This window comes from Rhamphochromis longiceps, linkage group LG14 (assembly GCF_057381845.1).
Source record: "Rhamphochromis longiceps isolate RC_006_pf linkage group LG14, R_longiceps_female_GT1.1, whole genome shotgun sequence".
Classification (NCBI taxonomy): Eukaryota; Metazoa; Chordata; class Actinopteri; order Cichliformes; family Cichlidae; genus Rhamphochromis; species Rhamphochromis longiceps.
Genome location: NC_140570.1, coordinates 9009779 through 9076434, shown reverse-complemented (window position 1 = coordinate 9076434; position 66656 = coordinate 9009779). Strand labels below are relative to the sequence as shown.

Here is a 66656-nt window from a genome sequence, read left to right as displayed (position 1 = left end):
CAGGTTTAAAAATGTGTTTCATAGACAGACATATACAGATAGTATAAATATTGGTTAATTCTGAAATGCGAGCACTGGTATCTGTGCAGACACGTTGTCAGCAATCCTCTGCTGTTGACATTGCAGTTAGCTAACTGGAAATGCTTCTGTGCCCCTTATTTTTCCAACTTGGGATTGCAACTCGGAAGTTGATATCAATGGTTTTCCCCCTAAAACTCATAATTATGGCCTGAAGTACATGACCAGAATGCAGCCTAAGAACAACCTTACAGCACAGACCCACAAGCATGGCTGGAGATTCTCAGGCCACAGACAGTCGCGCCTAAGATGCAAAAAGCTACACTTAGTGTTAGTTTTGGGTGGCTTTTAAGATCCAGGAACAATATAAGATTTAAGTGCTCGGGGAAGAATAAGAGCTAGAGACAGAGAGCAAATGCATTTCCTTTTTAATCCATGCACGCAATGTGGTGTGCATAATGCCTTGTGCATGTCAGCCATATGCCGGAGTTGTGGTTTTTTTCACTGACAGTATGAGCCGTGGAAGACATCTAAAGCAAGATGAGAGGGGATTGCTTGTCTGAATCTGGAGCCTAGTGCTTCACCCTCATATAAACCTGCAACAGGCAGACAGCTTCCAATTACCAGATTGTAGCATTTCAGGGTTAGAATGAAACAATTAACCAAACTTGCTACTGCTAGCTGCTAACCAAGTTTGCTAGTATTAGCTGCTAACCAAGCTTGCTAGTGTTAGCACAAATCCTTCTTGTCCAAACATGCCCACTTTTACCTTCAAAAAAGAAAAGAAAGAAAAGAAAAAACAGAGACCAAAGCACCTTTGTTGAGGTTGTGGAGTCTAAAACCAGTAGGTAATATCGCAGTGCTTATATCTATGTTTAATGTACAGTCTAAGCTTTGGAAACTCAGTTCTTTAATGATCTGATCGGGTGAGTACAAAAAGTTAAAAAGGTCCTTGTGAGAAGTAAAAATTGGTGAGCAGAGAACTTGGATCTGGCTGAGCTAGCTGCCAGTTCTATATGAAATACGTGCATAAGCTGGTGATAGTGGGGTAAGGGGAGAGCTGCAAAAGGAGATGTGTTTGGTATTTACAAGTTCTCTTCTTGAATATCGCTTGACAAGTCAAATTTATAACAAGAAGCCTGTTTCAGGACAACTTTGTCAATTATTAGCATTTATTTTACTGGAGACACAGGTTCTAAGTTGCTCCTAGAATACACTATGGGAATGTGTTTTTGTAACCCACACGAAGGGTCAGCAGTCTAGATATCTTATCCTCTGCTCCATCCATTGTGTAATCTGCCTGAAGCTCCCATCACAGCATCTTACTGCCTCTTTCTAATCTCCTTTCCTTTCCACTCTAGAGGTAAACAAGGTACCAGTTATAACGCCCTACTGGCTCCATCACCTTCTGTCGTAGCTGTTGCTTTTCAGTGTGTCCCCAGTGCTCAATTTACAAGTGAGCCACAACCAACACCCTGAAGCCCTTTGTACTATTCCAAGAACACTGGCAGATTGTGGAACGTGTTTTAGGAACACACTCGTCCCTTTCAGTCTGACACTAACTAAATACATGTGGTGTGTGAGTCAGGCTGGTCCTGCTAGAGCTAATATGATGATGCGATGCCCGTTGTTTAGCAAAGGGAATTAACTGTGAATTAGGGAAGAATGTTTGTCAGCTGAAAGCTACACCATTGTTCATCCGTTGTTGTGTCTTTTACAGTTCATTTATATTCTGATTTAGTTGGCAAAAAAGTCAATGCAAATTTCACGTGTCAATTAGAATTAAAATTTGGGGTTTTCTTCCCCAGTCTCCAAGCATTTGGACTGAGCAATGGGATGGAAGCAGGCTGTCATCTGCTCCACTGGCTTGACTTTGAGAGTCTTTGAGTGAGAGTTAAATGGGGCAGAGAAGCAGGCGACACTGCCACCTGCTGGAAGGTAATGTGCTTTCAACAATCTGTTGAGACCAAATAAAATGAAATTCAATTAAATTTGACTGATATCAAACAAACAGAACAGAACATGCAGTAAAAGCAAATCAACCACTCACTAAATCACAGATAACAGACCACTGAAACACAGAAATGGCATAAATCTTTCTAGTAGAACATTTTTGCAGGGCCTTTTCTCCCCAGCCATAGTTTCCATATGGACACATTTTAACAGCACAAATACCCATTTTAGTTGTAATCACCTTTTTAGCTTTAACAACACATAAAGAAGATCGCTGTCTTGATTCATGCTCAAAAGGAAATCTCAAAAAGTTGATTCTGCTCATCTGGATGTAGTGTTTTTAGTGGGAAAAATGTTCCGTCACAAATCCAGGTGACTTCTTCTCAGCTGACTGCAGGTGTTCCCAAACAGTACATCTGCATAATGACTGAAACTACCATCACTGACAAACAATGGGCTGTGAGGTCAGTTTCTTGATCATTAATCAGCATGGAGGAGAGGAAGGCGCTCATATCGCTAATGACACAACATTATCATCCTTCCAGCAGAAAAGGTTAGGTGCATGGTTTTGCTAAGTTTTGTCACTGCTCAGTGACAAAAATACTTATGAGCCCCTGAAATGAGACTCACTGTGTATGGTTTACCAAAGATACACAAACAGGGTGTACCTCTAACACCAATTGTCTGTATGATCAGCTTGGTCACCTATAACATCTCAAATTTTCTGGCTTTGACCCTCAACCTGTTGGTAGGCAGCTCTAAACACCACATCAAGAACAGCTTGGATTTTGTTGAGAAGGTGAGAGATGGCATTATGGAGGGAGATGAAACAATGATCTCGTACTATGTTACACCCCAACCTCAGCAACAGGACCACTCTCAGCTCCGACCAAGTGTGTTGGCTCTTGGAACTGTGTCAGAAACGTGGGTGTGCCATGGGTTCCCCAGTTTCACCCATGGTGGCCAACTTGAACAAGGAAGAAGTGGAAAAGAGGGCTCTGTTAAGTCGTTGGTTCAGGTATGACACCTCGGTGAAAATCAAATCTCAGAACTGCTACTACTACAATTCACTGATCACATTAACTCGGTGGACCAACACAAGTTCAGCAGGGAGGATATAAAAAGTGACAGATTAGCCTTCTTAGACTGTGAGATTTCCATCAGTAATGGGTGACATTTAAATGTTGATGTGTACCATAAACCAACGTATACAGATCAGTATGTAAGGTTTGACTCTCATCATCCACTGGAGCATAAACTCGGTGTCATCAGGACGCTACAACACAGAGTGAACACCAGTATGGCTCTCTGTGTATGGTTCTTCCACATGATACTGAAGCCCTTGTTTGTTAAATGGATAAATGATTAAATTCCTAATGTCTTGTTTCATCAAACTCCAATCATCCAATCCAATAACTGACACCAAATAAGGGCCAATAGCAGAATAAGCTGTTTGGTATTGGCAGAGGAGATCCGGCAAGTTTTTCATGTGTAAACTCAACTCTACTGAGTTTGTGTCTTTAGCCTGTTTTCCTTCTCTCACCCCAACCTGTCGCAGCGGATGGCCCCGCCCCTCCCTGAGCCTGGTTCTGCCGGAGGTTTCTTCCTGTTAAAAGGGAGTTTTTCTTCCCACTGTCGCCAAAGTGCTTGATCATAGGGGGTCATGGGATTGTTGGGTTTTTCTCTGTATCTATTATTGTAGGATCTACTGTGCAATATAAAGCGCCTTGAGGCAACTGTTGTTGTGATTTGGCGCTATATAAATAAAATTGAATTGAATTGAATTGAATTACTACTGCTCAACCCACAAATGCATTTTCCTTACAAAGCATCAAGCATCATTTAATCTGCCTTTTCCTCGTTCTCCCATCACACCCAGGGACCACCTTCATTTTCCTTGCTCTCTTCACTTCTTTCTTCCTCGGTCATGTCTTCATGTCTTCAAACAGCGACATGCTGTTTTCAGCCTGTTTGGTGCCAAATCACATAAGAGGTCAAACAGATCATCAGGCTACACCAATAATTGTAACAGAATAAAAGTCATTATTTTGATAATTGTGTCCAAACTTATGTTTATGAAAAAAGAAAACAGTATAATATCAGTACACTGGTGCTGTGAGTCTAATAGCAGTATGTTAAATTAGATTTATATGTTATGTAATGACTTGACATTTTGCCCTGCTATTTAATCAGCACAAACTCGTTTCTTTCTCTCTCTCTCACTCACTCACTCACTCACTCACACACACACACACACACACACACACACACAGGAGCTCAGAGCGGGCCTGGAAGTATGCTGGCTTGTGGTGTGAGAATCATCATTTCATACCTCTTAGCCTTAATTACAGAATGAAATCGTGCAGCCTTTTGAAGCATGCAAGTTACAGTCAGCGTTTTTCTGAGTCTGGTTGGCTACAGAAACATCCACTCAGGACGTGTTTTGCCTGTAATGACATTAACAAGGAGGCAGGCTAAGGTTAGTGAGCTAGCTGTAACTTACCACATTCAGGGGTTTGAATGAATTAACGAACCTTATTACATTTTCTCACAATAATATCATTGAATTTAACAAAAGTCCTTTGCAAAAATAATGATAACACACATTGAAAAAACACAAGTACAAATACAAGTTTCACAATAATGAAAACCACAGTTTATAAACACAGTGGACATATTTGTTTAAAATCAGGGATGTCAAACTCATTTTACACCGTGGGCCACTTTAACCTTAATTCTGGTTGTGCAGGAAGCAGCACAGCGGGCTGGACAGGAGACTTTGGCAAGCTGATTCTGGCCCCTGGGCCATTCATTTTTTAACCTTAAATGCTCTTCTGTGCAGTGTTAGGTCTCTTTCTGCCTTATTCTGTTTATGCTCACGAGCCACATTGTTAGGCCTGTTTAGTTGCTTGTTAATGCAAATATTAAATTAGCCAATCACATGGCAGCAAGTCAATATATTTAGGCATGTAGACAAAGTTGAGATACCCTGCTTAAGTTCAAACTAAGCACTAGAATGGGAAAGAAGACAAATTATTTGTCTTCTTAGTAACCATGGTACTTAGCACCATGGCTGCTGGTGCCAAACAAGATGGTCTGAGTGGCTCAGAAACCACTAACTCTAGGGTTTACAAAGAATGGAAAAAGAGAAAATATCCAGCAAGTGGCAGTTCTCTGGGTGATTACAGAGGTCAAAGGTGAATGACCAGACTGGTTAAAGCTGATAGGAAGGAAACAGCAACTCAAAGAAGCACTTGTTACAACTAAAGTCATCAATAGGAAACTGAGGCTACAAATCACATAGAGCCTGGTGTGATGAGTCTTGATTTTTGTTGCAGCACTTGGTTGTAGGGTCAGAGTTTGCCTCCCTTGTGTCAGTGATTCAGGCTGCTGGTGGATAGTTTCTTGCTGACCATGTCACCCTATTATTACCACAGTGTACACATCTTCTGACGACTGCTTCCAGCCCTGTGATCCACCGTCCACCACAAGTCCAGATCATCTCAAACTGGTTTCTTGACAGTTTCCTTACAGTCACCACATCTCAAACCCAAAAAGCACCTTTGGGCCAATCAACATTGACTGTGTGACGTTGTTTCATTACCTCAATACAAACCAACATCTCTGAGGAATGTTTCCAGCACCTTATTTCATCTCTGCCAAGAATTCGTACACTTCTGAAGGCAATAGGGAGGCCAACCCAACAGTAATATGGTGTACCTAATAAAGTGACCAGTGACTGTACATCATTTTATCTAACCCTGTTGTTGACAGTGTTGTTTACCCGTTAAGTTTTAGGTATTCACTCATCTTTCCATTTATATACATTTTGCAGTATAATATCTTATGTAGCCACCTACAGAAGATAGTGCCTCTTTATTACACCTAAATATTGCCAATATAGTTTCATGTTTTTGCTAATCCTAGGAAGAATACTAATTTGACAGATCCTGACAACACACTATGTTATTGTGATGCATTTTAGAGGCGTGAGCAGGCGAAAGATTTCAATATTTGCTTTAAGGGGAGGAAATAAGATTTTTTAACAAAAATTGTATTTCAGAGTAGTTAAGAAAGATGCTCTGACAGCAGAATACATTTGCACTCCTTCCGGTTTATTGACACTTTGTTTTACAAAAACAGTTATGAGAGAATGCATAGTGAGTCGCACTCACAGCCGACTCATCAAGGACAACATGGAGCAACACAACAAAGAGCGTCAGGAAAAGGCAAAAAATTTCAAGTGATTAACTTAAAAAACAAACAAAAAAAACCAAAACTCAACAACAACACTGTTTGCAGGTCTCCCGCCCACACAATACAACTGAATGACACACATGGGAGTCTGATCTGGGCAAGCGCACGCAAAAGAAACAAAACAAAAACAAAAACCCACACACACACTCACTGGTACATAATGCAAATGTGTGGGGGTTGAGGAATAACAAGGGAAGATTGGTTCATCTGACAAATAACAAGAAGAGATGCTTAGAAATGCACATGTACAGGGTCACATCACCCAAAGTTTAAAAAATAAAATAAAATGTACTCATTGTTAGCACTTTTACGCTCCAGATTTTTAGGAGTCAGGGGGAAAGATGAGGAAAGATTTTCTCTTATTTGAGTGAAATGACCCTTTAATCGGGTTAGGTACAATCAGCTCACACTATCTGTCCAGCCTTCAAAATCCACGTGAGTGAAGCCAGCACCATGATACGCAACTGTCCGATCGCTACTAGCAGCAACAGATCACTCGTGGATTTGCACGACATCAAGAGTGTGTGCTGATGGTACTGTATGCCACACGCACGCACACACTCTGCACTTTAACACAGAGAGTCTAAAGAAGAGTCTAGAGCATCCTTTGTGCGTGCTGTAAAACCAAGAGCTGAGCGGTGAAGTGTTTGGATAAAGACATCTGAAGGGCGAGCCCGTGGTCATAAAGCGAGATGTGCGTTGTTAGCGTAATGGGCTGAATCACCGTTTAACATACCGACTCTACAATGGGAGGATCACAACAGGAGGAAAGTTAACGGGATAAATACAATCACAGCAAAAACAACAAACAAAAACAAAAAAACACTGTATTGTTTGTAATGTTTAAACAAAGATGCCACAAAAAAAACCAAAAAAACAAAACCCTCAAAGGTTTCCAAAGAAGACATAAAACACACTGACCCTCTGGTCACACTCACCCAAAAAAAGATTTTTCTAACTGGTTGAAAACGACTGAAAAAAAACAAAACAACAACAACATTATAGGGAATCAAGAAAAACAAACTTCTTTTTTGTTTTTAAACTGCAGTTAATTAATGTGTGTTTTATGACACAGAATATTCCTGGCCAACCTCCTCCACGTGCTGGCTAAGCTGTACAACAAGTGTTCCAGTGTAAACTCAAGAGGATTGTCCTCGCCTGGAAAACTAGCCTGGATTTTCCAGCTAAGGGAATAAAAATTAGAGTACAATGAGATGAGCACTATGGAGAAAGAAAAGCCGCTATAAACAATAACGTTTTCTGAGAGAAAGGTAACAACTACCAAGTGCTCCAGTAAAGAAAACACACTACACGTCTGCATCTCGACTAAATTGGCCCGACAAATACAATCACGTTAGGTAGTTATTTCATATATTTATCTGCATCTATGCCACAGTCTGTTAAGCTTAGTTACCTCTACTGTTTTTTACTTCACACCATGAACCACAGCAGCATTTAGAGCGGTGGATTATACTGTTGTTTAGTTTGGTGAGATTACAGAATTGAATCATTTGGATGATAACAGAGTCAGTGTGAGGGACGCTGAAAACCAGCAGGTGACTGCATTTACCTTCATGATATGTAAAAACGGTGACTGAGGGCACCTGAAATCAAACAACACCAGTGTATGACTTGACGTTTTGTTGTTCTAGATCAGCCAGAGATGCATCTCCAGCTGCTCAACGGTCTTCACACAAGGCACGTCTTCTTCCATCCACCTCCCTCCACCCCTCTGTGAGCCACAAACCCCCGATTCGTCCTCGCTCTCAGGACCTCTGTGATGCACATCGAGATGAGCTATCGACTTCGGGGCCTTTGTATTCTGGATTTCTGCTGGTTCTCTGAGGGATATGTGGAGGACTATGCACTAGAGCTAAACTGTTTTTAAAAGAAAGTGATCATGAGGATTGGATCTAAGCTTTTTACTTAAGATGGTTCTATGCTCACTTGGTATTACGGAGCTTCATTATTAGTACGGTAATGTTAAGAGATAGAATATACTGGAAGTTAGCTTCTTTCTTCATAAGGAAGAAAGTTTACGTCAGAATGGAGAAAAGGATGGAATAAAAGTGAAAATAGGGGATCTACTTCTTTGCCACTGCTAAACCTCGATGCCCAAACCAACGCAAAGATCTTTCTCACACTCCTTCTTCGTCTATACAACAAAACTCCAGACTTTTTTATGAACGACCGCTCGTGTTGTCTTGTGTCACCAAGACAGCAGTTGAGGTGCTGTCTCTGGAAGCAGGCTGTTAGCTGTGCTAGCTGGTGTGCAGGTGCTCTGGGTCTCCTTTCTCCAAATAGAGGAGGGAGGGGGGTGGGGAGGCTTTAACCGTTCAGGAGGTAGACTACCAGCTCGTAGGTGCACATCATGATGCCCGTGTTGGGTATCTGGCGTACCAGGTGGGTGGTGAGACCGCGGTACAGGGCGCGGAAGCCCTCCTCTTTGGGCACTGTCGTTAGCGTCTGGAAGAAAGAGCGGTACTTGTTGCCTTCTTCGCGTAGTCGCGTGCGAATCACTTCTGCAAATTTGAACAAGAGAGAGGGTGGGTAAGAGAACATAATGGGGGGTGATCAGACATCCAGATGAGAACAGCTAGTAACAGCCTCTCACCATGAGGGTAAGCAATAGATGTGGCACAAGTCTTGGAGGTGGCAGCAGCAAGCATCATCCCCACAAAGTCTGAAGCATCTTTTGTCAAATCCTCCTCCTCGTCCATATTCTGTGGTGCCTTGGCCTCCAGGAGGCGCCGTTTAATGTTTTCATAGATCACAAAGTGGATCACAGTCTCTGAGATGCCGGCGTAGGATGCCGACATCCCTCTGTAGAAGCCCCGAAAGCCGTCTGTCTGATACACCTGACGCACGCACTCAAAAGCGCTCATCCTTCGCTCGCCTCGATTCCTGAAAACACAAGAAAAATGGAGGGATTACAAGCTGTGTAGCATACTGCTTCCTCTCACTGTGGATTTGGAGAAAAAACTGCTCTTCTTCAGAGACTTTAAGGAGGGATGAAGAGATATTGTACAGAAGTTGCATTTACAGAGCACAGTATGTAAAATAATTAACAATTCCAGCAGCCACTCAGCCTCTTATTAGTTACACCTATGATATCAAGCTCAGAATCCTGGATGACTTTCAGAAAACCTGACCTCTGACCTTGATATTGAGGTCGAGATCACTGAGATTCAACCTCAGAGATCCTCAGTAGACACACCTGTGGTATCAATTTGAAAATGCTAGAGTGACTCGTTCTCAAGTCACAAACTTGGGTGTTCACGCCGCCCAGCCATCTGTCCAGCGAGGTGATGACAATGCCACATCAGCTTTTCATGGCTCAGGGGTAACCCCCCCCCCCAAAAAAAAATACAAACAGAACCCCCCCCCAAACCCCTAAACGAAAGAAAACTGCACACAGTTACTAAGAATATAAAACATAAAACAGGGAGCTGAGCCACCTGACTTCCACACAAATGAAATTTAACCTTTGTCCGGGTAACATTACTCAACAAAACAAACAAAGCCACCCGTTTACAGAACAAAGCAAGGCTCCTGCAAAGATGGACTCCTCGATTACACTGCAGAAAATACAAAAGCACAGGATTTGTCTCCAGTTCACTGTTTAAATTTACACTGAAAACACATTCGAGTGTGTAAAGTGAAAACTGTTCTATGATCACCGAAGCGCATGCCAATTAACCTTTAGTCAGTTTGGCAACGTTTTGCATAGCAAGCCTCGTGGGAAGGGCACGAAAACACTTAAAGCTAAATGCAGAGCATTGAGTGTGATCTCTTTAAATTCAACCAATATCTAAACAGACAGCTCCTTGTTCTTAGTGTTTCAGAGTCAGATTTACAAGTACTTCTGAAACCTACTGTACATGTAAAATAAAGGAAAGTCAAAGCCTGAAGCTTTATGGTTATGAAAGACAGACCACACCCAGCCAGGCGAGCTGCACAAGGTCCAAACAAAAGCAGCGCTCGTTCAGTAGAACTGGTTTAAACTATGAAGGAGGATTCAGAAATAAAGATAGCAACATGTTCTTCAATGACAGCGAATATCTGTGTGGTGACGCATATCAGAGCAACAGACAAAAAAGAAAAAGAAAGCTACATGAACTGTTCACCTTGCATCCAGCTGTAGACGCGTCTTTATGAGCCATATTGGATTGGTTGCGGTGATGGCTGTAAAACCTAAAGAGGGCAAAAAAAAACACAACAAGGTTACTCTTCTACAAAATTAAGAAATATGATAAGCTAATTCTCAAGATGCTAACAGTAAAGTAAGAATAAACAGGTTCTTTTAGTAAAAAAAAATAAATTAAATTAAAAAAATATCAAAGCCACAAAAGCAGGTAGCCCCAAGTAGAGGGGAAACTGCATGTTATAAGATTTGTATGTCATGCTAACAGCTGTAAGAAAGAGAGAAAAACTCCATCTTATCCAATGAGCTAGGTGAGAGTTAGAGAAAGAAGAACCAGACATAAGAAGAAGCACAGATCTGTGGCGAGTACTCACGCAGACCCAAGTAACTCCTCACAGATGCAGCTAGAGACCCCTGGTGGTGCGGGGGTCTCATGCCCTTGCGAGAGGAGAGCTACGGTAGAGTAAAAGCCTAAAACAGACACAGGGCTTGTGTGTTTGCGAAAAGACCCGGCATGCAACCATTCAAGATCCCATTCCCACCATCACCCCGCAGGATTTAACATAATGCACAACGTCATGTGAAATCTCACTCACTCACACTCACACACACACACACACACACACACACACACACACACAAAGACAGCAGAATGGATATGACGGGAGAGAACAGCTGTTCATTGATTGAAATAAACTTACATAAAAATAACAGTTTAATGCAAGAGTACTGCAAAACTACAATGCCGCATGGATACCTGCAGTTCTGAGGGATTAAGGGATAATAGGGACGGTTATGCTCATTTTCAGCTCTACTAGAAAAGCTCAGCATTATCTTTTTATTTTTACTGAGCCTTTCTGCAGCTCCTCAACCATCATATCCAAGTGTGTCAAGCAGAGAATCATCTGCTAACAATTTATTTCAAACCCTAAAACTGAAAACACTCTGCACTGTCTATTATACTTTACGCTCCTATATAGAGCCTCTTAATGTCATCTTTCACCTGCGATTCGGATTTTTACTAGGTTATGCAATCTATATTCCATACATCTTAATATTACTTAATATTTGTATTTAAATGTTAGTGGTAGGGAAGGGAAAAAAAGAATACAGCATAGTATCGCAATCTTTTGCATGGTGATATTATATCGATACATGGAGACCAGATATTGATATTTTATTAAATAAATTAAAATACTGTGGGAATAGTATAAACGAGGAATCATCGAATGCACAACCATCCTGAGGCTGAAAGACTAGCATCTACGCTTACTCTTCCTGCTATCAACAGCAGAAAACTGCTCTAGCCTCTGCTATGTGTGTCACGTAAAGATGAGATGACTGTTAACACCTCGTCACCTGTCACTTCAGCTCAGGAAGCTCTGTTGGTTGCTGCTGGAGGGAAATGTAGTGACGCTGACCTTGACTGGTTTGCTGAAAGGTCTAAGTCATGGTGTGCTACAAGTGGTGTTACTGTGAACTTTGGATTCACCCAGAAACTCAGTGAAGCAGTCTGACTGACCCATATCATACAGGTTTATTATTCCCAAAACAATCAGCCACTTGAGAGCAGATAACCCACCCCTGACATGCAAGGCATCAGAGAATTGTGGAGTGGTATTTAAATCTGACCTCATAACACATTTATTTTAATCAGCATTGCAAAGGGAGCCATACACACACACAGCAACTAGTAAAGAAACACAAGTGATGCCTGTAGGATTTTCCTACAACCCCTATTCCATAGAAGTTGGGACGCAGTAAAATCGAAATAAAACTGAATGCAATGCATTTGAAAATCTCAGAAATATGCACTGATTTCCATGACAGAATCATTCCTGTTTTTACTGAAGTTCTGTCTGTACATCCAGAATGTGCACAGGGATTTCTTTTAGAGCTCTTTTAGTGATTTTATATACTGTAGATGATGAGATATTTAATGTCTGATTAACAGTATGATGAAATTTATAGACACCGTTTCCTGGAAACTGGTGAAAGGCTGTCCCTCTAAAATGCTCTTCATCATCATGCTCCAATCATGTTACTGACCTGTTGCCAGGTAACCTATTTAGTTGCAAAATGTTCCTCCAAATGTTTCTTTTTAGTCCAATTGACTTTTATAGCCTTCTGCTGTCTTCACCCAACTTTCTGGGGCATGCTGCTGCCATCAAATTCAACATGAGCTAATATGTTTGATAAAAAGTAAAATGTCTAGATTTGAACATTTCATGACTTTTTTTTGTGTTTTACTGGGAACAGTATTTGGGTTGATGAGATTTACAACTCATTGTATTCTGTTGTCATTTACATTGTACACACGTCACAACTTGTATGGAACTGGATTTTAATCAAATTTGATACAATATTAGTTTTACCACTTTAACTTTCATGTAACATGACTATTTGTGGAAGCTTACCAACACTGAAGAGTCAAGATCAATATGCTCACAACATTAGAAACAACTGCTATTTTAGTTTCTAAAAAGCAGGACACGATGATGCATGTCTGTCTGATGCCTTGGGGACTAGTTGCATAAAACACCTCTAGTTTTCTCCTTCTTCTTCTTTTGACATAGCCATTTACTGCAATGAAAAAGACTTTATAGATTTAAAACTCTATAGTTTTTAAGGAAACGATATGGATGTGCATTTCATATTTGCAGTCTGACCTTTATTGCACCACCAAATTAGTTTAAGAATGAAGAGATTATATTTGTGCTGGATAAAGAAAAAAGAAAGCACAAAAAACAAAAGCTAATTTAAATACAAAACAAAAAACAAACAAAAAACACACACGTGCCAAAACCTGCAGTTCCCACATTGGCCACTTGAGGCTGGTTCCAAAAGTGAGTCATTCTTCACAGACTCCAGTGTTCAAATGTACAAATAAACTGACTTATGGTTCTGGAAATGTGACATCAACATGTGCAACATGTGCAACATGTGCCAATCAGTGCATGACACTGATTGGCCAGTCAATGGCGTAACTCGATGACTCATGAGAGCCACTCTCTTACAAAAATCAGAAACGCCATTTTTGAAATCCAGCAACGAGGGAAACGGCTACACAAAAACAACACGGTGGTCCCGGAGTCTGAAAAAGCCATACACTGAGCAGCAGGTATTGCATCACTATCCCCTGCTGTCATGTTGTTTGTTGGATAGAAATGACGCCGTGGACTTTCGGGCGCGTTGCTATAACGACCCTATGCATATTAAGTGGTACTCAATTATCATGAAAAAAATGACTGAAACCGAGTACAGTAAAGTTGAGTTGAGTAGAGTAGGTACTAGTAGTCTTTTGTACCACCACTGTGGGGATTCTTTAAGTTTAAGGCAAGGAAGTTAAAATCTTAAATCCATAGAAGAAGACTGTAAGAAAAAGACTTGAGAGTGTTTTATGCAACTAATTTAACTTTGACTTTAAAAAAGACTTTTTTGCAGACATGTAGTTACCTGCTATTCCAGCCGACACCATGTGCACCTGTGTGGAGTCAGGTTCCAACACGCCGTTCAGTTTCTCTTTGGCAGTGGAGTAAGCACCAAAGTAGATTGCTCTATTAGTAGAAAAGGAGGACAAAAAAAGGGGGTCAGCATGTGTTAAACTGGAATGAGGCAAAACAAGTTATATATGCCATGTTTTTGTATTTCAGCGCACAACTAATTAGTCTGAGCCACTGCCTCCAGTAGCAATACAGCTCATCAATTACACTGCATTAACAAGTGTACAACTGCCCTCGTGTCTGGTTCAGTTTAATGGGGTTTAAAAATTCATTAGGTGTAAAGCCAAGAGCAGAACTAATATTCTCAGCAAATCAGCCTAGTTGGACAAATAAGGCTTTCAGCAAAAAAAGCATGCCTTCATTTATTTGCAGTAATTATCTTTAGTTGTTTTCACTAATTAAAATGGTCATAATGATCATGTTCACACTTGTGTCTAAATAGGAGCGCTGCTTTTGCTTTTATTCCAGTAATGGCACTACGCTGTGCGCCATCTGGTTCATTTGTACACCGGTTTGTCAAATGTGCTTAGTCAGACTTTTAATGATGTTTGGAGTTCATCCGTCACATTGTAGTGCGAATCTTTGCTTGCTTTTCATTAAATCTCCATCTGTACTCAGGAGTCCTCTTTTCCTTCCTTTCCTCTACCTAACCATTTGTTCATATAACACTAACAAAACACTTAGTGTATGCTTAGCACTGGCACCTGCTTCCGCAGCACTAGCTGCTGCCCACTGCCATTAGTCACCACTTTGCTTCTCTCATTACCAGTCAGAGCGGTTAATGAAATGAAACTATTATGGCAGTTGGTTAGAAGTTTTCCCCAGGCTTAGACTATGTGAACACGTCGCCATGAAGTCAGTGGTGCACAAACTGCTGAGAATGCCATGACAATGAATGGCTCCTTAATGAGTGTGGATCCCTGATTCTTCTTCGTCACCAAGTAACCTCAGCAAACGTTGTAGTAGTTACAGAGCACAACTGTTTTTCACAGGCTATGGAGCTGTAGACTTTTTACCAGATACTTAAATCAACATTTCTTTAAAGCACACAGTATTTTTAGTGCTCTTGATTCTTCAAGGTTGTCAAAAACTATATGAGCTTATGATATCAAACTATGTAACAATATAGACAAAAATATCTACAACAGCAGCAAGGAGTGCAGAAGATGATTAAATACGCCTGCACTCCTGTAGCTTACTGTGTGCACATGGATCAATCTACAATCAGAACATGGCTGTACAAATTTGACCTGCATAGAAATGATGCCAAGAAAGGCCTTTGGTGTCAAAAAGGAACAGAGGCCAATTACTTGGCCACAGTAACAATAAATTTTTTTGGAGTAGATCAATGACACCTGTTCAAAAGAATTACCTCACACCAACTAAAACAAGGTGGTGGAAATTTTCTTGTCTAACAGTCATTAATTCACCCACGAATACGGAATCTTAATAACCAGTAAACATTTGGACACATGTTCCAAAATTGGAAGCTGAACATAGCGGGATAATCATCATCTAGGAATGACTCAGAAAGATGAAATGGAGGATTATGGATGGTCAAAATAATAATGCAGGAAGACAGTGAGAAAAAAGATAAGAATAAAACCATCAGAGCAAACCATTTTATCTGTTCAGCTTGACTCCACAATGTTTTGAAACTGATAACAAATAATGATGATAGAATTAACTATAACTATTAAACTAGTACTTGGCTAACAGTCTCTTTCTGCCCCTCATTTGCCGGCTGTGGTTCAGGTGGTAGAACTGGTCGTCTACCATCCCGAGTTGACCCAACTGCATCAGAGTGTGAGTGTTTGTGATGTTAGCTAAAAGTGCTTGGATATAGATAAAAGCACGGTTTGATGTTCCAGGATCAATATGGCAACTGACCAGTCATACTGTTGGGATGTCATAGCTTTGCAATGAACAAGAAATGGCTCTATAATATAATAAATATATTATATGCCAATATATAACCATATTATATAAATATATGCCAATATAATAAATTATATTATCAAGTTAAGTTTGCTGTTAGCTAACTTCTAATGCAAACTGAATGCTCAGACAACGTGATTTAGTTGTAATACTGATCCTGGTCCTATGTTATGATGACGCATTAACAAAACCAACACGGGTATATCAGGTCGTGCTTTTGTACGTAATGCTAACAGTAAGAAAAACACAACGTATCACATAACTTACCTGGAAGGTGCCACACCCACCAAATTTGGCCCCAAGCCTCTGAAGAGAGATCGAGGTCCCTCTTTCTGCAATATCAATCTGAACACACACACACACACACACACACACACACACACACACACACACACACACACACACACAGAAATATGTGGATTAGAAGCAACGTATTGCACAAAACTCCAAGGTTATCTGACAGAAAGTCTTTTCCTAAAGATGATGCCAGTCAGACAATCCCAGAGTGCCAGCCCTATTTATAGTCATTACAGTTTTGTTATGCCCCCCTCACCACATCACCAACCCAGACCCTCTGTGTTGAACCTTAACCTAGTTTCAAAGCCCTAAAACAAGCAGGCAATCTAAGAATAGCAAAAACTGTCACTCCAACACTTGGATTGTCGTGTGTAATGAACACCGCAAGGTCTAGGGGGACACACAATAAAACACAATGTCTCAGTTTGTTCCCAAGGATTAGGAGCACTCCACCACTTTAAAGAGTGGCAGCACCCAATGTGCTATGCTGCAGGTTGTTTTCACCCAAATCAACATGAGATTTACAAGTAGTAATAATTAAACTAGAGCCAGAAATTGTGATATGATTTTGCTCATTTCTCAGTCTTTGGCAACAGCTTCCAAAAGCTGAAGAGTTTCAGTCTCCAGTCATGAATCAGGTCTAAATACTGGTGTGCAGTTTCAGCTTTAGTTAGCAGGGGTAGCCAGGTGTTTTCACACAGGCCTGCTGACTGCACCCCTTCATCTACAGCCTGCAACATGTCAACAATGTCTGTACTCAGCAGCAGCTGGAGAACATATAAAACATGAATAAGTTAGGAATACACTACATCCTGCAGAGCAAAGCTGCAGCTGGCAACTCCCATATGACTAAACTGGAAAGGTAGCACTCTGCCATCGAACACACTTTTTTCAGAGTAGCATTCGCTCCTCTTCTAAAGTTGCCATGCTGCTTTTGGGTTGCCACAATGGGTTTGGTTTTTACATCGGATGCTAATGAAACCCTACATTTGGGATTTGTGTCTCATTCTGGGACTGAACCAGGGATCATTAACGTGTTAGTCCAATGTGTAAACCACTACACCCTCTGCCTAAATCTGTATGGTATTGCTGTGACTGTCATAACAGATACTGTGACTGATGATTAGTTTCACAAATAAAATCACAGATAAATAAATGGTAACAGTTGGATTTGCTGTGAAATGTCCTCTTTGACTAAAGCAACTAGTGTGTTCTCCTGTGTGTACCTCTCCCAAAGGCTGCTATTGAGGAGTTGTATTTCAGGGAGAGAGTGGTTTTGCCAGGGGGGCACTGGCCAGATTAAACCACCTCTCGGGGAGAGTACAGACAACTGAATACACATGTGAACAGCTCCACTCATTTTAGCTCAAATAACTGTAAGCTGCTAATTCAAAGCAATGCTAACATTATGTACAATGTCAAAATATGCTCTGTGTGTATGTGTGTGACATGTTAAAAGATACCCACTTGAGACAGTGCAGGGGGCCCGGTGGAGACACACGGGCCACGCTGGCCCCATTGACAGTGCTGAGCTGAACCTCAGACACATAGAGGGTGATGGAGGATGACTGGAGACGGGTCTTCACTACTTCCAGTGGACAAGTCAATATGGCTCCTACGGTGCCCCCACATCTGGTGCAAAAACAGAGAAGGCTGATGTGAGCCAGCAAAGCACAACAGATAAAATCGGCACAAACAGTTCCTGTATTCTTTACCAAAAGATCCGCAAAGCGTTGCCTAAACGAATCACCCGGTGTGGTGAGTGGAATTCTAAAGATCCCAGGCATGTAGACAAGAAAAAGCACAGTGTTGGGATAGAAAGCCAGCCAGGAATGCTTTGTGTTTCTTGGGAAGTAACAGCATGCTCCCATTTAGCACCACACCATATTAAAATTCCTAGATATGTGGATTTTAATAAACTAGGAAACAAATAAAAATACTTCTGTTTTTAGCAGGCTTCAAAGTCAGGTGCAGCCAGCCCCACTTTGTATTCATCATGTCATACATCAGGACAAAGATGTATCATTAGTTTCTCTGAAGCATAAGTAATCGTATATGTTTGGAATACTATAAATTCTTCCTAATCAGCTGCCTCTCCAGCGAGCTTTTCAGTTATACCCCTTGTTCTCCTCTGCAGAATCAATTACATTGCTGTAGTGCCATGTGAACCAGTTCTCCCCTAGCTGCCAGTTCTGATTGGAATGACTCGCAAGCTTATTGGATCTCAAGATCACAGTAGGATCAGCACTGAAGACTGACCTGGTTAGCCTGCCAGAAAGGAAGCTGAGAAGGGAAACTGCCAAGAGTAGCCAGTTTGCAGCAACTAAACATTTAGAATTACAACAAGGGGATTTTGTCAGGCAGATTCAAATATAAAAATAAATCTCTATACTTTCTGATATTAATGGCCACTTGAGTGGCCATTAATATCAGAAAGCTAAGTGCAGAAAACATTGGAACCTTGGTTTAGATCATCATGGTTAGAAGAGGATTCTTAGAACAGTGTAAATGTAGTAATAAAGCTTGGTTATTTCAACCAATGGCAGCTAATTATGTTTCACAGAAACTAAAGGCTACCTCATTTTATGTGTACAAAGCTAACGCTGCAGTCTTAGATCATGGGGATGTACAAGTTAAATGTATCACTTTTAGTATAATTGTAATGAAACTGAATGTGAAAAGAAAACTAATATATCATTGATGCTCTAAATGATCTTAATGCCTACACCATGTTCATTGCAATATTCAGGGCTCCCATGCATTGCTAATTTTGAATTTTTAAGACAGACTTTTTTTAAGCATGAGGTACAATAGATATTGTGGCTAACATATCTTGTAAACATACTGTTATTATTTATTTTTTTACAGTTTTTACAAATATTCAAACAGCAGGTACAACGTACAGTCAGGTACGAAAAGTAAAACAAACTGCATCGACAAAGCACAAGAATATTATCTACATGAACTCGATAAATAAACTGAGCCTAACAGGACTGTATTGGTCAGGTCCTGTTAGGTTTAGTTTAGGCTAGGCAATAGCAAAAGAATTGTAAACAGCAGTTATCTACACTTAAAGTTAATTTTCAACTGATACCAAAACAGAGAGTGTGTGTGTCTGTGTGTTAGAGAGAGAGAGAGACACACACACAGATAAACAGGGAAAGCAAGTCCCCAAAACACAGTTTTTAGCAGAGGTGAAGTAATCAAGAGTCAGATAATTACTGTATATAAAGGGAAAGCAGGACATCAGAGACATCATACGACTACAGCTTAATATGCAAAAACTGACTCCTTTAACAAGATAACACCCACTCAACATGTTCAGGCCTACAAAAGCAGAACTCTTATCCGTGCTTTTCTTAAATATGGTTTAGTATGCCAGTGTAATAAACTGCTGCATGTTGTTAAAGAGAAGCAAAGAGCTCATTTAAGCTGATAAATGATCCCTTTGCCCATTTCTAGTGCTGAAACACTAGTATTGTGTTTCACTGTGTACCAGGTCAGTCTTTCAGACGGAAGATGAACGTTTCTGCAAAATTCACGGATCTGCAAAAATACAGGATTGCTGATTCACACCCTTTCGTAACAGTCCCAGGCTGTGATTCAATCATAGTTGAACGTGCTATATACCGAATATGCTTTGGAAAACGAGTTTGATACAAGCCTATAGTTAAGATACGCTGACATAGTTGAGATGTCACTATTTCGAGTGACCTTTACTGGGAGTCTGCCCACATTTGTTTTGCTGCACACAAGGCGCACAGACGTTTAAAGACGCCGGCTTTCTAAAGCCAAAATTTTCCTGGTCGTACCTATAAATAATATATGATAATACACAACTCTGACGAAGACTTCCGAGTGTTCGTAAAAAGCCATTTCATTCATACATTGAAATGTCATTGAGAAAACTGCGAGTGCGCATACGTGAGGACAAGATTAGCTGACATCTGACAGTGATGCAAAAAGTTATCTCTGGGTTACCTTTACGCAACTACCCAAAGCCAAAATACACATAATGGACAGCTACAGCGTCTATAGCGATTGCAATTAACTCACAGTGTGTGGCTAGCTAGCCCCGCTCTGACGACAGGAAGACGAGGAATATACTCACCCTCCAGCAAACAGATGAACTAAGGTATCTCTTTGACTCATTGTGGATCATATTCGGGAAGCGTCCACGGGGCACCACACAGGGGGCAACGGGAACGTAAGTGAAGAGACGGGGGAATGTCGACCCCGTCGTAGCAAGCAAATGTTACTCAGCAGGTCTGTGTTGTGGTGGAGGTCAGCTGCGTGCTAAAAGCGAGGGTATGTAACAGCTAACTTAGCTAGCTCGCGCTAGCTGCCACGGCTAGCGGGAGTGCGTTGGTAATGGCAGACGTCAGAGCGACAGGACAGCGTCTTCTCCTTTCTGAACGGGACACTGCTTCACCGTAAAAGTGTGCGTGTCTTTAATGTTGTCGGGTAATTCCAGTCTTGTGGTAATAAGATCAACTATGGACTACACTCGACCTCCCTCCCGCTGACGTGCTATTGCCTCACTGAGGAGCTCTGCGGGTCACGTCGCAATGTTTATCGTCGAATGGGAAGCCGCAAAACAGAGGAGCCGATTGGCTGAGGGATCCCTGTCACTATTCTTTCACGTGATGTCGTTTGAGGGCAGAGATCGTCACTGGACTCAGAGAAACGAGCTGGGCTGATGTAACGTAGAAGAGACACGAAACGAGGCTGATCTAAAGCTTTTATTTGTATTCGTTCAGGTTACAGTAGGACACCAGGATATAGCACTCATATAAACGAACACAATGGCTGAATACAAGCCACAGCATTTAGTTGGAGAACTACATAATCACGACTCCTAAAAATTATATCATGTAGTTCCAGTTTGGGTTTTGTTTATGCTCAGTGTTTAGTCTCGATATTTAAAACTTCCGCCGCCCGAACAGGGACTTGAACCCTGGACCCTCAGATTAAAAGTCTGATGCTCTACCGACTGAGCTATCCGGGCTCTGGTCATAGTGGCTTCAACGTATTTAATTCTCCATCAAATCTGTAGTTCAACTTCTAAAAGCGAAGCTCCCTAAAAATGCAATAACACCTAGAGTAGTTTTGTAGTTACAAGGATTTATTATTTTCCTGCCTCCCATTTTTTTAACGCAACCATCTATGCAGTCATTTTGTTAGTGTTGTGATCACAGACTGTATATAAAATATGTTAAGTAACCACAATAACCTCAGCAATTGCTTTTTAATGCTGTGTTCCAGATACCTCAGAAGCAGTGTTGGGTGTAACGCGTTACTAAGTAACGCATTACTGTAATTAAATTACTTTTCCACTGAAAAAGTAGAGTAACTGATTACTGTTCATTTTTAGGTATTTTAATTACAGTTACTTACAATGTATTTGTGTTACATTTTAAAATAATTAAACTCACTGAATATCATTATTTAATTTCAATAATTTATCTTCTAAAGGTCAGTTGTCATGACTGAGGACACAACACGTTGATAATTTAGTGGCTTGTCAAATAAAAGGTAGCCATGATCCAAACCTTTTTGGATAAGTGAAATCACGTTACAATGACCTGTTTTGACACTTACTATGCCTATCAAGCATTTACTGCTGGGAAGCAGCTGTTACGTGACACTTCATTGTATCGAACAAGCAAAGAATTCTGAAAAATATAACTTGTCAAGCCGCATTCCAGTAATCATGTTTTTGGTTTAATCATTATGCTTGTAGCAGAGTGCCAGTATGTCATGTGTGTTACATGACAGGTTATTATTTTCACATACACAGATGCTCAGTGCTGCTACCAGTGGTGATTAAATTTAAAAAAACAAAAAACAAACAAAAAACAACAACAACAACAAAACCTACAGTATATCACTATATATATGTGTATATATATATATATATATATATATACATGTTTGTTTAAGTTTAGAAACTGTTTCTTTAACATATATTCCTTATGTGACCCCTTAAAGTTAATGTAAGATGCCCCCAAACCCACAAGATAGGCCCCTTCTAGGTGTAGGTAGTTAGACAGGTTCCCATTCAGGAGGGTTTAGAGGCTGCTAAAGGTGGTTTGCGTCTTGCGGCTGTAATGCAGTGGCTATGTAATGCAACTACTAGACTGGATCCTGCAGTCTTTAAAAGAAAGGGCCTTCTGTTGCCACTGATGTATGACATGTTTGATATGATGAATGCAGACGCGGGGAAAATGTTGCTCCACTATGGGCTCATTGGATCTCAATCCAGTTTGGATCCATGTGCAACCCAAATATTTCATACAGAGTTTCTTTGTGCATTTACTATGGGCAACTGTGTGTGTGAGTGTAGGGGGGAAAGAAATAGATAAACTCTCGCCAGAGACTAAAATGAGGTTTTCCAATTTGGGCAGCAGAATAAAATCCATACGCCACTTAATTTCATAATTAGAGTTGAAGCTGAACTTAAGGTCAGATCATGTGCCCAAGTTTCTCGTGTAATCATGTTACTGTCTGACTGTTAAAAGGGAGGGTGGGAACAAAAGCAGTTAGTTTTCTTACATCTTCTGGACACAGAGGAGCCCTCTATCAGAACTGCACTACTCATATAGCATTTTTGTCATAACTCAGTTGTCATGTACATGACAATATATGACGTAAAACCACAGAAACCTTTGTAGGGCAATTTGCCCTGGCAGCCTTTATGAGATTTTTATTAGTATAAAATCTAAAACCAAATCTTATATGTTGTTAAAAGGGAAAAAACTAAAAAACTATGTGTAGAGCTGATGTTCACTGAGTATTAGCTGAAAAAAAGATTACATTCACTTCTTTTAATCTTATTATTTATCTGCTCTTTAATTTGCAGTTTACGGTACGATCTGATAAGTCAGTATAGCTACAGCCACACTAATGGTTTTGTGAGGCTGCATCTTATGTCAACTCTCAAAATATATCAAATCAAATCAAATCAAATCACTTTTATTGTCACATCACATGTGCAGGCACACTGGCACAGCACATGCGAGTGAAATTCTTGTGTGCGAGCCCCACAAGCAACAGAGATGTGCAAACACAACAAGACAAACGAGCAAAATACAAGAATGGCCAACCTGAAACTAATAAATATATGTACAATATATAATAGTGTATGCATTTCTGGATGTGTATACTAAATGTTTTCCTACGTGTGTGTGTGTGTGTGTGTGTGTGTGTGTGTGTGTGTGTGTGTGTGTGTGTGTGTGTGTGTGTGTATACACATTTTTACAAATTAAATAGTAAAAAAAATAAAAAAATAAAAAAAATAAATAAATAAATAAAATATATAAAATATACAGAGTTGAATATGTGCAAAACAAGTGGCATTTATATACAGTGTGGAGTGCATAATGTTGAAGTTCCAGTAGTGAAGCTGAGGTGTCTATGACGTGTTCAGCAGTCTGATGGCCTGATGGAAAAAGCTGTCTCTCAGTCTGCTGGTACGGGACCGGATGCTGCAGAACCTATATATATAATCAGAGGTGTGGACTCGAGTCACATGACTTGGACTCGAGTCAGACTCGAGTCATTAATTTTATGACTTTAGACTTGACTTGAAAAAATGTTCTAAGACTTGTGACTTGACTTGGACTTTTACACCAATGACCTGGGACTTGAATTGGACTTTAACCGGTTTACTTGAAAAGACTTGATATTTCACCCCAAATATAAAACTTAACATGCATATTATATAGAGATTGAAAATGTGATGTCATTCAGGGGTAAAACCGCAAAGGATTCTGGGAACTCGTGGCAAGAGGTACTAGCGCACGCAGGCTTTCAATTGAAATCAGTCACACAGCGATAAAAAGAAACACAAAAATGTCAAGAAGCCGTTGTATTATTAACTGCAATAGCCGGTCGCATGACAGCCACGGGAAGCCGACGGGTAAAGAGATCGGTTGTTATCGGATTACGACGTTGAAGAGAAATTGTTCGAGCCATGTTTCCGAAGTAACAAAGACGCGACGGATGGCCTGGATTGCAGCCATTCAAAGATCAAATATAACGTCCCAGAACCCTCCAGCTCACAGGTTAGTCTGCTCCAAGCATTTCCACAAAGGTCAGTCTGCTGTTGTAGTTAATGCGTCATTTTTCTTAACATAATTAGTGATATAGGTTACAAGCAAGTCTGGCGCTGAACAGAAATTGTCGCGCTATGCTCCTTTATTTATTGTGCATAAATAGTGAATTGTCCTGACACAATATTGCGTTTCGCTTCTGTTATTATGGTACATTGACAAAAACATATACTTTTATTCACAGGATAAAACAGGTTTTTGTATCACTAATTGCCCAGTGCGATTACAGCATACAGTATTATTGTCACTGCTACATTTCTGTGATGGGTACCAGAAATTATTTCCACTACTAATTAATTACCGTTGAGCTCAAAGGTCCTATTAATAAACGGTTAAGGAATGTGTATTTATGACGACGATTTGTGAGACTGGTAAACTTATGATATGTACGATGGTCTTTCGTTCTACACGGTGCGTTTCAAGGTCCTGCACCCATCCGTCGGTAAACTGTACCTGGGCTTGTTGCAGTGACCTGAAGTTACTAAACTTCATGAGTGTATGCACTCACTCCAAGAACCGTATGATTATAAATATGCATATAAATATGCTATGATGAGATAGCTGACTTCATCTAACTAGCAAATGTTGTCCAGGCTACGTTGGTGATACAGTTTTTTTTAATATGTATGATATTTTTGTCATGCGATTTTAAAGCTGGTCCTACAACCGCATCCAAGAATAACATGCAGCTTATCTCAGAACTGTCGGTGAAAATTATTCTTGGAGCTAGGTTTAATTGAGCTGCATTTTATAGAGGTGCAATTTCACAATTTGTGTATATTTTCTAAGTTCACTATTTTGTCATGTGTTGAGAAAAACACAGATTTTAAAATTACATGGTCTAATATTTACATTTAGCATATAACTGCAACATGCTTTTTTTCGGGGGTTTTTAAAGACTCGAAAGGACTTGAAATTCAAAGTTTAAGACTTGTGACTTGACTCGGACTTTTACACCAGTGACTTGAGACTCGACTCGGACTTGCCTGACATTACTTGAGACTTCACTTGAGACTTGAGGATAAAGACTTGAGACTTACTTGAGACTTGCAAAACAATGACTTGGTCCCACCTCTGTATATAATATATATATATAACACAGGAAGTGACAAGTGACTTATCGAAAGTTGAAGAACTCACAGTCTTAAGTGTGGAATGCTTTACACCTTCATTCACAGTGGTCACACTCGTGGCTATGTAACAGCTATGTTAGAGGAGGATACTTTGTCAGTAGAGACAGCGAGCTTAGTGCTAACTAGCGTGCTAACAGTGGCAAGTTTTTACAGTTGCTGGTGTTACATGTGTTGGAATATAATTATGGTCTTTACTCAAGAAGAACTTAATGTTATGTAAATATATCATTTTCCTGATGTTCTCAAAGTGCGGCAGCTACCATGAATTTGTGATCGGACAAACATTTGTCATTTTATGCAATTTAGAAAAGGGATTTTTATTGTGACATGCATCAGGCAAACTTGCACATGGTGATCAGCCATGCAAACCCATGCAATGAAGCTCCCAGTGCATAGCTTTTGTGCCGATATTAATGCCAGAGGTGCCTCAGCACTTCACTCTGTAACTTTATGTGGTCTGAAGCTTTGTGGCTGAGTTGCTGTGATTCCCAAACACTTCCATTCTGTAATGAATACCACTTAAAGCTGATCATGGAATATCTAGGAGAGAAGAAATTTCACAAACTGACTTGTCGCAATGCTAGCTTAAATCCAGTGAGCCCTTTACAATGACTCTTTCTTTAACAAAAAATTACAAACTCCATGAGCAAGTGTTTGATTTTGTGACACTGAAAACACTTGAATTCAACGATTATGCAGTGGGGTCCAATTTTTCTTCTCCATATTGTGTATTTTAGTTTTGGTGAAACTAGTGTTGATCTAACCTATGTTGATCTCCCTGAAGCCATCCGGCTATAGTAAGTTGCCCTGCCTCCAGCTCCCTCAATTTCATGATAACTCAGTCTAACCAATACTGTCTGCAACCTATTTAACTATCTACTGTACTGCTCTAATGATACACAGTAAGGTAATTAAACCATGATTCACTCCGCGTGGGTCCTTATTACTACCTTTATGTGATCTGTCCTGCTCCCACAGACTGCTTCTTTATTGGGACATCTTTGCAAGGTTGTGCATTTACTATGTCCATTACTATTTACAAAAGTAAATGCGATTTGCCTCTTAACACGATCTTTTGCATAGTAGGAAGACCTGTCTCCCAAAAGTCTGTCTCTACAGCAGTAAGTTTTGACTCTGCACAAACTCTTCAAACTAGACAGGCCAACCCTTCGCACAAGCCGAGTATAGATTTTTTTCTTTGCTGTCTGTTTGTGAGGAAATGTATTTTCGGTGTGTTTGTGTTGGCTGTCAGTGCAGAGGCAAACAGCGTTCGGTGGGTGTCTTCCTGCTGGTTTGTCTGGAAATAGTCAAATACAAAGTTAGTCTGACCTTTGAGAGCAAACTTTTTTTGTGCCTCTTGGTTAACCTCTGAGCACAAACACGATAACAAGAACAACAAAAACGTCTTGAAAAAAATGACAAATCGCGTACAGAGCGTGCAAAGCAATCCTGTGGCCAGTCGGTTATTTTATATGCAGACTGGGGATTAAACCTACTGCAATTATCAGGATTTACTCGGTTTCTTAATATTGCTCTTGTGTGTCCCCTTTTGTGATGGTAGCTGATTTTAGCCAACTTAAGCTAACTATTTCGATACATTGAATAATACTTTTCCTGTCCAATCACTATATGACGTTATTTAACTATATGGCATGTTGGCACATGATTGCTTTGGTTCAGCAAAAGTGTTGTTGTCTTTGTTTAAACAACCAGGGGCTCACTTTTAGGGTATATAGGATATCTTTAGCTCTTATATCTATCCAACTGCAGTAATTTAAAGGAAGAGAAAAGGTCACTGCCCCCCTGAGTTGACGCCAGAGGTTCCTGCACCCACTGTATTAGGGAGACAGTGACTGTGTAGCTTGGCGGAGGCCATATTAGGGTGCTCCCTTATAAAGAAAATTGATTTGGGGAAACCCTCTCTGAAGTAATCCCTGGCAAGGTCTGTGCACCATATAAGGAGACTAGTTTATATGCTGTATATAGGAAATACAGGTATTTGTGTATGACTGTGCAGTAATGTGCAGTTCTTTGGCCACCACAAGAGCAATAAATGATGTGTTTACTACAGAAAATATGTGTATTTTACTCTGAATACTGACTCTTTTTTTGCAGAAGAAGAAGAAAAGCAGACCTTTCACACCACTGCTGTGCTTAAAACACATCGGGAACGCACATGCTCAGTAAACACATGAATGATCAAACAACTGTTTGATCACCTGGGCAGCTCAACTTCTATAATTAAGACAAATGACATACGGACAGACATGCCTTTACCACTTATACAGTTTACCTGCAGTATTTCCAAGAACACAGTTCACAGGGATTATACGGCCTGAAATCGTGTGTTTTGTTTTGTGGAGATAAGATAGATGTTTTCTTTTGTACACGAGTGAAATTTATTAGGGTAATGCCAGTTAAAGTTTAACCATTTCCAGGGCACTGGGTTTATGTGTGGAGCACATGTGACACTCGCATAGTCACTCATTACAGAGATAACCACGCTGTACTCACGTGCTGCCTGGCATCTTTAAGCCCTGATTAAACTCCAGGATGGCTGGCATCTTTTTTTGTTGTTGTTGTTGTTGCTAATTTTATTGTTCCGATTATATCGATTGTAGGAATTCAACCTAGGAAGAGGCTACAATGGAGAAGCCATCCAAATACCCAAACTCCACTTAGCTCACTGCTGATTTATGGGTAGGTAGGTATGTGGTTGAAAAGTTGGCTTGAACAGGAAAGGAAGAAACCGAAATGGTGACTAACATGACAAAGTAGTCTGAAAGCAAAATGCAATCGAAAAAGCAGAAGAAAACCAACAGTTTTCATTGTTTTTAACAATGGGATCCTCTCTGCTACAAAGAAGTGTAGGGATCATGGTTTTCATAGGTCGGCCTCAAAGTTAGCATTGTCCTGGTTTGTTTGACAAAGGGCTAATTGGTTATTCTCTTATGCTTTAAGAAATAAAAAGTTACGACACATACATGCTTTATTCAACAAGATATTTTCCACAAACTTACTCCAAGTTTATGATTTCTGGAGAGTGAATACAGTCAAAGGAGATAAAACACTGAGTATAGTACAGTTATATAACATCAACACCACTAATTCCCTGAATTCAACATCATGACTTTGAATATCCCACGCAATTTCAAGTTTGATTTAAATGGTAAATGGCCTGTATTTGTATAGCGCTTTACTAGTCCCTATGGACTTTGCACTACATTCAGTCATCCACCCATTCACACACACATTCACACACTGGTGGTGGCAAGCTACATTGTAGCCACAGCTGCCCTGGAGCGCACTGACAGAGGCGAGGCTGCTGGACACTGGCGCCACCGGGCCCTCTGACCACCACCAGTAGGCAACGGGTGTCTTGCCCAAGGACACAATGACCAAGACGCATGTTACAAGTTATATACACAAGTTACAAGTTATAACACATTATACAAGTTTCATTGTATAACTGGGATATTTACTTGTGTGTTTTATGTGGTAAAACAAGATGTGAAAATGTCATTCATGTACCTGAAATCACATTCAAAACAACAAATGAGTTTGAGAAAAGGGTACAGGAAGTGCAAAATACTAACTTATTTGTCATGGTCCTGGGTTGTGTCACCCAGTGTTTTGAGTTTCATTGTATTTGGTTTTTCATTGTTTATGTTTTGGTCCATTTAATCATCGTTAGCTCCTAGATCCTCAGTTATAGTTCCTCCTTATTAGATCCTTTTGTGTCTTCACCCCCGGTGCTTTAGTCTCCTTTGTTGGTTCGTGTGTCTAACCTGTCCTGTTTCATGTCTGTGTGGTTCACGTTACCCAGTTCGTGTCATGTCTGCATCTTGTCATGTTCATATGTTAAGTTCTTGTGTTAGCATTACTAGTTAGGATTCAGTTGAGTTTTATTCTAGTTTCGTTTCCTATAACTTCTAATTTATAAGTCTCTCTTTGTGCTCAATGTTTCATCTCCACTTCCCTTTTCCCTCTGGTTGTTCTACAGTGTTCGCTCTCTTCGTCAGTCCACCATGTTAGTCTTAGTCTGTCATGTGTTTCATGTTGTCACGCTCGTGTCATGTCAGCATCTCGTTATGTTTCCTGTTTTATTTTGAAAGTCTTGTTTCTATGTTCATTGTGCTTAGTGTTATTTTTCCCTGTGCTGTCATGATATTCATTTGTGTTAGCTGTTTTCCCATGTGTTTCCACTTCTCCTGATCACCTCCTGTGTGTATTTAGTCTGTGTGTTTTCATTCTGTCTTTGTCGGGTCATCTGTGTTACCTTCCTCCATGTCTTGTCATAGTTGTCATAGTTGATTCATAGTTACCACAGTCCTCATAGTTTTCCCAGTTTAGGTTCTAGTTTAGTTTTTGCCACTGTCCTTGGTGCTTTGTTTTCGGTTTCTTGTAATTTTCCATAATAAAGGCTTGTTTTCCATTTGAAACTCAAGTCAAGCTCCACCTCCCTTTGTGTGACATTTTTTTGATACATGCTCAATCATCCAGGTAAGGAAATCCCAGAAATTCGGTTCAGTTGTCTGGGGCGATTTCAACATCAAATTACTGATAATATATTAATATTGTACTGTTTTTTTTTTTAATTGACAGCCATGACAAATGATGTAGTCATGTTGACTTAAACATATTTAACTTTACTACTGAACATAAATTTATTATGTAAATTTAAAGTAACTATATGTTCAAGGCTTTAGCTAAGCATTAGCTAAAACATTAGCATTAGCATTCATGCTAATGCTGCCCAAATCAGCCGTTCAATTATCATAAAAGTATTCCAGGTGCAATTATGCTCGGCACTCTAACATCAATATGTTAACAAGTAAATAATTTTCAATGCTAACACATAGTTTCAGTGTTTATCGTGTTCACAGTCTTAAGTGTGTGTTTTAACCTGCTAACCTTTTCAAATTTGGTTCTACTAGTGGGACTAGATAAAAGTCCTACTTTTATCTAGTTTAATTGGGGGAAAAAGAAAACAAGAGAGACAGTGTTATATAATCTCCTCCATTCACATAGCAAGGAATGAAACCCGTGATTCACTGAAAATCAATCTGGGATGTCAGGAATTCACACACACTGCAGTCTCTCAGACTCAGTGTGTCTCTTGCCAACCCATATCTCATGATGTTCTCACACACACACACACACACACACACACACACACACACACACACACACACACACACACACACACACATCTGATCCCCAAGCCTGATTTGAATTCTTATAAAATCATATTAGCACAGCCTTAGCATTACTGTAAAAAAAGACACACTCAAACATAGTACACATTTGCTCAGTTAACTTCTTAAAGGTTTTCACGTGGCAACACAAATGCGCACACATGAGCACAGACATGATATTCCCAATCACCCGCATAATCCCTGTCATCCCCATCCCATGACTTCCATTGGTGCAGAGTAGAGTGGGAAGGAAACTGTTCAAGTTAAGTGGTTGCATGTTCAACAGCTCTGCTCATATGACTGCCGTACCTTCAGATATTACTGCAGAAGAAGCAGGAGGAAGTTACAGACAATGAGCCACTGAGGGCCTGAGAGCTTCCTCCAAGAATGCTGATCCAGTGGCTAACAGTCGTTTCAGCTTGTTCCATGAAAACGTTTTCAAAGGAAAGGGTTATTGAACAATGGTGTAACCGAATTTGGGGTTACTCATCTGTTGTATTAACAAACACACTGAAGTGAGGTCAAGGAAGTGCCTTCTTACATCTACATATTATCTGTGCAAGGGTCACCTCAGTTTTTTCTCTCCTTGCAATTGTTTTGGTTGCTAGGAGGTTGCTCTGGCAGTTTCTATTTGACTTGTATACAAACTAAGAAGACTGTGAAACATGCAACACAAATTGGAAAAGAAGATGGTTCTGCCTGGTGAATATTCGCCTCTTATGGTTTGTGTTTCTTCAAGTTTTATTACGACTCATCTACTAGTTAGTGAGTGAGTGCTTGCATATAATTTGGCATCTTCCATGCAAACTATTGGCGATCAGGGTATCCAAAGCAATCACAAGGTGGTTTTTAGCGTGGCAACTCCTTTGTGACTGATTTCGCCTAGCAACTGTGAGCCCCTTGCCGGAACCAGAATAGCAGAATTTTAAATTGTGGTTTGGCTCTAGTTACAAGAAATCCTCATTGAATAGGAGTGAATGGAGCTAAAAACCTGCTTCCAGACAAAAAACAATGCCACTGTATTTTAGTTTCAGAAAGATCAAGAAAGATATTGATTGCAAAATTGGCATTTTGGCTAACTTATGCTAATTGGTTGATTAAGGATTTATGACAAGACATGTCCCTTGATCAGTAAAAAATGACAACTACACTAAACATTAAGAGCAGAAGATTAAAACAATAACAGATCTGTAAGAAACATTGACCACAAGTGAATGCCATAAAGGGGATGTTGACACTGGAATGTCCCTAAAACTTCCACAAAGGTATTTTCCGGCAGCCAAACCACTGCAGATGATCTAAAAATAAAACTTTTGATGAAAAAACTTTTGAATGAAACTTATTGTTCTCTCAACCACGAGATAAAAGTGTGATTATTTTTGACTTTTAATTTAACTTAACTTTATTTAAAGATCTCTAGGATCCCTTTCATTCTTGACTATCTCATGATCACCGCCTAGTAAGACCAAGAGTGGGAGTTCTCCCTTGTCGAGAATGTATTTTTTTATACTCATTTTCTTATATTCTTTATCTTCTGTACAGATATTTGATGAATATAAATTCGATTGCGGCAAAATGTAATTTTTCACTCTTAAAACATATCGATGTATCCACTAAATCCACATCACATTCAGCGATGAACTGACTAGTGTGTTTGTCTTGGTAGACAAAGGCTGAAAACACTGAAATAAACAATGGAGCTGTGAGTTAAGCAGGTAAGCAGACTGAAAATGCGTCCTGAAATAAGATGTTGTTATCAGCAAAAGTCTCAGCGGCTGAATGCGAGTTAAGTCATTGCAGAATTCGTTAACCACATGAGCAGACAGTGGTGTGCTGCAGGCAGGATGACACTGATTAGTGGCAGCCAGACGGCAGCGCTGCAGGACACTGGCAGCAGTAGTCTAGAAAGAAACGGACCATTAACTTTGAACCAATCGTGTCATTTTTCAAAACTTTTCAGTGGTGACATTTTCATTTAAATCATAAAGGAAGTGTTATGGCACTTTTAGAACGGCATCAAATATGTCTGACTTTGGCAAAATAAAACCAAAACAAAAGAAAACACACAATAAAAATAATGTTTAAATTTTGATATTTCTCAATAGAAGTCTGAAAATAACGCATAACAGTGGAATCTTTGTGCTTTCATTTAGTTTAAACTGTGGCTGCTGTTGTTTCCTACATAAGAAGAATTTAAAGTTTGAGTTAATGTCATTGGTGCTGGTGATTTTATAACGGCTGAAGTAACTTAAATTAATTTCTGAATGTCATTAACTATCTCTGCATGTTGACTTTTGGACCATTCATGCTTATTCTTAGCATGCTTCAGGCTTACCTTTACAAAGTAACCCCTCATATTATAGCCTATGATTAAGGCTGTAATTCCCCTGTAATTAAAAGGAATTTCAATGACCTCAAAGCACATTGTGTGCTGTCAGTCTTGTGTGCTGAACAATAACATTCAACATTTAGTTAAATTATTTATGTTATTTACACTTAATCAGATTATTGTGAGTGTCTTATGTATTATGTTGCTCTCTTTTATTTGATATTACATATTAATTATATTTAACTACAGATACTTAATTGTATGCAAGCTAGAGTAAGGGGGTAACAAATCTGGTTTCTACAGGAAACAAATAAATATGCTGTTAGTAAATTAAGTACTCCATAAGTAATTTTAAGTACTGCATAATTTCTAGGTAATTTTGCACAAAACAAACAATATTTCTCCATTTTACATTATAAGTACACTGTACTTTTCAGCGTGGAGGCTGTATTATGAAGCTTAATTTTGCCTAACTTGCAAGTATGTTTAAGGAAAGGAGTGTCTCTTTTCCTGTGAAATACTTAAAACTACTTTTGAAAGTTACATTTGAACAGTGATTGTGAAAGACAAAGAAATTAAGTTGGACTTGTCTCTATCATTAGAAGGTCACACAGGACTGCAAATTTTAATGATATTTATTTTTTCTTGTGAGCTGTGGGAGGAAACTAGAGTAAACAGAAAGAACCCACGCAGACACAGTGGGAACTATTGATATTCTAGGGCAGGGCTGTCAAACTCATTTAAATACCGGACCACATACATCCCACTTTGATCTTAAAGGACCAGTGAAGCGCTCCCTTCTGTCATTGTAAAGAAGATGAACTGTGCATTTAATGCCAGAGATATCTTTATATTAGAAAGGAAAGAGCAATTTCAACAGCATGTCTGGATTTCCATGTGATAAAGAAATAGTGCTCTAAGCATGACTTTTTGGCCTTAAATTGTAAAAAAAAAAGAAAAAAAGTTCCTCTCTGTGAAAAAACATTTCTATAAATAATTTCTGTAAAATTACAGAAAGATTTTATAGGAGTTCTTCTATAAATCTTTCTGTAATTTTAAATAACTTGAACATTATTGTGATTTATCTACTACTTAATTACTTTGGTGAAGTATATTTACGATAGAGGTCTTTATCTGTTGGGAAACCTGTAAAACCTATTAATATACATGTATATTAATAGGTTTTACATTTAACTGCAGTTAAATGTAAAAACTATTAATATACATGTATTTTTTTTTCTTTTTTCTTTTTTTGTGTCCCGTTTGGATCTTTAGCCATCAGAATTGTTGTCTTAAGGCCAAGAAAGATGCCAAGCGGATTTATTTTACCAAGTGGATCATCATGGCCTTGCCATATTGGTCCATTTGATTGACCTTTATTATAATTATGAATTTATTTTATTTTCAGTTCCTACAAACGGGACAGACATGACTGGGGGATAGGACAGGGAGAAAGAATGAAAGAAAGAGTCCAGTAGATGGAGCCGTCGCGCTACGCTTTTGACTGACTTTACACATTTGTTAAGTTAGAGAAAGAGTGCTAAATTAAAGCCGGAAACCCAAAAGAGAACTATTTTTGTTTTGTCGTACTTCACTCTTTCATAATTTATATTCACGGTAGTTATTATCCTGCTTAAATTCGCGAATTAGAAAAAAACTGCATATCTAAAAATAAGGCACACAATTGATGCCCTCGTTCATGTGCGAAATGTGGCAGGATATTTGCCATGGTCATTTTTATTTTGAAAATTGCGACAGGAAGTCGTGCTGTACATCATCTCTGACTCGACGCCGGTCTCTTCACACTGTCCACAGTCAGTCGTATCGCGGACACAGAAGCGCTGGATTCAAGTGCTTGACCCTGTTGTCCGTGGCTCTGACAGCGTCAGTTCTTCCAGGTAAGGAAAACAAAAAATAAAATATTCATTTGCTGATGATTGTAGCTGTTCGAAAGTGTGCAACTAGTGTTTCCTTGTTCGTCTTTTTTTGGAGCGAGTCGGATTGTTGATGTGGCAACTTAATGTATTCATGCTTGGTAACACAAAGCTACGCTTTAACATAATAACTTGCCCTTTTTCCAGCGCTTTGAAGCAACAGGTATAGACGAATAAAGTGAAAGGAAGTCGAGTCACAGTAACCCTGATAACACTGGCAACAGTACTGTATTGTCCATAAAGCTGTCAGTCAGCGGGACTGCTGAGGCAACATGAAAGATTAATGAACGCCAGCTAGCTAAATGTTAGCTAACTAGTTAACTAACGCTAACAGACCCTTCTGTCCCGCATCTCTCAAGTACTTCCGTTTTTTTCTGTTAGTTAAAGCGTGACTCTAGATAACTCAATGTTATTTGACTCCTTTATTTTGGATTCTTTGAGTTCCACGTGAAAGCATTGTGCAAAGTAGCACCCCGTTAACTTAAAATAGGCCTCCCTTGTTCATTAAAAAAAAAAAAAAGATAACAAGCATATGGATTAAATCAGAGGCGGAGGCAGGCATTTGATACACCCGGGGTTTAGCCCTAAAGGGTAGTATGCATGTGGGATGGGGGGGGGGGGGGGGGTTAGAAATGGCTGAAAGATTTTTTTGAGTTTTGTTAAAAAAAGAATGACTTTATATAGCGAAAAATATATATCACATATGCAGGACACCTTAAACTAGGTTTTTAACTAGGCAGCAAGGCAGAACAGAATCAGGGCTGTATCAAGACACGTGGACTAAACCCCAATTCAACCAGACCCAGAACTGATCCGGAATTAAAGCAGGACTACAACAGTTCAAAATCAGGACTACTTAGGACTTAATCAAGACAGAACCAGAATCAGAACTAGATGATAGTAGCACTAAAAATCATCATAGAGCTGCACTACACTTATTTTTTAATTGTACCAAAGTCCACTATTTAGAAAAGTTTATATAATTATTTAGCCTTGTTGTGCAAACAAGTCTGCATAACTTAATAAATACAGAATTTGAAAAAATAACAAACCTAAAAAGAAACACTAGGTATGAGATACACGAGTACCTATGATACGGTGATACTTTTGGTAAACAACCATTTGACTAACATGTGTTTCTCACCCGCTCTTGTTCCATCTGCTCTGTCCTCATTCTCTCTCCCTTTCCCTCTCTGTTCCTCTCTCTCCCTCTTTGTGCTGACAATCAAGCCAAACACCAACATAATCAAATATACAGTTGAAACCAGATATTTACATACTCTTCAGATAAAATCACAAACACTTTTTTAACTGTAACATCAAATCAGACTAAATGTTTATTTTTTTTAGATTGATAAATATAAAAAACATATTTGTTAACTTTCTATCTGTATTTCTTAATTATAAATGGCACCAAATTGTATTCAAAATTGAGCCACACTTATGGAGCTCCACAATTCTTTTCCTGGTGTTTTGGTTTCCCATTTTAAAGAAACGGGCTCTGTGTTTTGCCTTATATGCATCCACAGCTGTGCCACCAATTTACTCACATGGACTCTACTAACCTATCAGAAGCTTCTTCAGCTCAGAACAGAATCGTCTGGAGTTTTCTTATTAATTAACAATAAACTTAGTGTATATGTACTCCTAAATTTGATGAAAGTGATAAAAATAGACAGCTCGGTCTCTTTATTCTGACATTTAAGTAATTCAAAAGATATTTCAATATTTAGGGGGGCAGCACGGTGGTTAGCACTGTTGCCGCACAGCAAGAAGGTCCTGAGTTCAATTCCAACATCAGGCCGGGGTCTTTCTGTGTGGAGTTTGCATGTTCTCCCCGTGTTTGCGTGGGTTCCCTCCGGGTACTCCGGCTTCCTCCCACCGTCCAAAGACATGCAGCTTGAGGGGATAGGTTAATTGGAAAATCCAAATTGCCATTGTGTGAATGTGCGAGTGAATGTGAGTGCGAATGGTTGTCTGTCCCTGTGTGTTGGCCCTGCGACAGACTGACGACCTGTCCAGGGTGTACCCCGCCTCTCGCCCTATGACAGCTGGGATAGGCTCCAGCGCCCCCCGCGACCCTGAAAAGGAGAAGCGAATGGATGGATGGATGGATGGATTTCAATATTTATTTACATAAAACAAAACAAGTTTACTCTAAATTAATGTTGTACAGTGAAAAAATGTTTTTGTGTTTTCCATAAAGTGTATGTAAATATCTGGTTTCAACTGTGAATATACTGCTGTGTATTGAAATTCCTCTTGTTTTGCATAGAAATATACTGAACAACATACAAAGCATAATATATAAAATAACATCTACCTGAGTTTTTTCTTTGAAAGAAGCCCCTTATGCCCATTCTTGTATATCAGTGCATTACTGAAACAGATTTATTTAGCCATGGAGGGAAACAACTGAAACTATGAAATAAACACATGTAAGCTAAGACTCTCTAAAGAAACAGCATTGTTGTTGTTCGTAGAGCAGGGCGATATGGCCAAATATATTTATCACGATATATATTTGAAAATTTGCGATAACGATATAACCGACGATATAATTGATGCGAGACAAAATACAACTCCACAACATTACTAGTGCAAAAAGACAACCTTCCATTTATTTTCACTTAAACAAGAAGCTGGTTTTTGTGTACATTAAAGCTTTATAAAAATGTAACAGTGCAAATGCAAATTCCTTGCTGAAAGTTTAACCAAAAGGCATTTCCAGTAGAAATGGGCTGACATATCCTGAGCATAACCATGTATAATATCCACTGAAGTTAAAAAGAGGTGCTTTGCAACATTAAACTGCAGTGTGCAGTATGCATTTTTCGGACCATAAGGTGCACGGGATTATAAGGCACATTAAGCGAAACAAAGCAGTCAGATAAATCAAACTTTATTAAACTCATTCTTCTTGCTTCCTCCACTTCTGTACCATTGATTCATTAATGTTGAATTCTCTGGCAGCTGCTCTATTCCCATGTTGTTGCAGTATATTAATGACTAACCTCGTATTGTGGATGGATTATCTCAGTTGTTCTCCTGACTGAAGTTTGGTCCGTTTACAGCCATGCGATTGCATTTGTCTCTAACCATGAAGAACCTTCACGTTAACTTTTATAAGTGGAAAAGTGTTAGTGTTCGTCCTCCAGCTTCACTGTTTATGTTATGCTAACATAGCTGTGTCGCTAGCGATCACGTAGCACATCATTATATACCAGCTAGCCCAACTTCAGTAACCCTACAAACGTCACTGCTGTTTAGTTTCCTGTCTTCATTTATGTTGGAAGTGATAGCAGAGCTGTACGTTTGATTTTTTTCAGAAATCTCTCAGTCAGAACATGCAATATCATGCTTAGGTAACTAGCGAAACTAGCGAGCTAACTTCCGCTAGCTTCCTGCTAACTTCTAACTCCATTAAATGTAATAACTTTTGTTTTCATGGATGCCTGGAAGTTAAACTTTATAGTTACACCTGGTAAAGCAGCAATGCTGATCGTTTTATTAAAGATGAAAGAATTTAGACAGTTTTTAACTCTGTGATGCTGCAGTGTTGTTTGACCTGAAGCATACGGAGTTTAGGACCCAGATTACTCCCAGATTTAAGAGCATCTTAGTCCGACAAATACGACAATAACGACGGCCGCTTGCATGTTCTGCAAAAAAATGTGCTTTGTTGTGTATCTGACGGACAAACACCAAACCAGTTCCACATCACTGAAGTTGCACCGTTTTTACAAACCAATTCTGGTTCATCTGTTTCACTCAACAATCGGCCATGTGCGTATGAAAACAAAGGCACTGCGCATGCGCGTTTTACTCCCATTCTATCGCGATATTTCATTTTCCTATCGTTGCCTAACATTATACCGGTATTACCGTGAACGGTATAATATGGCCCAGCCCTAGTTGTTCGGCTTTTCATTTCGCCATTTGTTGATTCACTTGAAGAGCAAGAAACGTAATATGGGTTAAGTGATCCATTTCTTTTGTGATACACTGTCATATTGACATTATTTGTACAGTATGAATGATTTGCTTTGGTATCTTCAGTTCTCCTCTGTTTGCCTGGCTGCGCTTCTCCAACAGCACACTCGCAGGCAGCAGCTCCCCCCGCCCCCTCGCTCAGTGTCTGAGCTCGGATCATACCAATATTAGGGGGGATTTACGCACAGTCGTAAATTCCCACAGTGTGCACTATGTGCTTCGAATATTGTGTGTAGTTTTTGTTTTATACAGTTATCAGCCAGGCATCTAACTATGAAAAAATCACACCCCAAAAGACCCCGGGCTTCTGAAAAAACAACCCGGGCTTAACATAAGTGTATGTATGCCGAAACATCCGGTACCCCCCCCCCCCCCCCCCCCCAACCCTAAAATGCAGTCATACTTCTGTTTTTAAGACCACCTAAAAAAGGGTCGATTCCAGGAAACCTTTAGGTGGGCTCAGCCTCTGATCATAATGCCCATGCGTAAAAGTGCCTTGCAGTAATATTAATTGAATATCCTGTTTGCAAAGGTAGTCGACCATTTTTAAATTTGCAAACCGTAATTTAGGTGGTTACACATTACAGTCTTGCCTTAAAACAGTCTCATTAGTTGAATGACCTGTTGCAGTTTTTAAGTATAATTCAGAATGAATAATCACAGATTTCAGTATAATACATTGGCTTTATGGTGGACTCTTTAGTTATTGAACCCAGGGCAAAGGATCAGCTATGTTTACCAGACACCGTTTCAGTCTCCTAACCACATGCAGTAGAGGTAGTCCACCAAATCGTCAAGAATTTAAAGCAGCATTACTCCATACTGACTGATCCATATTCATTTACAGCAAAATTCAAACTGAATAAAGGCTGCTGCTGGCCAGTGACATGTAACATCCATTTGACTTGAAGTCACCTGGAACTGTAGCTGTGCTGTAAACAAATAATGAAGCCAAGTGTGACCAGAATAAGAACAGCAATCTTCAATATGCTGAAATAATAAAGTACACAAGCTCGCTGGCTGGTAACTAGCAATAAGCCAGAGGACTGATGGCTTGGGAGGCTCATTAATATAACTCATCACTAGCTTAATATTCATTAAGCAATTTAGAGAGCAAATATGCATAAGCATATTTCCTTCGGGATTAATAAAGTATTCTGATTCTGATTCATACACTTTCTAAGTGACAATGATGCCCTGCATTTGCAAACCAATTTGCACTTTTGCTCTGTTTCAGGCAAAGTGTAAATCTGCACCACTGATTTGTGCGATGAAATTTTGTCTTTTTTTTCTGCTGCAGCAACCAAAGTCTGATTTATTAATGACAAACCAGCACTAGATGCATCATGACATCAAGAACGCTGGACAGTTAAATGTGTTTTCATTCTGTCACATCTCCAGTCGATGAGTTGAAAAATGATCACATTAGATGACGATTTCAGAAAAGTGTCTTAGTACTACATCTATGTGACAGACAAATGTGGTTGTCTGGTGTAAATTCACATCAAGCGAGTGGACGTGGTGTTTTCAGCGCCTGCACACGCTGTCCAGTTAGCCCGAACCGCTTGGAGTATTTCCAGCAGAGACAACACATCTGATGCACGCTCAAATTGATTCTCCTGAAACAGTCCGGAGCTTGTGCCAGAATGGCTCAGCTGTGCTTTCGTGAGGTGTCCATTCATCAGCATTTGTTTCATATGGGCAAATGTATTATATCAGTGAACTTCATGACATAAAGGGTTGAAAACCTTTATCTGCTGATATGTTTGAAATATTTGAAATGTTGTGAAGCACAAGGAGAAACAAGTTTATTGCATGAAACTTTCAGGGGTGTCAGGCAAAGGTAAAGATACTGTTTGACATGGATTCCCTGGCTCTGTGTCCAGACTGCAGGGTATTGGACTTGGTCTGGATGGCTCATGGACAGGGGCGCAGCAGACCAATCACATGATCAAATGACAAGATGCTGGCTCGTAACCGCTTCCTCCTCCTGGTGGTGGTAGGTGGAGCAGCGCTGGCCATCCTCAGCCTGAGCCTCCAGTTCTGTAAGTACGGTGTGTTTGAAGTGTGATGTCCGATCATTCATGTAATGAGTGAAGTGAGTGATTTGTTTTTTTTGGAGGGGTCGGGATCATGGACCATTTATTTTATTTTTTATTTTGAACTCTTGTTGCTATTAAAGAAACACTGAGGTATAAACTAGTGTGTTTTTTCTGCTATTTCCTCTTAAGTTGCTTCTGTTATTTTTTTCTTCTGCTTGTGGTTTTGTCTTCACACATGCATATCCTGTCATTGCTGTCCCATTCAGGAGACCCCATTTGTATCTAAACAAAGCAGAATCCCCCATTGACTGTCTATTAATAACCAGCAGCACCAGTGGCCCTCTGTCGATACTCTGTCGCCCTCACATCTGCTGTGGAATGTCTAGGTGAACTCAATTGTGTCTTTTCTCAATCAAGTCATTGTTCAGCATCCCCTTCAGGTATTGTCTAGATAGCATATCCCGGCCGGCCGCAGTGAATGCAAGGAAACCACCGCTCTGTAAAAGGAGACAAGCTTGCCCCGCTCTGGATGTGATTTGCAAGTCGTGCTGGTGAGAAAGGGAATATTGCTGCTTGATGAAGCAGATGGGGTGTGGTGAACAAATTGCAAAGCTGTTTTGCGCTGGCTTCATGAATACCCCCGAAGCAGCACAAGTGTTAATAGCGACCGCAAGCTTGTGTCTGGACGAGCGTATAGGATTAGACTGCCATAAATCACACTCACAGGATTATGCTGGTATTTTGGACTTTAAAATCTCCTGAGCTGTCCTTCATCAGCTGTTTTAACATTTTGTCCTCGTATAAAAAAAAAAAAAGTCAAGTGTAAGATCGGGTGCTGAAATGACTGCATTTACTGCTCCTTTATTATTCCTCATATTTTGCCTTGAATGACACAAATTTGGAGTTTAATCTTTTGGAAAATAATGCAAGAGCAAGCTGGCTGTGACTCTTGCTCATCTAGTTATTGCACTTTGGGACCTTAAATCCAGACTGTTTTTCTCTGGCTCTCTCCCCTTCTCGCACATAATAAGAAGTGGTTGAGCATGTTGGAGGAAGCTGCTGTGTAAGTTAATATTAGTGCCATGCTATCAGTCTCATGCTTGTCTCCTAGACTGCAATTTTCTTGTTTGTAAAAGTGCCAGATACCCCTCTATAACTCAGTGTATTTAAAAATGTTATAAAGTGGAGATGGACTAATATATCAGCCAATATCAGCTTTGTTGACTGTGTGTTAGCAAATGATATGACATTTAGTGTTTAGCTGAATATTTTTATAATAAGATAAGATAAGACTTTATTGATCCCACAACGGGGAAATTTTTGCATCACCCCAGCTCAGGTACAGATATATGAAGGAAATACAAAAATACAATTAAGTACAATCAATGAAAAAAAGTAAGATAATACACTATATACAATGGTAGCATACACAGTATGTGATTATGGATATAGTTGGAAATATGGAAGACATAAACTATATAGCTTGGAAGGTCATGGAAGGTCCATTATGCATGAAGTGGTGACCGTGGATGTTCACAGTGTCCAGTGACTTATGACATCGTGATTGAGGAGTTATAGTCTAACTGCTGTTGGGATGAATGATCTGTGAAAGCACTCCTTCCTGCAGCGAGGGTGTTTCAGTCTCTGACTAAAGGAGCTGCTCAGCCCACTCACATACTCATGCAGTGGGTGATGTGGGTTGTTCATGATGGATGTCAGCTTTACTAACATCCTCCCCTCACCAACCACCTCCACAGACTCCAGGGGACATCCCAGCACAGAGCTAGACCTCCGCACCAGTTTGTCAATCCTGCTCCTGTCCCTGTCCGTGCATCCACTCCCCCAGCAGGCCACTGCATAGAAAAGGGCAGATGCTACCACAGTGTCATAGAATGTCCTTAACAGAGTCCTGCAGACTCCGAAGGACCTCAGTCTCCTCAGCAGGTGGAGTCGACTCTGGCCCTTCTTATACAGGACGTCTGTATTTGTAGTCCAGTCCAGTTTATTGTTGAGGTGAACACCCAGGTGCTTATAAGAGTCCACTATCTCAATGTCTTTCCCTTGGATGTTCACCGGTGTTGTAGGGGGTGACTTCCTCCTGAAGTCTATGATCCTTTGTCTTGCCGGTGTTGATTTGGGTCATTTCATTTTGGTCATAATGGTCATTTCATTTTGTTTTCCCACAAAAAACAGTAGAAAACAAAAATAAACAAGCAAAAAGACACTTTTTTTTTCTTTTTAAAGGTACAGTGAATAATTTGCTGAGGTTCTTTGATAGACAAAAAGAATGTTGTAAGTATAAATATACATTGATTAATGTGTCTTCCAACAAACTGATGCATTCTTATTAACTTAGAATTATTCTATTGAAAATATATAGGAGCGGTCACCAGTTTGTGGAAACCACCATGTTGCTCGACCATCTGGAATACAGTAACTCAGTTGGATATCAAAGTTCCCCCTAATCTGGTTTTATTTATGTAGTTAGAGACCGGGCACATGCATAATACGCCTTTTAATTAATTCAAAGGTTTAATATTTGTACATGTATAATTTTCTCATCATGTCTTTCTCCATGTCCTCATCATCTGCCGCCTCCACTGCTTTCTCTCCTTCCTCATGTCCAATTCATCCTCTCCACCTCAAGCTTCATGTCTTGAACTGAACTCAGAACTCTTAACACATGAAAACATGCATCAACATGCTTGCTTATTTTGTCATAATTACATACGGTCAGCAGATTAGACATGTGGCCCTCCTGTCTCCGGACGCCTGACAACAAGCCAGCTAAACAACAATAACAACTGCTTATAGGCTAACATGACGCCAGCTAATATTAAGCTTGAGTGTCCTAAAATCACACGTATCTTCTGATAAACAGTTTGACCACATTCTCACATCGTATGATACTTTATGCACCAAGTGTAACTAAGATTTTACACAGTGTACATTTAATATTGGGATCAGCCCAGAATTTCACATTCATGGCATCCTCATTACTTGATATCGTCCTTTTCATTAACAGTATTAAATTCTCTGGTTTCTTAGCAAAGAGAGAGTTCTTGTGGCTTATCAGGACTTGTATTTCAGTGTGGGATTGGAGATTTGACCCACAATTCAGTCAGTCAATGCAGGCAATTCCTACACCCAGCTACATTGATCTAATAATGTTCAGCCCAACGTTACCCCCCTACTGGTGCAGAACAGCTGGCCAGAAGCAGTGCAGAGGTAAATCGACATTCGTCCTGGACAACACTTGGCACACATGAGTATCAGGTCTCTGCTTTTTGATACATTCTTGCTACCTTCAAAGATCTGAACATGAAGGAATACAAACATGGACTCACTGGAGGAGTCTCACTGAAGGTCAAGTCAGCAACTTAAATCCACAAGCTCCTCAGATAGCTAACTAGAACTATTAAGATCAATCAGCAGTCTAAAGTATGTCAGGCTAACTGGTTTACCAGCATATCCATGGCTTAGTCTTATAGCAGTCAAATGAATGGTTGAATTTGTAAACTATACAGTGCTATGGTGCTTGTGCAGATGTGCCAGATTACCGGGAAAGAACAAAGCATGCCATGGAGACCAGAGGAAAGACAACCACCAAGACAAAGATAGACAAAGCACAAATTACAGCAGCGTTGTAGTTGGGAGGAGTGCAGCAAAACACAGTCTGGAAAAAAAGACCTGTAGTTAAGCTCACAAGTAGCAATCCTCCCAAGACCACTGTTTATGTTTAAAACTGCCCTCACAAACCTTTTTTTTGATCAGTAATACTGCTGAAGAAAAGCTGCTGTCATCATTTATTCATCACAAATAGAAAAAGAATTGAGCCATTATCCAGAAAAAGCATGGTACGAAAGCATGAGGGATTTTCTCCTCATGTTTAATAGATGGTCAGCTTCTGTTTTTGTTCCACTTTTCTGCTATTGCTCGGTTCATCTGCTCCAGTGCTGCTCTTCCTTCTTACCCCCAGCCTGCTTTTAAGAAAAAGCCCATCCTTATTTTTATTGTTGTTTGTTGATCATTACGGTGAGAGACAGAGTCACTGAGGATTATTGATAGCGGAGTAAATGAGCCTGTCTGGCTCCAGACTACCTCAAATTAAAAAAACCAATACATGCTTTAGAGCTCGGCAGGCAAAGGTAGGGGAAGGGACTGACAGGGAACTCCCAGAGGACGGTGATGACAGTGTTCTGGGGCACTCCAGAGAACTCAGAGTAATCTATTTTGAGATGTAAGCAGCGAAAGTAAAGGTGATGCAGAACTTTGTGAGAGTCAAGCACTTCTAGAGTGTCAGATTCTGTGAGAGAGGACTGCCATGGGAGGATATAAAAGAAGAAGAAAGGCAGGTTGTCTGTGAGGTTTACACAACGATAAAAGAAAGTCCCATAAGTATACCCTTCAAACAAAGTGCTGTTTGGACGGATCAAAAAAGACTGAAAGCTTCTTTTCAGTGTTTTAACAGGCATGGGCATCACTTGACTTTTTTTTTTTTTTTTTACTTTGGAAATGATAATCTACCAATGAGTGTCCTTAAGTGTTTAATAGGCATACCTCCAAGCACATGTCAAATTCCTCTCTCCACATTTCTCACATTCCTTCCCTTGCAGTCACTACCAGCGACAGTGATGGTGTCTGAGCAAAATCTGGATATGCTTTTGAGCTACCAGTACATGCAGTGAAAATGCTATGGAAAAAAAAATCTTGTGGAAGGGATTGTACTCAACGGCCCACTTGGCTTTCTGAACATTTCTGAACAGCTGATTCTACTCTATAATTTCTGTGGCCATTGAAGTTCCACTTAAGAAACCACGCCTTCATCCAGCGTCTATAATTAAAGCATTGTCTATCTTTTTGTTCTTTTTATATTTATTCTCCAAATAATTATTTTCCAGCCATTATTAGCCCAAATGTGCAACAAGAATCGTGTCATTTCAGTCCATTTCCAGAGTTGCTGGAGCAGAGCTCACCAAAGCGGAAAACCGTGAACTATGACTCCATCGTTCATGAGTCTTAGTGTGGTTTTCAACACCATCAATCTTGGTATCCTCTTAGCTGGAAACCATCTGGAATGTATGTGGTCTGGCTCTCGTTTAGAAATGTTAGAACTGCTAGTCTACATCTTTATTATTTAAGGTTAAATATGGTGAGGCTCAAGGCTCTGTTCGTGGTCTTCTGTTTTTCTTGCACTATATAAAAGCGTTGCCCTTTTGCTATGGTAACCTGCTGATCATCATTCCCTTCCCTGAAAAGGAAAACAGAACAAATAGAGTGGAAGTCATGGCTGTATGAATACAGTTGCATTACTTTTGTGGTGTAAGAAAAGCTGTGCAAACAAGTAAAAGTCTTTCTTCTGCTGGAAATCATAATTGAAATGCAACCCCCCCCCCCCCCCAAAACAAAAAACAAAAAACAAAACAAACATCAGTAATGGAGTCAGTAATTGTACATTACTAACAGCAGCATCTGTAAAGCTGGCACTTTTATTAGTAGACCAAAGACAGCTGTTAGCAACATTGTCATTTTTATTATCATGTAAAGAAGCTGCCCATAGTTTCTCTTCACCTGCTATTTTTGCACACATTTTATGAATGAAGCCTGTATAGCGATACCATCTCTGTGATATCACATTCACGTTACACTATGACTGAACACAATGCAGCTAAAGTCTCGGACCATATCATTTGCATCCACATGATGATATCTTACAGTACGGGCATCTCTGAAGACACACATTCCACACTTTTCTTCTACTTATTCTAGACACAGTTCTGTTATTGGTTTACAATAAGTGACGCCCTACAGAGCTGAAAAATGAAGCTAACGCAGAAGAAAAAATAAAAGCAAGTTAACAGACTGGTATATGAAACATTTTAGCCTCTTTGAATAGTTTTCCCTTTTATAACAGCTTGTTCACCTGCCCTTTATATTCATTATTGTCAATTGGTTATAGGCTTTCAACATGTATTCTAAAGAAGTCATCGGACATGACCACAAGGTGCGTAACTGAACGTATCTATAGACGTCTGGGGGCATATAGACGCTGACTTTTTATGCCAAAGTACAAAAATTGTTACAGCAAAAGTCACTCTATCTTAGAGTGTATCCTACCCGAGTGTCCAAAACTCCCAGCATTGGTAGACCGTGGACAGAGTAGGCATCATCCCTCTGTAGCAGGAATGTCAAACTGCTTTTACGTTACCCACTTTAATCTTAAGTGGGTCAGCCCAGTGAAACTTCCCTTTCTGTCATTCTACAGAGGTTTCTCTGCAATTTAATCCTAGTGATGTGTTAATATAACATAGTAGTATATACGTGTTATAAAATATAGACTGAAAAAACAGGAACTTTTATGTCATTTAATTGTTTATTAATTACTTTGGTGTAGTATGGTCATCTGAGCCTCCTTCACATTTTTCAAAGCAGTCCAGTCTTGTCAGGCCAATTCTGGCCCCCAGGCCTTACGTTTGACTCCCCTCTTCTATAGGCTGTTAAATACCCCAATTCTTTCATCTTTGGGCTGAAGGAAGAACAACACTCGGTGTCTAAATACTCAATCAACAATCTCTTTATTCCATACAACACTTTGAGCATAAAGCGTCCGAACAGGAGGGTCCACCAGATCTTGAAATGTCTGACAGTTTCTCACATTCTTATAGCTTCAGCCTCCCTCCAAAGTCATAAAACCTAAACATCCACATTCTTTCTCTCTCAGTGAGCCTAAGTTATGACCATGGCTTCCTGTGTAGTATGTTCTTTTCTTTTCTAATCAGACAAATAAGGCCATTATTCTCTGAAAACAGTATTTCTTATAAATCAGCAGTGTAATGCATCATAAAACAATGCAATTCATTCACAATAAATCAGCAGTCTAACGTAATACAAATCGGTCTAATAAATCTAATAGTTGTCACCTTCTTCTAAGTCAAGAGTTAAATGCAACGTAAAACTACATAACGATTTCACAATCTTTAATTAGGGGTATAATGTGGCATAAGATAATATAATAATCTCACAAGGCTCAACTGAGACTAGCCTTTACTGATAGTAAGAGCCCATCAAATACAGGTGTTGCTCTTAAAAAACATTCATTACATTGGGTGGATAGAAAATACGGATGTGGTGTTTGTGAGTGTTTGCTGTGGGGCTGTTTAGTCGCTTGAAGTAAAACAGGCTGATGTATTTTGATGAGATTGGATTTCAGAGTAAGAGTCAGCTTGCTGCAAATGCATGACAAACAACATTTAGACGGGTATTGAAAATATGACTTTAGAGAAGATGTTCAGCCTTTCCTGCCAACATTTCGATGCTATTACTCATCCTCAACAAAACAGCTCAAAATACTGCAGAGCACGATACGAATAGACCTAGTGTAGTATAGATATGCATTAAAGACAAATTGTGGTGCGGCCTACATTTTTAATGCAAAGCTATTCAACTGTCAAGCATACTAAATTAAATGGCTTCACTAATTATTAAAGTGGCCTGTTGTAGACTAACTGTCTGCACTGTTCAGACATATTAGCTGGAATATAGATTGAGAATATTCCCTCACTCTATCCATCAGCTTTCTCTAGTGCTTACTTTATGCCAGGATGTATGAGCTGAAATGCATCCCAGCATGCATTTTGCCAAATGCAGGCTTCTGGAACGGTGCCAGTCTGTCATAGGCGTAACACACTGACAGACTACCACGCTTTACATTACCTGTGTGTTTCATATGGTTTATGACCTGTGGGGCTTTTTGCCCATGTGGTGTTGTTTGTTTGGCCCAGCGTTAACACACTTAGTCAAGCAAGGAAGAGTAAAAATTGCCACAGGTGCTGCAGTTATTGTCCTGTGAAGTCAAAGTAGTCCAATCTCAGTGAGTAGTATAGATTACATGTGAGTTTTATCATAAATTGTAAATACAGAAAAATCAGTCTTGTGCATGCATAGCCTAATTTTTTTTCTGGTAAATCTTTTAACCATACAGATTCATTTAGAGCTTTTGAACTGTGACGGTCATGCAAATCATCAGTGTGGTTCAGTTGCTAGGACATGGCAGCTGTGCATGGCATGATAATGGCATAACCTAAGTACAAAACTAAGCTGATTAGGTTGTTGGTATTGATGTTTAATATAGATGCTGTAGACATGGACATGCATTTTGTCCTGCAGCCCTGAACTCTTTCTAGGACTTAGATGACAGAGCTGGATGTAAGAGATCAAATGAGGTATCCTGATGATTTTGATAATTGGCCTTGGGGTCTTGCATCCCCAAGGCCAGCTAAACCAGACCGTAGGTGGAGTAGAAACCCAACACTCATATTTGCATTTAACGATGATTTAGCATTTCCATGTTTTCTGTTTGTTTTCTCCAGATGGTTCAGTTTCCACTAACATTTATATAATAATTCTAACCAAAGAGCTGCTTTGCCACCCTAATGACAAAATAAATCCGACCAGATACCGGGTATTAAAAGACTCAGATCTATATCGGGGGCAATCAGGAGCTTATGGGTGCTTTTGCTGTAACACTGACCATTAGTGATTAATGAAATGCGAACCACGAGGATGTTAATCTGTTTCGTCCCTGTGGATTGTTTGTAAAGCCCCATAGCGCTGCCTCCTCCAGCTGTGAATGATTTCATTCTTGATGAGCTTTTCTGTCACGAGTTGTTCCATTCACGTTCACTAGACATAAGGTGAGGATGCAACAAGTCCTGGCTGCCTCCAGCTGCTCATTATGTCTGTACTATGAGTCAATATTTGCTCCATCTTTTCCACTGGGCTTTGGTTACAGCAGTGCTGACAGTACAGTGTGCTCTCAAATTGGGTACTATAAGTGGGCACCCACCTTCTTGATTTGAGGCCAAGCCACATTCTCTGAGTATCTTTATACTTCCATAATCACAGCGGTGCTCTACTTGACACAGATGTGTTTGTGTGCGTTTCTGAGGCAGAGCCGCCTGTTTGCCTTGAGGTAAAAATCAGGCTGCGTGTTTATAATGATGGCCTCACACATACTCAGAGGTGGGAGAATTAACAGGGCAGACTGTTTAGCTTTGAGTTTGTGAGTCAGGATGCGTGTATGTTTGCATGCTGTCACCTTTGCTGAAAACACTCAGGTAGCCCTCTTCTCAGGTCTGACGGAGGTGGAAGGATACTTGGAAGGCATGTTAATCGAGCCACATTTAGCATGTCTGCATGAATTTGTTGTGTCCCGTGTGCGTAATGCTCTGTTTGCCGTTTCTGTGTATGCACGTGACAGTGTCGGGCAGGGAGTAACAAAAGCCCCATTGTGGAGGCAACTGTGACTGAACTGGCCTCCAAACGTTTGGTTTTTCCAGGCAGACTGTGTGTGTGTGTGTGTGTGTGTGTTGCTGGGAGGTGGTGGTGGTGGGGGGTAGCAGTGTATGGGGGCACAGTGAGTGGAGGAGGACAAGTTATGGTAATGAATGAGCTCCAGTGTGTGCAGTCAGACCTCGAGCTACTGAACGGTCGTCAAAATGCTCTCCACTCGTGTCGCTGAGCTTGTCGTTTTTCTCATTTGTGGTGAGTTTATGTCCAAATTCAAAACTTTTCATGAAGACTTTCATTTTTTATTTACCAAGACAAAGACATCAGGCTTTGTCTTGGTAAATAACTGTTCTTAGATGTTCTTGCTTGTTCTATGTTCTAAAAGTCTACCAGCTTTTCTAGTATTTGTGTACTACAATTCTTAGACGAGGATTATCATGACAAACCTGTTAAGAAGCATTGACAAACACCTGTGACAGGTTGTGCTTTACGTACATCAGCTGCACAGATTGTGTGTGATAATATTGTTGTGCTGCTGAGGGAGATGTGAGATATGGCTCCATTCAGCTACTTTTACTAAAAGCAGAGCTGTTTGTCTCACTTTTTAAATATTTATTGAGTGAACTATTGTGTTTTCCTTTTGATAATATTTACTTCTAAACCTAACTGAGTGGAAAACTCATAATGCACATGCACCAAAGTAAAACAGAAAAAAAGGGATTTAAAAGATACTGATGTTGCGAGTCAGTTTGTTCTAAAACCAAGGATCCTAAAAGCAAAAGCTCATGCGCTTTAAAAACAGCAGCCAAAGCTCACATTTGAATAGCTGGAAGCAGCAACAGTCTGGGTCTTTCCAATTGATAAATGCCTTTAAAGGATTATTTAAATCGGGTTAAGGTAATAGGCAAGATTTAATTTTGCACATATGCACAATGGTTACATTGATGGGCCATGAGGATATTTAATGTCCTTTCAGAGCGGGACATTAGAAAGTATGGAGTCTTTCACAGACAGCTCACAATGCATGTGACAGTTAAACAAATGGAAAACACGATCCTTGGAGCAAAACTGCAAGGCAGTTCATTTGTGTAGTACATTTCAATAAAGTGGAAATTCAGAGGGCTTTCTCAGGGTTTAAAGGCATTATGGTAAAATATAAAGCAGGCATAAGGCAATCTGAAGTTACTGTATAAAAAAGGTGTAAATACTAGTGTGAAGTACAAACAGAAGTAAATATTTGAGCAAACTGTACGGTCTTGATGAGCCCCGCTGGAGACACGGCGCTGTGTAACATTATTTACACTCTGTTGTTGTTTTCAGTCATTTCACTCTGAGAAATGAAAACTCATTAGGTCTTTTATGATGAGGCAGACAGTGGGCCTCTCTTTTTCTTCTCTGCAGCAGGATGTAATGTTTACACAGTTGACTTGCCAGCCTGGATTGTGTGTGTGTGTGTGTGTGTGTGTGTGTGTGTGTGTGTGTGTGGGTTCAGCCTCTTTTTCTTCAGGGTTGGATCCATTTAAATGATCCTTCCAGTTCCCACTGCCGCTCCACTCTCTTTGGACCATTTCTCCTCGGGTTCACAGGTCAGCCAGTGCCTAGGCAACACTGTGGTGGCAGTGAGGGGGTTTTAGGATACAGAGCTGTTGACATGGAGATGAACTGAGATGGAAATGGTTTTCTCAGATGTCTGTGTCTTGCTACTCCATTATTTTGTGGTTTTACTTTTCTCCTCTATTTACCATTAGATGAAAACCTTTTGAAACTCGTGCTGCCAGGTTTTAGACTCCATCTTATTATTATTACTATTATAAGAAGGTACCATGATGGCACCATGTTCAGCACTATATATTTCCCTGTCAGCTGGCAGGACCAGGTTACTGTTGTGAGCATAATTGATATCATAAAGTTGGCTTTACAACATCCTGCAGGGACCCACGTAAGCTACTGCCAAAAATAGAATCCAGTTTTATGGAAAACACTTTAAATGTTGTACACAGATTAATGAAATAGTAAAGTCCCATGTTGATCCCTGGGCAGAAGACAAAACAGTACTATTTAGAGTTCTAAGCCAGTGAAGCTGCTCACTATGATGCTTTAGATTGATGTTTTTCAGTTTTCCTAATTCTTTCATTTCTCTTTCTACCTTTACTTTTAACTTAAAAAACACATATATACTGTATTTCTACCTGTTCTCATGCCACTTTGTTTCTCCACAGTGAACCTGATCCCCACCACACCGATAGTGGAGGAGCGCCCTTTCCATGCTGCGGATGGAGGTATCGGGGTGGCTGTGGGGAAGAGCAGAAAGCGAGTGTTCCCACAGCCTCACACCCAGGAGCCCAACCCCATATTTGAGGCTTATGGGTACTGCAACATTCCCAACCGCACTGAACAGGCCTGGGAGGGTGAGACCTGCACAGTGACACAAAATCTGATTTAAGCAAAATCTGAAAAAAACCTTAATGCTGTGTGTGATTGTGAGTTTGGTTATGTGAGAGACATATTGTTGAGGCCGGCTCTCTCTTTGCACGAGTCAGAAGCAGATTTGATGGACAGCACAAAAAATGCTTAATTTAGTAATAATGTCAGCTTTAGTGTGTCAGGGCACGAGGGATGTGTTAATTTTGGAGACGTCACTTCTCCTGGACTGCATCATCTGTAATGCTGCAGCTCCATCTCACTACAGTACAGCTCTGTTTCTAGCCTGAGGCAATTATACAAATATTCTGCACTGCTTGAGATGAGTTACACAAGCAACCACTAATTCACTGCATGGTAGTTTCTCTCACCGGAGGAAAATAAATCACGTTCATCATTTAGATTTATTAGACCACCTGTCATAAGAACAAGAAATAATAAATAGTCATATATTTTTTTAGACAGTTTCAGACACTGGACAATAAATCACTAAATACTGATTTTCCTGTTTGGCTATGCAAGTAAATAAGTGTCATTTTGCATCTTAATCAAAAATTAATGTTCTTTTTTATATTTTTCTTTTTTCCACACATACTTGTGGATCAACCATTACGGAAACATAAAAAGTATTTTTGCTACTTATACTTGTGTTGATTTATAGCATCTGTGGCATAAAGCTAGATTTGACAGACACTGTGCATCCAAAGTTATTGACATGCGCAGTGGTGTTTTTTTTGTTTTAAGGTGGTGAAATGTTCCCAAGGACACACACTCATTTCCCTGCATCTCCTATCTTCTGATTTGACTTTTAAATAACTCACTTACACTCACAGTCATACACTCACAGACAGTGCTCCAATTTCTTTGATGTGTCTCATGTTGCTGCCAACTCCAGCCTTAGTTGATGCCCCGAGCAGAGCACTTTTGCTTCAAATTGTCTCAAATCTTGTGATATTTTTTGTATAGTGCACTATATGCTAACTATCTCTGCCTTCCATTTGGTACTAGGTTAAAACAGTGAATTTATGAGAACTTTAAAACTGAAAATATTTCTCCCTTGTGTGTCAGAATGAGTACATGTTGGACTATGTAACAAAAACAACAGTGATAGTTGGGGAAACAGCTCTGTGGAGATTGCCAGAAACTCTACGGGAGATAATTCGATGTACTTGTCGCTAAGAGTCACACTTTGTAAAGTGATTGAATTGTTGATAGAAAGAAATGAACATACCTGCTCTAATTTCTTATCATCATATTCCTGCTACATCCTAATCTAACCACAGTCTTGATGCTTGGATAAGTAATCTGATATCTGCTAACAAAAGGGAGAATAATGGTGAATAATGGTGCCTTTTTCCACCGCATGCATTGGAAAATTGCTGAAGATGGTCTCCTCTGACAGGTCACAGTCCTGCTGACTACAAGCTGCTGTCTGTCCATGTGATGATTCGCCATGGTGATCGCTATCCGCTTTATTCCATTCCCAGGACCAAGCGACCCGCCATTGACTGCACCCTGTCCACTAGCAGGTACACTCACGTTTCCCATTAGATGAACAAATACAACCTGCAGCATTTTTTATTAATCACATTCTTATTCTAACATGATGCTACAATAAACCTCAAGAAATGTTTTCTGGACTGATCTAAAAGTGTAGCGGAAGCTGATTAGTGTGGTGTTTTACTCTTTTAACAGAAGGGCAAGAGCATGAGTGGCATAACTAAAGTGTTACAGTGGTTTCTACAGTGTGAAAATGAAGGCTTTGTGCCCACTGTTTTAATTAAACCAGATTGGAGAATAGTGCTTCCTTAGCAGTAATCTCCCAGCTATGAACTCTGGCCCCCTTTGTCTAATGGTTGGCAGGAAGACCTGATGGGAAGTGGGTGAGAGTGAGACACCAATTACTGAACCAGGCTTTGATATCCTCCTACAAAAACTGCTGGCTAGATAACAGCTGTCAGAAAATGAGCTCAATGAGAAAGCAGCTTTAGATTTTTTTTTTGTGTGATGTTCAAGAGCCTCACAGCAATTAATTTGCATCACAGTTGGTAAATCAGGACCTGTATAAGCATTAAACATATGAATACCCCAGACAGTCGCTTGGTTTTCCAGCGATTGCAGGCGGCAGGACAGAAACTCCCTATAGAAATGCGTGGAAGCACACACACACACACACACACACACACACACACACACACACACACACACACACACACACACACACACGCAGAAATTAATATTGTTATCTTCCTTTATTCATTATGCTCCATTCTCCAGACTTTACAGTGCGTCTGCTCTTCCCGGCTCTGCAGCTCAGTCAAGAGGGGGCTAGACAAGGCTTCCTGATAGGAAGTTATTAAAAGCCAGCTTGCCCCTGTGCTTGAGCTTCAGAAGAGGTCTGCTTCTGTGTGGTTGTGTTCACTTCAGTTATTGCAAATGCACGTTGCTATGGCAGTTTTTCTTGTTATTCGGTCAGATGGGTTTTGTGCACTCACACTCTGTGGGATTTTGGACCATATGGTCAATAAATTCTCTGTGACCGGTCGTGTGTTTGGGCTGTGTACCTGGCTTCAGATTCAGTCACTTCTTAACTTAATTCTGCACCAAGCTTTAAAGCAGCAACATCAGCTCTGCACATCTGGACAGTGCAGGCCACATGCCAATCTCTCAGGCTGAAACAAAGGGTTGCATTTCAGATTAGTTAGTTGCAGCTGATATGCAATGAACATTTGATTATTAAATATAAAGCGTCGCTCTGGTTTAGGCGGTTTATGATCAAGTACCTGCAGGAATAGAATAGAATAGAATAGAATAGAATAGAATGCCTTTATTGTGACTATACGGTTGTACAATGAGATACAGAATAACAGCGTTCCCATCAGGCGGAGTGGCAATTTGTTTTTAGTGCTTATTACTGAATATTGACTTTCAAAGATTTTTGTTTTGTCTTTAATAAAGTAGTTCTCTACTTGGATTGTATTTTTACCACATAAATTCATTCACAAAGATATGTAGATCCACATATATGAGCCAATGTTTGTTATTTGATTATATATTTGTGTCTAAAGTGAAATTTAAAATGAGTAAAGAAGAGATGGAGGAAACACCTTCCACCAGGTTATTGGAGTTTGTTCTTCAGAGGCAGGACTTCCCTGTTGGCAACTCTACAAAATCAACAACCAGCTGATCTAAGCAGAGTCGGGCAGAGCATAAACAGTAATCCATGACTAGTTGTGACAGAAAAGTAAAAATATATTTAAAAAGCACTGTCACATCATCTTAGTAATATGGCCATGCCCATAGCAAAGCTAGCATATAGCAGCAGATTTTGGATTTGATGCGTTGTCTTGTTGTTTGGTGTTGAACTGCCTTCACTGTGGAAGAATTTAGTGTTATTTGTATTCAAGACTCAACTTGCTAAATATCTCAAGTTGCACCACTACCCTAACTTCCGTTCATTGTTAGTCCAACCGTCTGCAGTGGTACAGTACACAGTGACCATGGTGCTACATATGACATATAACAGACAGTCAACACAGGACTACATAAAGTGCAATGTTCAAAAATTGCAAAAAAACCCCCAAAGATGGTGCAACACCAGACAGAACAGAGCGATACAGACACAAGACAGTGCAGTCACAACAGTGTAATTAGAAATGTGCAAAAGACTGCGTATTGTGTAAAAAGTCTCAATACTCAGTCTTGTACTATAATACTACTACCAACACAGAAGTGTCCCATTATCTTCGTGTTTATCGGTCTGAGAGCATCCCCACTCTTCTTGTTTTGCTGCTGACCAACTGGTCCTGACTAATCCTGACTCTTCCCGTCTCATTACATCACGTCACATTCTCCCTGCTGGCTGCAGTGCTGTGCGTTTTGCTGTTTTGAGGCCCTCTGTATCATTCAGATACACCCCTCTGAGTGGATCTCTCTTGATTTTTCTCCACCTCCACCGTCTTGGATTGCAGATGGTTAGTCCTTCTGATCTTGTGAGCTGCTGTGAGCTGCACGACCACTCTAAGCAGGAGGACGACTGGTTCTTTGCTACGGAATCATCAAAGCTACTTTGCAAATACATATTCACAGAGGAGCAACTAAAAAGCAGAAAAAGCTTCATGCACACATGTATACATACCAGCAGACTGAGATAGAAGCTCTTTAAATGTAAAGTTATGTACAGAGAAGCCTGCACAAAACTGCCTGGTTCTTATCTTCGCCCAGTGTGATATAGCAGCCAGTGACAACACTTTACAGGCCCAGGAACAACTTCTTATGGATGCAGTGCTTCTCTCTTATGTTCATAATTCCACGGTGCCGCTCAGGCTGCCCAGGAACACCACAAAATATGATAAAGTCCAGCATGTGAAACCTGATAAGCTGAGAATGGACAGGTTTCCTAACCATGCTGAGTTTGCTGATAACAACCCTTTGATTGAGAGTGGGCATTATTTAAAAGGTCTAGACACTAAAATGCTACAATAATATGAGTTTCATTTATGCAGGATTAGTTTGTGGGGAAATAGCTCGTTCTGTGCAAAGTTCAGCATTATAAGGGGCATTTTAATGCTTATATATATTTAGCTGAACCATCAACTTGCTCTTCTGTCGCCACACATTTTGCATCTCCCCGTTAATATTCTGTGTAAACACTCACCTCTTTTCATTTTTGGCTGTAACTAAATGACCATCATGACAGTGTGTTTCATTTTTGATGGCCATGTTTTCAGTGTCAGTCCTCAGTCTATTTAGTCCCAACTGAAATATCTCATCTGTTAAAGATTTATGAATAAATACTCCATCCATCCATTTGCTTATCCTTTTCAGGGTCGCGGGGTGCGCTGGAGCCTATCCCAGCTGTCTTAGGGCCAGAGGCGGGGTACAGGTTGCCAGTCTGTCGCAGGGCTAACACGTAGACACAGAAAACCATTCGCACTCATAGTCACGCTAACATTTTCTCACGTTTACAACATGGTTTAAATTAAAACCACGTTGTAAACATGACATTTTTATGGCTGAATTTTGGCATTTTTAACCTAAGAGGTCATGGGGATGATCCACTTGTGAAGCAAACTTCAGCTTTGTTTCAAGGGGGCTTGGACACTTCCTTGTTGGCTTCGGTCCCAAACATTGCTGCTTGCTTGGTCACCACTTCAAAATTCTTTTCAGGTGTAGATCTCAGAAAGATTCATAACCTAGCTGAAATGCATTTGTCTTGCTTTGGTGAGTCTGTTGTATGTCTTGGTTTATTCTGGTAATAACATAGGTAGTTCTGTTTTTATTTAGACCAGCATGTAATTACAGGGATCTCAACTAGCATATGCCCTGGGCAGGATCCTTACAGAGAGCTCAGCAGTGTGTGTCCTTGTGTGTGTGCGCCTCTGTGTGTGTACCCTGGCACCAGCTTGTCGACCCACTGTCTCCGTCTGTGGTTAACTGAGCTCTTTCATCGGGGAACATCTCTTCTCTTCTTCTTCTGCTTTTTCTTCTTCTACCAATGCAGTCTTTGTCCAGGTTTTTGTCTCCCTGAACCAGTCATCCGATTTGCTTTCATCCCAGCTTTGACCACACCATCTCATTCCCTTTTTTATTTACCCCACCCCCTCCACTCATGCTACCTCTTCTTTCCTCATCTCTCCATCCCTTCCTCCCGCCACACTAATCTTTCCCCCCATCCCATTCAGTGATAATAATCCCTGCTTAATGTAATTGGGCTGTGTAATCTTTGGTTAGCAACAATCAGCCTAATAGACAGCCTGGCTGGCTCTTTGTCTGCACTAGTGTCCCCATCCGCTGACATCCAGTCTCCCAGTGTAGCCAATTAAAATGTGAATTGTCTCAAACTCCCTAAAGCAAAGTCATCAGTTGATGGCACCGAACTGGAGCACTTGTGGGCACTGAATAGCACATATTCAGTGTCGTTTAAGGGAGTATTAACTTGTGATAATGCAGAGAAAGGTTTGGTTAAATGGTGACAACAGCTGCTGATGCAGCATGATAGGAAAAGGCAATAATGATTAAAAAACTAAGAGTTTAGTGCTGTGAAGCCTTTGTTTTGGCATAAAAAGCACAAACTACCCATTGTCATCATGCAATTGTCCTTTGTAATGTAGCTGCTAGCTGTAGAGCTGCGTCACAACAATCACAGGCATGATTTAAGGGTAATGACGGCTCTGTGTGCGTGTTGTTTTTTTGTTTTTTTCTAAAACGGCTCATTCCCGAACCAGTATGTAATCACTATGGAAACTGTGTATGTGCGCATGACCCGTTTTAATCTGAGTGAGCTGAACTGCAGCGCCCTCAGATTTGTTATATTGAACTGTAATCTTCAATCATCTCTAATCTACTACAACTTGGATTGCTCCTCTCGCTGCCCTCATCCCTACGTGTTTGTGCGTGCTTGTATGCGTGCTCGAGTGGGTGTTAGGCTTTGTGCGTGTGTACATGTGTGCATTTCTCCCAAGGCAACAAATTCTTTCATCTTTTTATATCTCCATTTCCCGTATTGCCTCCCACACATATTGAACAGTGCTGCTGCTGCAGAGCAGTGTTGTGCTGGAGAGACACCTGGTGGTGAATGTGGGGAGTGGCACCACATGCTGCGACTGATGATTATTTTCATTACAGGTTATCTTATCAGCTTTGTTAAGATTTCTAAGATGGCAAATGACAATTTCATAATTTTTTCATACCCCAGTGTGATGTTATAAGATTATGTAAATTGTATAATACAAAAACATCCTCACATTTTGGAAGCGCGCTGTACATTTTATTTATTTATTTATTTTTTAAATATAATGCAAACATAATACTGGCAAGGCAGTGAGAAGGGCCTGGTTTGAATCCACCATCCTTTCTGTGTGGAGTTTGCATTTGTTCCCCGTTTCTGAGTGGGCTCTCTCCGGGTACTCTAGGTTCCTAACATGCAGTTAGTGGGGTTAGGTGTGAATGTGAGTGTGAATGGTTGTCTGTCTCTCTGTTGGCCCTGTGTGGGAGTCTGTCCATGGTGTGGATCTGACTTGAATAAGTGTAAGAGGATGGATAATACTAGCAGGCTTCATAAAAATTACTGCAAAGCCTCAATACATAGACTTAAGTGATGCATTGGCTTGCTGTTTTAGCTTTACTGCACACCAAGAAGGTCCATGGTCTGAATTCACTGGCCCTCTGGGACCATCTGTGTGGAGTCTGCATGTTCTCCTTATGGCAGCTTTGGTTCTCTCCGGTCCACAGGGAGACTCCCACAGTCCAAAGACGCGTTAGGTTAACTGGTGACTCTAAATTAGCCGTAGATGTGTGTTGGTCCTGTGGTAGACTGGCAACCTGTCCAGAGTGTACTTAACTTTTTGTCCCATGACACCTGAGGGAGACCCTGTGACTGTGAATTTGATAAGGAGAACAATGATGGATGTTTCAGCTTTACGAGTGTTTCATGTTTTGAGGGGGGAAAAGCATTATTATATTAATACCTTTCTTTAGTTATTGTATTATTCCTACTAATTTATTAACCTTGAGGATTTTATAAACAATTCATTATGTAAGTCAGATTTTCCATTAAGATTTAAAAGGGAGTATTTGTATTAGTTTTTATGCATTTAAAATCTTTTTGAGTGGACAACAAACATAAGCAGGATTAAAATGAGCAAGCATCATGTTAGCAAAAAGGTTAGACACTCAGGGGTCACACAGCTGCCTGCCAATGGTTAAAGCTGAAATATGAACAGGAAGTTCTGTTGAAAGGTTAGAAGCAGTTTAGAGAGTTAATGTTTGCCTTTGCAATGCTGCGTTATATGGTGTAATGACATGAGCTAAAGGTTATTCCATGTGTGGATCTACTGGATGACTTTTTTTTTTTTAAAGCAGCTTTAGTAAGAAAACGCTGAGTAAATGTTTAAGATTGAGCACAGTTTAATTAATCTGTCCTCACAAATATTGCTGTACACATTTGCTTGGTAAGTGGAAGGTTGTTGGTTCAGTTCCAGCTGGAGACACAAATCCCCTGTGGGGCTGTGTCAGGAAGGGCATCCAAACATGCAGCACTGCCCACTGTGGCGACCCCTTGTGGCAGCAGCCGAAAGTACCTATAAACAGAACTATTTGAAACAATTAATCGCATTCAAATACTCTGTTTGTCACCCTTTACTGAACTTGATTCGGGTATTGTGTAGAGTTGCTGAGACTGAAGCTCTGCTTGGTTATTTAGATGTTACATTGAAGTCACTTATGATTGAAAATATTATGATTAGTTTGAAATATTGTAATTGGACTTTTTAAGTCATTTTAAATGATTTAAACTCATTTATCATCATTTGTCAACTGTGACACTTCTGATCAATTTAACGATGTCTTTAAGATCAAAAAGCTGATCTCCGTTCAGAAACAAAGAGCAGCTTTTAAACTGTCACGTATTTCAGCTGTGTGGGGAAACCACATCCACCTGAGCAGCAACGGAGGCTTAAGTCTGTGTTATGTGAACATGAGACCATGGATTACATCTTTAACTCCTCTTGTCTTTTCTACTAACCCTCAGGAAACCCTCCCACCCCCTGCTGGACCCCTTCATCCATCACATGGGCCTGGGGGGTCGCGGCCACTGGGAGTCACCTCTGGGCTCGGTTCCTCGTCTGCCCAGCCACAGTGCCTGTGAGATGGGAGAACTCACGCAGACAGGTGACAAGAGCAGTTGAACCGAACTCTTACAGACATTGTTATGTGTTGAGTACTCACATAATTTATTCTACATCATTCATGCCACGTTTCATTTTCCCATCGTTGTCCAGGTGTGGTGCAGCACCTTCGCAATGGGCAGCTCCTCCACCACGCCTACAAACAACACAGTCTCTTCCCTTCTGATTGGGCGCCCCGTCAGATCTGGGTGGAGACCACAGGGAAGAGTCGCACTCTTCAGAGCGGGCTGGCCTTCCTCTACGGTTTCCTTCCGGACTTTGATTGGACGAAGCTGACCGTGCGTCACCAGTGGAGCACGCTGTTCTGCAGCTCGGCCTGCGACTGCCCTGCCAGGAACAGGTACCTGGAGGAGGAGCAGAGGAGGCAGTATCAGCTCAGAGCGGCCGATACTGAACTGGAGAGAACTTACATGGATATGGCACGAACTTTGGGTCTTCCCACTCGGCAGCTCCGAGCTGCAAACCCCATAGACTCCCTGCTGTGCCACCTGTGCCATGGCCTTTCGTTCCCATGTGTTCCCATAGGGGATAGTGGCGCCGGCGGATGCCTGACTATGGAACAGTTTGCCGTGATCCGACGGCAGCAGCTGGACGATGAGGTGGACCGGAGGAGAGCGGGGCTGTACCACAAATACGCCATCCTGGCGATGTATCCCTACCTCAACCGAACCGCCGCCAAGATGGAGCGGATCGCTAAGAGCATCGAGGCTGGTCGTGAGCCTCGTTCCGGGGGCGAGGAGGTCTTCACTCTCTCTTCAGCCCATGATGTCACAGTGGCTCCATTGCTAAGTGCCCTGGGTCTCGAAGAAGCCCGGTTCCCAAGGTTTGCAGCAAGAATTGTCTTTGAACTGTGGAAAAGTCCCTCGATGATACAAGGCCAAGTAAAAAAGAGAGGTGGAAAAGGTGAGAAGTCAAAGGCCAAATACGGCGAAACATTCATCCGGGTGCTGTACAACGGCGAGGACGTGACATTTCACACCTCCTTCTGTCGCCCACACGACCGCCACGTCAGCCAGCCTCTCTGCCCTCTGAAAAATTTCCTGTCTTTTGTTAGGAGAGACATGTTCAGCGTTGTCAATGCCACCTCCTACAAGGAGGCCTGCTACAGGCGCCCTGGTTGACAGACTGAGAGGAGGGCGACTGAGTAAAGCTTGATGGCAGATGGTTGTACTTTCATTTAGAATGTTTTTGAAGACGGTGTACTCTTACTCTGCTCGTAGTGTCTCCACATTTTATAACATAGTCCTTTTACATTTCTGAGCATGAAGTGTGACACAATCACACACAACATGACCTTCACTTTATAACCTTTCTACAAGCGTACGATCATTTTATAAAGATCTGTTCTCGACTCTATCTGTACAACACAAACAATTCAAGGGAAGTTGAACAGCACTCAGCCACTTTATTCCAACATTCCATGACAACTTGAAACTGCAACATTTCATTATTTCCAAATGCCTGTAAGAAAGAGGAATATTGAAGCTGGAAATACTATGATGGGAATATTTTGTGTATAATAATGTATTTCAGTCAAAACTTTGGGCCAGTTTGAGCTGTAGAACTCAAGATGACCAAGTTTTGTTTTAACATTTAATCTTTGCAGCAGGCTTTGTTTTTAGCAGTAACATTCTCACACGTTGCCGTGTGTCTTTTTATTCTTGGCTTCATTCAAATTGTTTGCGATACTCTAATAGTGACAGTTTGGTGCTATTAGTAATCACGCCCCTCTTCTCATTTTGGTCTTTCTACTGAGTCTAATAAACGTTTTTCCGAACAGACGTACGTTACTGTAAAACAGTAAAATAAATGCCGTCATGTTTTAATGCTCTGTTCTTAGTGTTTTGTTTTTTTTTTCAGCTATGACCCATTTGGTTTGGATTTTAAATACTGAATAAACAAATAAAAGCTGTTTCTAATCTTACTTTGTCTTACTGGTGATTTTTTGTAAAGCGATGATATAAAATCATTGCATCTAAAATGTACCCAGTTATATTAAAAGTCGTTAAAAACATTTCTGCAAGAATATCAACAGATGTCGTTTCATACACCTGTTTTGTCACCCTTGTAAAAATGTCTTGCTTTAGGTGTTAGCTGATCCTTCTACCACCATCTTCCATTTCAACTCACTCTTTTTAAAAAAAAAAAATACTGTCTCTGATTTTGACTAAGCCATTTCAACACCCTGGATTTCCACTTCTCGGCCCATTACTTGGTGGATTTTCTGTTGTTTAGGATCATTATTCTGTTGAAATGGCTCCCTCAGGTCCAACTTTCTGACTGATAACTTGAATTATCTTCAAGCATATGCTTCAAGCTGCCAAATGTGTCCTGTGTTAATGAAGCCAAACGGCTCTTTGTTTCATCTGTGAGAGTAGATCCTCCCAAAAGGCAAATTGTTGCTTTAAAGTCTTTATGGAGCATGAATGTGTGTGGATGGCACACAGTTCACAAGGCTCAAACCTCTTTCTTTCTACACGTTTAGATAAAGACAGTTCCAGGAGTTTCCCTTTGATTCTGGGATGGACAGTCTGTATTAGATCTTCTAAAATTGCTTGTCAGACATGAACATCTACAAACATTAGATAATGCTTTGGATCTTGGCACGATTATGCCCCACACTGACAGTGAAGAGACAACAGTCGCTATATTTGACATTCACCAGGTCACAAGTTGCCCATCTAGGGTTGGGATTGGGTTTTATTTTGGCTTAATCTTCAACCACTTACAGAGTTTCCTATTTGTAACTCCCACATGAAAAGGCTTTTGACAAAATAAACTAACAATAAAGGCAAAATAAATGTATGAATGTATTGAAATGTAAAGTGTGAAGAGAGATTCTATTTCTCGGCTGTCCTGGGAACGCCTTGTTGTTCCCCCGGACAAGCTGGAGGAGGTAGCTGGGGAGAGGGAGGTCTGGGCTTCTCTGCTTGGGCTGCGCCTGCGACCCGGCCTCAGATAAGCAGAAGAAGATGGATGGATGGAGTGAAGGTGTGCCTCTACAACATGAAGCTAAAATAAAACCCAGTTCCATCCCTACATGGGTGACGACCTCATGGATATCAAAAGAGAAATAAGGAAGTTTTCTATCATTCACGCCTAACCTATAAAACCTGATTATTATTGTTTTGAACCTAAAGTCGTGTAAAAAGTGTGTCTTGACTGATCTGCTGTCTTGTTTAAATTCTTCTTATCTCCCTCTATGTGTGGCTCTGTTGGTTTCCTACATATCTGTACTGAATTACAAGTGCTAATTATAGCTATTTTAGATACTTTTGGGTGGCTTTAGTTTGAAAATATCTGCCCTGTAACCTTGTTGCTTTATAAAGTTGAAATTACTACCGTCAGAGAAATCTGGAGTAAACACTTTCACATGTAGGAAAAGTAACTGAACTGAAGGTGCTTTCCTTCACTCTGTGCCTAATTTGCTCAGTACTGAAGTGATAAGAGCGGGTTGTACTGCATAGACAGTAAAATTACACCACTAGGTGGCGTATTAGCTCCACAGACCATGCATACCTATGCAGTCTGACCCATCTGCTGCTATCAGTTATCCACTTTGTCAGCAGAGCTGCAGGGCCACACCACAGAGGCAATCTATTTATATAAATGTGTGCCTATTCCTCACCACCGGACGAGTCATGTGTCATCATCATTAGGAGCATAATACATTGATGACAAGGTATCTATTGTACAGCTCATTTTCAAAAGTGCCTCAGCTTGTTCGCTGTGTTTTTTTTAGTCTTTTCCAAATCCTCTGAATCAGGAGAGTATTGACTGGAAAAATGCAATAACATGAATGAGTCAGTAAATTACATTTGCAGTATATGGATGTGATATTTGTCCTGGCGGTAGAGGGCTATTTGGTAGTGAATAAAAGCGTGCACAATTGATGCTGAGGACAGATTACAAATGTCATGTGCTCTAGCAGGAGTTTTTTATTTAGCCACGCTGCAGTCTGAGGGGAGGAGGGCTTGCTGTCGTTTTCAGGAGCCGTGCGAGTTTGTGCTGAGTTTCTCAAAGCGTATTGAACAGTTTCATTGAGTCGCTGAATCTTATTGTCAGACAGGAGTCACTCCGGCATTTGAACAGCAACGCCGGATTAAAAATCACTCGAGTTGCATCCTGGCACTTCGTGTCTCAATCCCAAAGTTCAGGCAAACTGCAAAAGTCTATGCAAATTTATTCCCAAACTTTTCCCCAAGCCTCCGAGGCCATTTCCCATTTTATACCATGACGTCAGGGCTGTTAATGATAGGAGCTAACCTCCTCTGGACGGCTTGATTCCTCCCTCTTTTGTCCTGCCCTCTCTCACCGACGCCTTTCCCTCCAGGCCCTGACACCCCTCTGCCACCCACGCCACTGATGTCATCCTGCCACAGCGAGGTGGAGCAGCAATTTCCTCCTGCCACAACTTGCTTAATCTTTGATGTTGCTACGCCGCCTCCGGCTTTGGGTTATACACCGGTGTCTATCACCCTTCTGTGTGTGTGTGTGTGTGTGTGTGTGTGTGCGCGCACGCATAGGAGGGTAAAGACAGATCACGGTGAATGTATCTCAGTTCCAACCTTGTGTGTGTGTGTGTTGACCTACCAACAATGTCCACTTGACACAAAAGCTGCTGTATAGATTTCCAAACAGACCCAGAACAGTAACAGAGGCTGCTGAAAACTGGGATGTGTGTGTGTTGTTTTGGATAGATGAGGGCAAAGCAGCTGACTGACAGCTCAGACAGTAGGAGAGGAGCATTGCGGTCAACGCCAAGGAGAAGGGAAGATGGAAGAGAGGGAGAGGCTGTGGTCATGGTTAGATATTAACCTCATGGAATTATCCCCGGACTCTGCTCGCTCCCAAAACCACAGTTTACCAGCCACTGGTTGGAGGAATTAAAGAGAGATATTAAATTTCATGTTGTGAAGAGGTTTCAGAGCGGGAACAACAGCTACCAGGCTCAGGGCTGAAGGAGGCCTAGTGCAGACCGAAGGGAGCAACTTCCTCTGTCTTCCCACGGTTTCATTCACTGTAACTCATAAGAAATGAGCCACTAAGAATACATAAGAGAAATAAATGTCCCATGCTCTCAAGGATATTATCTTTACATGTTTCATTGTGGACAGTTTAACAATTTACTGTAAATCGGGGGGAGATTGTGATTTGGGAAGCTGTGATGCTATACTGTCCTGATGCTGAGATAAAGACTTTTCAAAAGAAAAGTCTGACATTTTACAAAGTGCTCCGTTACTGTAAACCCCCCTCACCCAAACCCAGGCTACATTTTTGGAGTCGCTGGTATGTGTTATAAAAGTAGAGTGCCTTAAATGTGCATTTTTTTAAATGGGGTAACTTTTCAGTTTCTCTGTGATGTTGGTGGACATTTAACTGATGAGTTTATGGATAAGGCCATACT

The 66656-nt window shown here is 40.4% G+C and overlaps 2 protein-coding genes and 1 non-coding gene across 4 annotated transcripts; 1 reads left to right on the top strand and 2 right to left on the bottom strand.

Moving 5' to 3' along the window:
• Positions 1-6065: 6065 nt before the first annotated feature.
• LOC146653540 (solute carrier family 25 member 36-A-like) lies at positions 6066-20685 on the bottom strand. The gene is made up of 7 exons (XM_085379695.1): positions 20222-20685; positions 17578-17742; positions 16081-16158; positions 13829-13929; positions 10356-10422; positions 8843-9132; positions 6066-8750 (listed from the first exon to the last, which is right to left on the bottom strand). The coding sequence occupies exons 1-7, from the start codon at positions 20260-20262 to the stop codon at positions 8557-8559; spliced, it is 936 nt and encodes a 311-aa protein (XP_085235821.1). The 5' UTR covers positions 20263-20685; the 3' UTR covers positions 6066-8556.
• Positions 20686-21045: 360 nt separating this feature from the next.
• Positions 21046-21118, bottom strand: trnak-uuu (transfer RNA lysine (anticodon UUU)). The gene has a single exon. It is a non-coding gene; the product is annotated as a tRNA-Lys (tRNA).
• Positions 21119-34675: 13557 nt separating this feature from the next.
• pxylp1 (2-phosphoxylose phosphatase 1) lies at positions 34676-63173 on the top strand. 2 transcript variants are annotated; one of them, XM_085380381.1, is made up of 6 exons: positions 34676-34782; positions 40698-40856; positions 52361-52549; positions 53965-54091; positions 61093-61232; positions 61343-63173. In XM_085380381.1, exons 2-6 carry the CDS (start codon positions 40775-40777, stop codon positions 62368-62370), a joined length of 1566 nt encoding a protein of 521 aa, XP_085236507.1. In that variant the 5' UTR covers positions 34676-34782; positions 40698-40774; the 3' UTR covers positions 62371-63173. The 2 variants fall into 2 exon arrangements, with proteins under 2 accessions (XP_085236507.1, XP_085236508.1); XM_085380382.1 differs by lacking the exons at positions 34676-34782; positions 40698-40856 and adding an exon at positions 50297-50396.
• Positions 63174-66656: the final 3483 nt, after the last annotated feature.

Bases quoted from the DNA above. Each gene is read 5' to 3' on its own strand.
- LOC146653540 (XM_085379695.1), bottom strand. From the start codon at position 20,262: ATGAGTCAAAGAGATACCTTAGTTCATCTGTTTGCTGGAGG. The intron at 13,930-16,080 runs GTAAGTTATGTG...TTCTACTAATAG, and splicing joins GTGGGTGTGGCACCTTCCAG to AGCAATCTACTTTGGTGCTT. The intron at 10,423-13,828 runs GTAACTACATGT...TGCCCTCTTTAG, and splicing joins GGTGTCGGCTGGAATAGCAG to GTTTTACAGCCATCACCGCA.
- pxylp1 (XM_085380381.1), top strand. From the start codon at position 40,775: ATGCTGGCTCGTAACCGCTTCCTCCTCCTGGTGGTGGTAGGTGGAGCA. The intron at 52,550-53,964 runs GTGAGACCTGCA...CTCCTCTGACAG, and splicing joins CACTGAACAGGCCTGGGAGG to GTCACAGTCCTGCTGACTAC. The intron at 61,233-61,342 runs GTGACAAGAGCA...ATCGTTGTCCAG, and splicing joins GGGAGAACTCACGCAGACAG to GTGTGGTGCAGCACCTTCGC.